This window comes from Lycium barbarum, chromosome 12 (assembly GCF_019175385.1).
Source record: "Lycium barbarum isolate Lr01 chromosome 12, ASM1917538v2, whole genome shotgun sequence".
NCBI lineage: Eukaryota > Viridiplantae > Streptophyta > Magnoliopsida > Solanales > Solanaceae > Lycium > Lycium barbarum.
In genome coordinates, this window is record NC_083348.1 from 3,413,687 (window position 1) to 3,485,775 (window position 72,089).

Genomic DNA, 72,089 nt, shown 5'->3' on the forward strand with positions numbered 1-72,089 from the left:
TTTTCGTCTGAATCACCACGTTTTCTTCGTAAAGTACCTAATTGCAACAATTACACTCATGTTAGTTTGTAATGCAAGATTAATGATTAGTTAGGTGTTTTTAGCTTAATTCGTCCTTTAAACAAGGTAAAACATGGGTAATATACGGTGGTTAAGCGTATAAATACGCCTAACATCAGGTCCCTCAATAATAGTATCACTTGGCAACCGATGTTGAAAATTCAATTTGTAGACATCTTTTAAATTTTTTCTACTATTGCTTCTTATTTTGGTAACATCAATTTCATACTTTCAAAAGACTTCTAAAATAAACTACAAAAATGTATATGAAAGTTAAAGGAAAACTTTTTTTTTTTACTTTATATATTAGATTTTTAAACAAAAATCAGACAATGGCTTTTCTAATTTCTATTTTACTTAACTTTTTGAGATTAAAGCCCCGATGATCCAAATTCAGCTTTTCATATGTTTCTTTGAATTGAACTTATATGGGCTAACTTATGTTTTACCAAAACATATTACAATATTAAATTAATGTCAAGAATATTTAATGCAAAGATATTGTTGTATGATGAAATCAATAAAGTTAACTTATAAATAAATATATATAATTAAAAGTCTTGATATTACAAGATATTTTTGTAGACGCTCTCTCAAATTAGACAAACGAAAAAATATTGAAAAGTCAATAAAAATAAATTGTTCTTACTTTAAGCTTTCTTTTTCCTTCCAAAAGGTGCATGTTAAAAAATAACATTTTTCATTTTTCTTAATTTAATAAACTATTTTATGAAATCTACATTGTAGTAACTTTTTCATGTTGAATTTAACTCTTTTGTCCTAAATTATACTGTATAAAATATTAATTATCCAGTACTTTGCAAATAATTTTTCTTATATTAAAAAGGTAAAAAAGTATACTTATTTTTATTGTTTTGAGATAAAATTGTATTTCTTTAACTACAATAATTTCTTTCAAACATTTCCAGAATATATATATTAATATTTTATAGTTCCTTTTTTAATATAGTAATTTATCAGATAAGTTTTATTTTGAAAGCGTGCGCACGTAAAATTTGATTAATTAACTAACGTACTTCGGAGTTCGTTTCTCGATTGAGACGAAAGGACTATAATAACAATGTTGATACATTCTATTTATGTATTTAACAATGATATAAGTCTATTTGTATTTGTTCTTTTAATTTAAAACTTAAACCTACCTTAATTGAAATCTTTGTTAATTACTTATTTTTGCCAGCATGCATGACACAAAATTACAGGGGAAAATTAAAAAAAATATTGCATTTAACCGGATGAAGAAAAATTTAAAATAACAAAATAATAATTGTTAAATGACATCAACGAATAATAAATAGTATTATAAGAATAATATTTTAATTCAATAATTAAGACTATATTAAGATATAATTTGAATGACATGATACTTATATTCTTTAAGTGTCTATAATAAATTCTTAAGGAAAATATAATTTTAAACAAATTTAATAATATTTTCTCATAAAGGACTCAAATATGTATGAGCATTTTTTGTGGGGGCTACTAATTTTTACATGACATCATCATTTTTAGTGGCATAGTAAAAGTTCTTAAAGTTCTCAAATTTTACCAAAATATGTGAGGATTCACAAAGTAATAAAAACTTTAATTAGGGGTAAAATAATAAATAAAATAAAAAGACAAAATAAATCATGTGAGGACTACAAAAAATTGATATTCTCCCTTATATATAGTAGTAATAATATAGAAGTGAATATGTGAGTTATGATCGACATTTGTACTTGATATTAGGAAAGCATAATGGTCTGTTTCTCCAAAAAATTCTTGGCTGATTTAACAAAAAGGGACCTTGCCAAATTTGAGAGTTCCATGAATGTGTCTACAACCATTTGACAACTTTAGCTACTTTCTGTTAATTTTCTGCTAGCTACATATCAATTCTCGCAGAATGTCTTGATTCGGAAAATGGTTCTGTTAAGAATTTTTTGGAGAAACAGACCATTATGCTTTCCTAATATCAAGTACAAATGTCGATCATAACTCACATATTCACTTCTATATTATTACTACTATATATAAGGGAGAATATCAATTTTTTGGTTTCATTTTTTTTTGTCTTTTTTTTTTTTTTTACCCCTAATTAAATTTTTTATTACTTTGTGAATCCTCACATATTTTGGTAAAATTTGAGAACTTTAAGAACTTTTATTATGCCACTAAAAATGATGATGTCATGTAAAAATTAGTGCCCCCCGCAAAAAATGCTCATACATATTTGAGTCCTTTATGAGAAAATATTATTAAATTTGTTTAAAATTATATTTTCCTTAAGAATTTAACATAAATTGATATGCAGCTAGCAGAAAATTAACAAAAAGTAGCTAAAGTTGTCAAATGGTTGTAGGTACATTCATGGTTGCTAGCTAAAGTAGATAAAGTTGTCAAATGGTTGCTAGCAAAAGTAGCAAGGTTCCTTAAAATTGATACGCAGCTAGCAGAAAATTAACATAACTCACATATTCACTTCTCTAATTATCTAAAATTTTCCTTTGATTTCAGCCATTCAAATACCAACTTTTTGTTAATGCAATCAAAAAGTTGATCCTGCTAGAATTTCAGCCATTCACTTGCATTAACAAAAAGTTGGTATTTGAATGGCTGAAATCAAAGGAAAATTTTAGTAATGATTTAAATTATCAAAGTTGATCCTAGTTACATGTGTCCATATTAACCTTCCGAAATTGAGGTAATCTCATATTTCTCCATCTGTCATCCAATTGTTGGCTTCATGTTATTCTTGAGAAGAAAAAGGGCAGTTCTAAAAGATCAAGTATATATTCCTTAGTGACAAATCAAGGGATATCTTACGGAGCGTGAAAAACTAAAAGGGAGACAGGTTTAGTGGATAATTGAGATTCCTCCATCTTTAACCAAAATTATTTGAACAACTTTTTGCTAGGGAGCATTTTACCCCTTAGTGGACTTACACAATGCCAATTCGCATTAGTTGGCCAGTAGGTTTCAAACATCGATAGTGAAAAAAGGGAGTGTGGACGTGGCATCATAGGGGATCTATGTCATTGCCTGTTGTTCGTTATTCTATAAAATGAATTGTTTTGTCATAGCGCCTTAATTCCCATGGCATTTTGATTACATCAGCAACAACTTTTTTCTGATTTGTCAATGCCATTTCATCTTCTTTTTCCATTTCTTTATTGATTAATTAACAAGTCTGGTGGAAATTGACTCACGGTGAACAGAATATACAGTCACTTATTCGGCAAATGACAATAATATCCCTTATTCAACATTTACAACAACACACCCAGTGAAATCCCACAATGTGGGGTCTGGGAATGATAAAGTGTACATAGACCTTACCCTTATCTTGAAAGATAGGAAGGTTGTTTCTGAAAGACCCTCGGCTCAAGAGAAAACAACGAGAAAATGTCGAATATGCATAGGCAATTGAAAGTAATATGAAAATGAAATTAACGAAAGCGAAAAAGCCATAAAGCAGTCTGAAAAAGAAAAAAAAAAGGTTGCTACCACAAATAAATAAGATAGTCGAAGTACAAGAAACAACATATAGTAGCAAGAATCAAAGGACAACAAACTATAGATCAAACCTGCGGCTACTAGTACGAAGGGATACGCGGGACTACCTACTAGCCTTCTACCCTAACCTGAGTCCTCCATAACCTCCTATCTAAGGTCATGTTGTCAGTAAGCTAGAACTGCGCCATGTCCTGTCTAAGCATCTCTCTCCAATATGTCTTCCGCCTATCTCTAACTCTTCTGAAACGTCGATAGCCAACTTTTCACACCTTCGCACTGGGGCATTTATGTCTCTCCTCTTCACAAGTCCAAACCATCTCAATCTCGCTTCCCGCATCTTGTCCTCCACTGATGCCACTCCCATCTTATCTTTGATATGTTCATTCCTAATCCTATCTCGCCTGGTGTGCCCACACATCCATCGCAATATTCTCATTTCTGGAACTTTCATATTTTGGACGTGAGAGTTCTTGACTGCCAAATACTCCACCTACACAACAAAGTCGGTCTCACTATCACTTTGTAAAACTTGTCTTTTAAGTTTTGGTGACACTTTCTTATCACAAAACACTCCTGAAACGAGCCACCATTTCATCCACCCTGCACCAATACGATATGTAACATCATCGTCAATATCCCCATTTTCTTGTATAAAAAACTTCCTTTCTTTTGGATGGCCTGGGTACTAAGCCTCACTTCTACGCCAGACTCAAGTGTCACGTCACTGAACTTACACTCCAAGTACTCCATCTTGATCCTACTCCACTTGAACCCTTTAGACTCCAGAGTTTTTCTCCAAACCTCCAGCTTAGCATTCACTCTTGATAGAAACTAAGAGTGCACCAAAAACAGATAAGGGACAAGGTTCCTTATCCGTTCCCTCAAGCAAAAACAGAAAGTAAATAAGACACGATATTTACGTGGAAAACTCCTTACTCAAGGGATTAAAAACCAAGACCTACACCAGTAGGATTTTCAACTTCACTAACCGAGCAACATTTTCATATTACAAATATTTTGCAACCAAGGAATTAGCCCACTAATCTCTCCCCTTACAACAACTCTATTGCAAGCACTCTCTTGATTAACTCTAGCCAAGAACCAACTGATTCAACTAACTCTAGTTGAACCTCAACTCACCATAACTAACTATCGTCAAAAGTTTATATAAAAAGCTTAATAAACCAAATGCCTATAATACCCTTCTTGAAAGAAATGTAGGTTTACAATATTAAGACCAAGAAGACAAAGACTAAACAACCTAGCACTTAATACTTCTTCAGTATTGGGATCTAGTCCTTGTAAGTTATTTAGTCTTGATCTTGAAAGCTCAGAGAAAACAATGGCGGCTGCTGTTTTCAACAATGAGAATAATATGATTTGAAGTGCTAGGTTCAACAAATGCCAACATGTTGTTTATATAGGGAACCAATGAGAGCATGTAAGGATCATGTAAGTGGCATGTGATATAGATAGAGACGTTGCAATAATCCTTGTCTTTTAGCCAACATGCAGCTACAGTTCCGCTGTGGCTCTGAGAGTCGGATCAGTGGCACAACTTTGCAGCTATCACGTTCGTACAGTGCCTAGGGGACCTGATCAAGGACCTAGTCCTTGGTGTAAATATCGATCATCAAAACTATGAATTGTCATAACTCATCAATTTCTCCCTTTTTGATAATGACAAACTCATAAGTAATATTCCCCCTATGAACCAGATTCCCTTACAGATTTGACCTAAACAACATGTAGCATATAGAATTTTCATTTAGAAACACTTGTTAGAAAAAATAACACACATATCTTCCCCCTTTTGGCATCATTGAAAAGAGACATTAGTTGGCACACACTTTAAGAAGTTCAGAAACATTAACTCAAGCCACTTGATCAACACAACATGAGTACCAACAGAAACAACAAAGCAACATTATGGAAAACATATGCAGAAATCAAAGAAATTGCCATTTGGAGTAATATTTTAGGGAAAAAAACAAAACATAGTAATCAGTTCAACATAAACATACTAAATTAATTGTCAAAATGTCAATATATCACCAACACAGAAAAACAACAAACAAAAGAACAAAGGATAGGTTTCAAGAATTAGGTTGAAGGGGAAAAAGGTCAGGGTTTGGCAGGGTTGGATGGATTGGCAGGGTTGAAGGCTTTAAGCATCATGTCCAGTCTAACATCAGCAACTTTGTGATTGGCTAAGATTTGCTCCTGGAGCTCTGCAACTTTCTGTGTGAGACTAGAATTCTCCTCTCTCAACTCTATAATTTCTTTCACTGTATCACCACTGGAACTAGGTCCCTCCACTTTCAATCTGGTAATTTCAGCCTTCAGCAAGGTGTTCTCAACCTGCAACCTCTCAACATCAGCCAAGATTTTCTCATTTGCCTCAATTAGACTCGAGATAGTGGATGTGGTTCCTGATTCTCCCCTCTTTAGAACAAACTCACTCCTCAAGTGTGGGCATAGAGAAGTTTTACTTCTTGGTTCCTTTGGAGGCTTTTCTAGTAGGTACTTTGAAATTCTCAAACACTTTGGTAAAGAGAAAGCCATAGGGAAGACCATGCTTACCATCCTTGACATTCACCACCTTTATCATGTGTTGCAACATTATACTAGGCAGACTGATCAAGTGGCCACCATCCAGAATTTCCATAAGGACCAGGTCCGTCTTGGATGAAATACACCTTTTGTCAGTCCGAGGGAGCATGACCTTGTTCACAAACTCAAAGAGTAACTAAAACTGAGACTTCATTTGTTTCTTACAGATAGTTTCAATGGTCACTTGCTCTCCCCTTTTGACTATGTGAAGCTTGAAGTCAGCAGTAGCCTTGTCTCCTTCTTCCAATCTACTTACTCCATCAGTTGAGACTCCAAGAATTGTTCCCAACTGTTCCTTATTGAGGTTAAACTCCACTGTACCAACTTTGCAAACCAATGAGTGATTATTAGTGTACCTAAGGTTTACAAAAAATTTGCCGACTTCTTTTTCGTAATCCATTATAGGACCTTTCATCAAGTGCTCCTATTTTTTAGATTTGAGCACTTCCATTAATTCCTCTAACACGTTTTGCCCAACAATCTTTGGGTCAAACACTCTACCTAGCAACACTTTTTGCCCTTTTAGATTATTTTGTCTTTCCTCCTCCAGTTCTTGCTTTTCTTTCTTTGAAGAACCAGGTCCCTCTATACTAATTCTTCTTCTCTTGGAAGAACCTGTCTCCTCACTGACAACACTTTTTCTCTTCTTAGGGGATTTTGACACTTTCTTCCCTTTTTCCACTACTTCATCCTTTTTTACCCTCTTCATCATTTTCACTATCACTTCCTTTATCCAAAATTCTCTCCTCAATAGCCACAGATTTTTCTCTTCTTTTGGAATTTTCCTGATCAAGTTGGCCTGCTCCTCTTCTTCTTATTTATTCGACACAGCAATCACCTCTTCCTCTTCATCTCTCAACTTACTCAAATTTGCCAAATTTACTTGCCTCTTCTTCTTACCAGTAGTCTTTTCTTTGTTAATCTATAAGGCAGAGTCTAGTCTTGCCTAAGACTTTTCCTTAGTGGTAGGAGGTCTCTTTATTTGTTTAGAGCAGGCTACCTATCTGTAAGATGTTTTCTCCTGCTTAGCACCCCCATACCTCTACCTATATATAGTTCTCAATATAACATCATCATCGGAGTTTATCTTATTACCTTTGGAGTTAACCTTCTCAGAGTGGGTAAAAGAGCCAGGTTCCTCCTCTGAAGAGGCTTTCCTTTCAGATGAAGGCTTTTTCCAAGGAACTCCGACTATAGACACTGGTTTGGAGGCAGACACTGCCATAGAGAAACCAGGTCCCTTTGTCACCACAATATGTCCTAAACTACCCTGTTCCCCCTGAGTTTGAGCACTCACTTCCTCAGTCTCCATCTCACCACTGTTACCAAGTATAGTATCTACAACATCATATACCTTATCCTTCACAGTTTTATCACCAGTTGCCACACTTTTACCCAAATCACCGAAGACATCCACATTTTCAAGGGGAATTCGGTTACTTGAGCTTTGAGGGACTTCCTTGAAGTTCCCCATTTCAGTTGCATAAACAGCCTCTGTTTCCACTCCTTGACTTGTCACTTCCATACCATCATCCTTCTCAGCAATTTCCTCATATTGAGAAGTCGTCATAGTATGAGTGCCTCCTTCCAAATTGGGTTTCACAGAGGAAGTGGAGTTGGGCACAACTTTCTTTGGGATTTGGCTTTTACAAGTTCTAAAGAAACCAGCAGCAGGTTTTTGAGAGGGAATTTTAGGGTTTTGATGTTTTGGAATGGGGATTGTTGGAGACGACGAACTTGTTTGTAGGTTGGTTGAAGTAGGCTTTTTGGGAGAAGAATGAGAGGGTTTGGCTTCTGAGGCACTAGGGGATAAAACTTCTTTATTTGACATGATAGATTTTGTAGCAAAGAAATGTCAGAAGATATGAACGATGAAGCCTTGAATGTTTGAGAGTAAAGTGAGAGAGAGAATTTTACAGTTTGGGTTTTAAAGGTGGGTGAAGGAACCGTTTTCCATTGGCAGAACAAAACGTTTCATTTAAGTCGGGTCGGTTATGAAGAATAGTAATAATTCGACTTTAGGATTTTGAAAGAGAGGCAGGAACAAATGATGACATGGAAATTGACAATTTACAAGTATGTAAGTACTGAATAGACTACTAAACTGAGTCAGAAGGACCAGGTCCCTTGACTATTTTTGATAAACCTAGGCAGTAACTCTGAAATATGCAATATCTCCAGTGCTTATGTTGTACTGAGAGTGCCATGTGCGCATACCTGTAACAGTATAAGAGTGAGTTAGATGTCTCTAAAAAATACTTTAAGCATCGTACCTTTTATCTTGACATATCCAATCATTGAGGGGAAATTAGTTGAGCTTGATCAAGCCCAACTCCAGATGATTCCTTTCAAAGTGCTCTCTGCTCAGTTTTTTGGTGAAGATACTTGCAATCTGATCTTCTGTGTTGCAGAACTTCATGCAAATCAAACCCTTCTCCACATTATCCCTTAAGAAATGATGCGTCACATCAATGTGCTTGGTTCTTTTGTGGTGCACTGGATTTTTTTTACCATATTAAGTGCACTGGTATTGTCACACATTAGAGTTTCAAGTTGTTGTTTGATCCACAACAAAAGGCAGCAGCCACATCAGTAGAAAGAGCCATAGAGTTCTGTTTCCTTGTACCCCATGAGATCAAGCAGGACCCCAGAAAATGTGTCATTCCAGAGGTACTCTTTCTATCTACCAAGTAGCTAGCATAATCAGCATCAGCATAACCAACCAAGTCAAAATTGTCTTTAGAGGGATAGAGGAGGCCCAGGTCCCGTGAACCTTTAAGATACCTCAATATTCTTTTGGCAGCTTTCAAATGAGACTTTTTAGGACTTGATTGGAACCTAGCCTACAGCCCTACACTGAACACAATATCAGGCCTACTAGCAATTAGGTATAGCAGTGACCCAATGATACCTCTATATATGATTTCATTCACAGAAGGACCATGTTCATCCATGTCCATCTTAGTAGCAGTTCCTATAGGGGTATCAATAGGCTTTGTATTTTCCATTTCAAATCTTTTAAGCAGCTTCTTGATGTACTTTTGTTGACTAATCATGGTGCCCTTTTGAGATTGTTTGACTTGCAGTCCTAAGAAGAAGTTTAGCTTACCAATCATGCTCATTTCAAATTAACTTCCCATGAGCTCAGCAAATTCTTCACATAGGGAATCAAGAGTAGCACCAAAGATAATGTCATCAACATATACTTGCACAATCAACATATCTTTCCCTCTTTTCTTTAGAAACAAAGTGTTGTCAATTCTACTTTTTGTAAACCCATTTTTCCAAGGAAAATTTGACAATCTTTCATGTCATGCTCGAGGAGCTTGCTTTAAGCCATAGAGAGCTTTGTTAAGCTTGAAAACATGCTCAAGATGATCATGACTTTCAAAGACAGGGGGTTGCTTGAAAAAAACCTCTTCTTTCAAGTATCCATTGAGAACTGCACTTTTGACATCCATTTGGAATAATTTGAATTCCATAGGTGATGCAAAAACAATTAGAATCCTGATTGCCTCCATCCTTGCCGCTGGTGCAAAAGTCTCATCATAGTCAATACCCTCTTCTTGATTATACCCTTGAACTACCAGTCTTTCCTTATTTATTGTAGTGTTTCCAAACTCATCAAGCTTGTTGTGAAACACCCACCTAGTCCCAATCAATGTTCTGTCTACTGGTTTAGGGACCAGGTGTCATACCTTATTCCTTTAAAATTGATGAAGCTCTTCTTGCATAGCACTAATCCAGTCAACATCTTTCATTGCCTCCTTGATATTCTTGGGCTCAATTTGAGAAATGAAAGCGGAGTAGGCAAACATGTTTCTTACCTTAGACCTGGTTTGAATGCCAGAGTCTAAGGGAGTGATTACATTTTCAAGAGGGTGAGATATTTTGTGCTTCCAATTAGATTCTTGCATTTCAGTGCTTGAGGGACCAGGTGCCTCCACGTTTGATCCATCATTCGTAGCTAGAGATCTATGATCTCCATTTTTTTTATCAGCACCAGGAGTACATGACACAACATCAGCTACTCTATCTTCAGCTTTAAGTGGAGTGATGGAGGGACTAGGTACCTTGACATCATCTGAATATTCTGCTGCATCTTCTTCATTGCTTGGCTCAACTAGATTTATTATTTCATCTTTTCCATTAGTGATTTCCTGGACCTCATTTGGAATTGAGAGGTCTCCATCTTCTGCTTCACCACTTTGTATCCCTTTGCTTCCTAATTCATCTGTCCCATCAAAGATTACATGCACACTTTCTTCCATAATCTGAGTTCGTTTGTTAAAGACTTTATATGCATTGCTGTGAGAAGAGTACCCGAGAAAGATTCGTTCATCACTTTTAGCATCAAACTTTCCTAAGGCCTCCTTACCATTGTTGAGAATAAAACATTTGCATCCAAATACCTTAAGGTAAGTTTGCTTGGGCTTCTTTCCATTCAGCAGCTCCTAGGGTGTCTTCTCAAGAAAGGACCTAATCATACACCTGTTGATCAAACGACAAGTAGTTTTAACAACCTCTGCCCAGAAGCTTATGGCCACAACACTTGCAATCAGCATTGTTCTTGCCATGTCTTTAAGTGTCCTATTTTTCCTTTTCCACAACACTATTTTTCTAAGGTGTTCTAGGAGCAGAGAAGTTGTGACTAATCCCATTTTTAGTGCAGAATTCATTAAAATTAGCATTGTCAAATTCAGTACCATGATCAGATCTAGTACTTATAACTTGGTGTCCCAACTTCACTTGAATTTGTTTCACGAAGGCTACAACCACAGGGAATGTTTCATCCTTGGTTCTTAGAAACAGAGTCTAAGTGAATATTGAAAAGTCATCAACAATCACAAAAATATAATTCTTGCCACCTCTGCTTTGAATCCTCATAGGCCCACAAAGATCCATATCAAGAAGCTCAAGTGGCCTAGAGGTGCTTACTTCCTTATTTGGTTTAAAGGAAGTCCTGACCTGCTTCCCTTTTATGCATGCATCACGCACCTTGTGATCTTTGAACTTGACATTTGGTATCCCACGGACCAAGTTATTTGCCACAATTTTGTTCAGTAGGTTGAAACTTGCATGTCCCAGTCTCTTGTGCCACAACTCAACATTATCATCTACAGCAGTGAGACATGTCAAGTCACCATCATCGGATGAGCCAAAGTCCGCTGCATAGACGTTCCTGTATCTTTTCACAGTTAGTACCACTTTACCAGTCTTAAGATTGGTGATAGTGCACACATAAGACAAGAACTCCACTCTGTTCCCTTTGTCGCAGATTTGAGACACACATAGCAGACTGTAACTTAAACCCTTCACATAGTAAACATCTTCAATAGCATGGGAGAGTGTCTTGATAATTTTGCCAATATTAAGAATATATATTTATTTTAATTACCAAAGACACACTCCCACCTTTCAAGGCCTTGAGTGAGAGAAAATTTTCCATCCTACCAGTCATGTGCCTTGAGAAGCCACTATGCACGAACCATTTTTGACTGCTCCCTCTCACTCTAACCTGCAAACAAAGTCATTTGTTAGACTTAGGAACCCAATCCAAATTAGGTCCCTTGTAATCATAGAATGGGTGAATAAGAGATCTATTTGCCCATGCAGGTAACATAGATTTCATCTTCCGGGGACCAAGTTCTGCATTCTTGGGTTTGTTTTCAACATAAGCTTTGTTTCTGTGTACAGACTGATATCTTGCATTGCAAGAGTATTTGTAATGACTGGTGTTGCCACAGTGGGTGCAAAGCCAACTTGTTTGAAGGGTTGGCCCGCCCTAGCCTATCTATCTTCACTTGATGTAGTGAGAACACTAGAAGAAGCACTTGCAGCATTTTGTTTGTTTGCATAATTACTATAGAGCTTGTATAATTTAATCTTCACGTGTCCTATCATTTCTTCGGTAGAAGTAGGATCCAACTTGAACTAAAAAATGCTTAAAACTTGCAACTTCATGCGAGGATCAAGGAGTGCTCCAAATGCAAGCACTACACTATACAAACTCCAGCATTTTTCAAACTTTTCACGCATTTTTGTAGCCATTTCCTTAATCACATTATCCTCATTATTCAAATTCTCTTTGAGAATGTATTCAATTCTCCAAACTTGCATAAAATACAAGTTGGAGGTTGGGTAACTCGAACCATAAATCAAGTTAGTTGTCTCATAAAAAGGCTCCAAGAATTGACATATTTTCTCCGCCCTTCTCCATTGATCGAATGTAGGACAATAAGCATAATTCTATCAATCAGATGTAGACTACAAAAGCCTTTTCATATTGGAGTGCACTATTAAGCATCAAATATGTCGAGTTCCATCTGGTTGATACATCCAAACGTAAACCAAGGGTTGTTTTAGTTCCAACTTCCCTTACCCATTGCTCAAACTTTTGCATTCTCCCATCGGATCCTTTAATATACTTAACACTTTCCCTAATTGTAAATAAGGCATCACTAGCTACTTTTAAACCCTCTTGAACAATCAAATTTAAAATATGAGTATAACAACGCACGTGAAAGAACTCACCATCACATAACAAACTTTTTTGCAACCTAAGATACCCATTTAAAATATTTTGCAAGATGTCGTTGGCGATGGCATTATCCAAAGTGATTGAAAATACCTTCTTATTTGTGCCCCATTCTTTCAAACAGTTGTATATAGTAGTAGCCAATTCAACTCCAGTATGAGGTGGATATGTACGACAAATTTTTTAGAATTTTACGAACTAACCTCCAATTTTCATCAACAAATTGAGAAATTGAGCAAATATATCCTTTAGAATTAGATGATGTCCAACAATCAGAAGTCAAGCTTACCCTATTAGGAATTTTACCTAAGATTTGTTTCAATTTCTCCTTCTCTCTAATATACGCTTTCTTGACATCTGCAACACTAGTGTTCCTGGAAGGCATCGTAACATCTAGACTTATATAATTCACCCAAGACTTAATTCCATCATACTCAACAAAAGAATATGGTAAATTATGCTTAATGATAGCTTCAGCAAGCATTCCACGACATGTCCATTGATCTACTTTTCTCAATTTCTACCTTCTTAATTAATGAACATTTGACCCAAATTATGAAGTCTAAGCATTGGACACTGAGATTTATGACGATGCAGATGTGATGTACCATATTCTTTACCTGTGGGTTCAGGAGTTGAGCCAACCTTAAATGGTGTTTTACACCATTTATATTCTGCCCTTTCTAGTCCATCTTTGGCTCTACCAAGTCTGTTGAAGTAAGGCCACACAGATGAGGTTAACTTAATTTTCTTTTTATTTGGTTCTGCTGGATCATTTATCAGTATCTTCGTTATGTTCATATGTGCTATTTGCATCATCCATTGATCTTTCTGTAATCAAACAAATAAGAATAAAAAAAATACTAGCTTAAGAATTTGATATTATATAAAAATCTAAGCGTAACACTATTAGTGTGCCTAATTTCTCCAATAGAGAAATTGGATTCTCCTCTCACCGGTGCACATTAGTGTGTGACTAACGTGCACCACCTTGCCGGAATGGTAAAAGTAAGGGCGAGAAAGATGGTTACTACCACACAACTGGCGGAGCCTAAGCCCCATGACCTAGGGAAATAGATGAAACAACCATTGGAACCCGCCGGAGTGGAGATGTGGCCACCGCTCCCAACAAAGAGTAGTGGGTCAAATACACCTCCTCTGGCACCTCAAGGCTCTACAGAAAAGGTGTTATACCCTAAAACAGCACTGTCACCTGCGGATTTTCCTCCAGCTCAACCTATTGAGGAAGTTGCATCAGCGAGTGTGGCGATTGCTGAGCCCAGAATCAACCCTATTGTTAGTATCACTGAATCTCAATCTGTGGTTAGAGGTAAGGCCTGGTCTAATTTGTTTAATGGGAATAAATTAGTTGACAAAGGAATGAACATGTCGTTTATTACTCCCAAAGTGGTAAATGGTGAGAAAATCATTGAACTTTCAAAGCTGGATTCAAATAGGGAAAGCGAGAAATGGGTGACTGCCCTGGCCCTTTATGTAATTGGAGCTTCCCCGACAATTGCTAGTGTGGAGAGATTTATTTCCCATCGGTGGAATTTTGCTTCTAAGCCCACTATGTATTACCATAACGATGGATTCTTTGTAGTCAAATTCAACAACCTTGAGGATAGAAATGAGGTGCTCTACTCAGGGCCTCAAATGATAAACAATAAACCTATTATTATTAAGGTGTGGACACCACAGTTTGATTTTGCCAAACAGGTCCTTAAGTCCATCCCATTGTGGGTGAAGTTTCCTAATCTACCTCTAAACTGTTGGAGTGCAGAATCACGTAGTCGTTTGAGTAGTGGATTAGGATTACCCCTATACGCTGATGAATGTACCATTCAGATGGTTAGGATATCCTATGCCATAGTTCTGATCGAAATGGACATCACAAGACCTTTGCGCAGCACTATTAAGGTGAAAGATCCCGATGGGAGTCGAGTTCGAACAATGGGTAATGTATGACTTGAAACCAGTATATTGTAGCACATATTGCTAGTTAGGTCATGATTGTGCAAAGGTTCTGGCCATGAAAACAGATTACAAGGGTGCTGGTCCTAAGCCTAATGCAACAGTGCCTAAACCACCACCGAAAGCACCTTCTAAAAGCATTGTGGCCTCTCCCCCAAGAGCTAATACTAACAGAGTGGAATGGCATGCAAAATAAAATGTGTCAGGAAGTATGGTGATACTTGATGGGGCTACACAAGCTCTTACCGAGGCTGCAATATCATTTCAGGCTCCTTCTATGAACAAACCTATCAGACAAGAAAAGAACACGGTGAACACAGTAAGATATAAGATGCAAAACGGGGGAAGTGTAACTTCTGAAAATGAGGGGGGTATACAAAAACAGGATGGGAATAATCGGTGTGGACAAAGAAAGCATGGGCAAGGCAGTGGCGAAAATAGAGGAGGTGATTCTATAGTAAGTTTACCTTCTAAATGTTAATAGTAGCTTGAAATGTTAGAGATTTTAATAAGCAGTATAAGCATGGGGAATTGATAAAATTCCTAAGGGTAAATAATGTAGGGGTGATAGCAATAATGAAGCACTGGGTCAATGAAAGGTATGCGCCTAGTATTGTAATGAAAGTGGCAAAGGGATGGAATGGGGAAGCAAACTATCATAATAATGGGATAGGCAGGAAATGGTTATTATGGAATGTCACAAAAGTAAATGTTATTGTTCACAAAGTACAAGATCAGATCATACATGGTTCTATAAGCTTTTAGGGGGCTATATTTTTTACTACCTTTGTATATGGGCTGCATACGGTGATGCAGAGAAGGACATTATGGACTGAATTAAGGAACCTGAATAATAAAATCCAAGATCCATAGATAATTCTTGGTGATTTTAATGCTATTACTAATATTGAAGACATGATCAATGGGAATGACAAACAAGAAATAGAGGTCGGGGAATTTAGAAAGATGCTGCTTAACACTAGTTTGGCTGAACTTAATACAACAAGCAGGACATACACATGGAGCAATGGTACTATATTCAGCAAAATTGATAAAGCCCTCACCAATGCTGCTTGGATGGTCCAGATGAATATCACAAGTGTTTTTGCAATGGAACCTATGCTCTCAGATCACTCTCCCCTTTGCTTTAATGTTGCTGAGCTAAGAGAGAGGAATCACAAAGCTTTCAAATTCTTTAACTATATGGCTGATTTGATAGATTTTAAAGAGTTAGTGGAGCAGCATTGGTACTTTTTCCCCGCTGGTTCTTCATTAAGAACTGTTTGGTAGAATTTAATACATGTAAAGGAAGGTTTGAAGCATTTAAGAAAGAAGGAATTTACTAGCATTGAAGAGAAACTGAAAGAGGCAAGGCAAAAACTACTGGATATACAAAAACTCCCTGCAGATGGCCAGTGTGAGAAAGATCTGAAAATACAATATGAGCAATGGGATAAAGTTGAAGAGAGTATTATACGGCAAAAATCAAGAGTAAAATGGCTTAAGATGGGGGATTCAAACCCAACGTATTCTTTGCAAGCATGAAGAGTAGAGTGGCTCAGAATAAGATAACTCAACTTACTAATAATGGCTCAGAATAAGATAACTCAATTTACTTGAAAAGGAAATATGCAACTTCTACAAACTATTATTGGGGTCCAATGCAAGCTCACTACCAGCAATTCATTGTGGTGTGATGAAAGATGGGCACATTCTGGATAGAGACTGCTAATTGAGACTGACAAGACCTGTGACGAGGGATGAAGTGAATAAAGATATTAGTGATATTGATGACCAAAAAGCCCCCAAGCATGATAGGTTTAATGCATGTTTCTATAAAAAAGCTTGGTCTGTGATTGGAGATGAGGTCATTGGTGCAGTTTTGAAGTTTTTTTTAGGATCTAGTGATGCCTTACGAAGTCAATTGCACAAGTGTTACTTTGATTCCAAAAGTTAAGAATCCAACCTCTGTTAAAGAGTTTAGGCCTATATCCTGCTGCACAGTATTATATAAGATTATCTCAAAAGTCCTTACTAGTAGACTACAAGAAGTAATGCAATTACTGGTTGAGCACAGTCAAACAACATTTGTACCTGGCAGGTTGATTTCTGATAATATCATCCTAGGGCATGAGCTTGTCAAAGGGTATGGGAGGAAAGACATTTCACCAAGATGTATGTTGAAGATACATAGGAAATGGCCTACAACTCTGTGGAGTGGTGTTTTTTAAAACAGATGCTGATTAGTTTGAATTTCCCAGATAAATTTGTGCGATGGATCATGTGTTATGTGTCAACTATCTCTTATGCAATTGTTATGAATGGGAGACTGATTCCAAGATTCCCTGCTAGGAAAGCACTAAGTCAAGGGCATCCGTTGTCCGTCTTCCATTTTGTGATTTGTATTGAGTATCTCAACAGGCTGCTCAAGACTTTGAAACATGATCTACATTTCAATTGCCACCCTAAGTGTGATAAACTCAAGATTGTTCAACCGGGATTTGCTGATGATTTGCTTCTCTTCTACAGGGGTGATGTAAGTTCAGTGTTAAAACTGTATGATTGTTTCCTAAGTTTTTCAGCCACATCAGGTTTGGTTGCAAATGTAGCTAAGAGTTCTATATATTTTGGGGGCATTGAGCAAGGTATTCCACAAGACATACTGGACAAGCTCAAGTTCTCAAAAGGTAGGCTACCATTTAGATATCTGGGTGTGCCTTTAAGTACCAAGAGACTATCAGCAATCCAATGCTTGCCACTTATAGACAAAATGATGGAGAGGGTCACTCATTGAAATGCAAAACTATTGTCTTATGTTGGCAGAATGCAACTTCTCAAAACAGTATTGTTTTCAATTCAAACCTTTTGAGCTCAAATATTTATCTTGCCCAAGAAAGTGATCAAGGCAATTGAGACCATTTGTAGAACTTTTTTGTGGACTGGTGGAACTGCAGCCTCTAGGAAAGCACTGGTATCTTGGCAGCAACTCTGTCTACCCAAGGCAGTAAGAGGACTTAATATCATACATTTACAGACCTAGAATAGAGCTGCTGTGTGCCAAATGCTCTGGAATTTATATAACAAAGAGGATAGATTATGGGTCAAATGGGTGCACTCATACTATATAAAAGGAGGGAATATATGGATGTGTATGCCAAAGCAAGCTTCCTGGATGCTCCAAAAGATCTTTAAGGCTACTAAGTACATGGATGAAGCCGGAATACCTGAGTCAAGTATGATGCTGCCTTTCTCTATAAAGAATATGTACTTAAAGCTCAGAGGTCAGTTTCCCAAAGTACAATGGAGGAGAATCACTTGTAATAACCATGGTGCCCCTAAATGGAATTTCATCCTCTTTTCAGCCTGAATAGGATGTTGTATACTAATGATAGGCTATTAAAGTGGGCTCTGATTAACTCCAATCAGTGCTCATTATGTACTGATGTTGAGGAGACTATTGATCACCTCTTTTTCGAGTGCCCCTATGCTGCTGGAAGCTGCTATTATGGAAAGATATTAATAGAGCTCCTATGACTTGGCAAGAAGAGGTAAATTAGATTGTAAGGTGTGCAAACAAGAAAAATTCCCATGATGAAATGCTGAGGACTGTACTTGCTGCTGCTATTTACTTCATATGGCATGAAAGGAATAATAGAGTCTTTCAGCACAAGACACAAACTCCTGATATTCTGACAAGGCACATTGTGCAAAAAGCTGTGATTAGAGGGACCCTATGACCCAAACTGGCAAGGAGAATTGCCACGCTGAACTACTATCCCTAAGAATGCTTAGACTGTGTTTTTTTAGGCTCTAATCGACAGTTTAGCTGTTTAGTGCTTGTTATGGTAGATTCTGGTTCCTGGGACTATGTCCAGGAACTGGTTTTTTTCTGCTCTGTAATTGTCCAATTTGGTAAATAAAATCGATTTTAGTTACCCAAAAAAAAATCACAATATTATCTTTTTTGTTGCATAATTGAAAGGAGAAGGCATTGGACTAAATGGCACACAGTTTCTTTACCTCAAGATGAAGGTGGCCTTGGTTTTAGGTCCTTATATGACATGTCATTGGCATTATTTGCCAAGCTGTGGTAGAACTTCAGAACCAAGCCATCATTATGGAGTGCATATATGGGAAACAAATATCTCAAGAAAAATAATCAGGTGCTGGCACCATGGAAACAAGGCTCATTGGTGTGGAGGAAAATTCTTGAAGCTAAATATCACATGGATTATCACATATGGTGGCAATTGAGGATGAGTTCTTTATTGTTTTGGTTTGACAATTGGACTGGAGCAGGGTTATTATATTTTCTAACCTCACCTAATTTTTATTGCAATGAAGATATTCAAAATGTGAGTGATGTGGTTGTTCAAGGAAGATGGGATGAAGCTATATTGAGAAATCACTTACCTGAGGAACTAGCAGATTATTAATGACATCAAACCACCTGCTAGAGAGGGTTTACTGGATAAACCTAGGTGGATGCTAGAATCAAATGGACATATCACAGTTAAATCTGCATGGGATCTTATGAGAAGCAGGGGTCAGAAGTAGGAGGTGTAAAACAAAATATGGGTCAAGGGGTTGCCTTTCAAGATTCCTTTTACCATGTGGAGAGTTTGGCATCTAAAAGTACCATTGGATGATGTGGTGAAGAGTTGGGGTTACAATCTTCCTTCAAAGTGTTTGTGTTGTCCTGCTGATCCTAAACAGGAGACTGTTCCACGTATCTTTTTAAGGTGTGAGATTGCACAAACAATTTGGATTTATTTATACATGCTGCAGGTTTGAACATTGCAGGAATGCAACTGCATCAAGCCATTATGACATGGTGGACTGCAGATATTACCTCAAGGATGAAACAGTTGTATTATGCAGTGCCTTCTATTATTATTTGGCAGCTATGGAAGAAAAGGAATGGAGACAAACAAAAGAACAAGGTATCAAATGCAAGGGTGCTATATCAAGCATCAACTGACATTCAGAAGTTAGTGAAAATTAGGAAACCTGGCATTACGAATGTGCCACTTAAGTGTCCAGATATTCTTAGAATTTTGGAGAAATTTAAGCCAAAACTTCAGGTCACTCAGGTTTGGTGGAAACTGCCCCATGAAGGGTGGTGGAAATGTAACTCTGATGGTGCAACTAGGGGCAATCTTGGTAGAAGTAGCTACGCTTTTTGTGTTAGAGATAGTCTAAGTGACTTGATGTATGCTAGAGCAAAGGAAATAGGAGAGGCTACTAACACAGAATCTGAAGCCATAGCACAGTTGGAAGCTGCTAAGTTCTGTCTTTCCAGGCATATGTATTCATTTATATTGGAGACAGACTCAATGATGATGAAGAAGATAGTGGATAGGGAATGGAGGCCATCATGGCACATTGCATATGTGGTAGAAGAATTCCTTAAGATTATAGACAATGCTGAAGTTGAAGTTTTGCGTATAACAAGGGAAGGCAACCAGCTTGCAGATCATCTAGCCAATGTTGCTCTTGATTTTGGTGAGGTGACAGCTAATGGATTTGTAGAACTTGATACAAAGGGGAGGAAGATTCTTAATAGTGATAAAATGCTATGCCCCTACTTAAGGATCAGAACAAAAATGAGGTACTGAGGAGTATGGAGGCTGGTGTGGTGGAATAGAGAAATAGTGGTCATTATACTTAAGTACACATGGAAGAGAGTATAATGACACTTTTTTCTACTAACCTTGTGTTCTATTTTGCAGGTTACAAATTCATTTGGAGGCTGCAATTATGGGACATGGTCTGCATCAGGATCACAACATATATAGACTGGTTGTGTATCATTGATCCTGGCCATAGAGAGGAGATGATACATGCTTGTTTTTCACCTGTTTCATTGATCCTATGGGCACAGGAAATGATATTGCGACAATCAAACTGTTGCATCTCAAAAGAAAATGCAAAGTTATTCAAACAAGTGCAGGTTATCAACACTCATCGGGTGTCTTTGCTAGACTGTGGTACATCATGCATGATCTGTATATTGACAGGTTTTTATGCAGTGGTATTAGCACCTTGTGCTCAATTCGCAGAGAATCTGTTAATATATGGATCTTGTTGTGATATTTATAAGGGAGACACATCATTCAGGAACACAAAGTTAGAGCTAGAAAGACTGATGGGACATCATATTAACTGTGTAATAAGCAGCCATCAAATAGACTGCAGTGCACTACATGTACGCTGTGGATATCAGCTGTATATTGCATGTCCCATTTTGATTCTCATGTTATCTACAAGGTTCAGCAATGAAGAGTTCGGGATCTCACAGGCTGATATACAAGAATATACCACAGATATACACCATGCAGTTTTGATATACACAAGGCATATAGAGAGGACAAGGCTACATGCTAGTTGTAGTCTAGTCTTATTTATATCTTTGGCATTAGATAGTAGCATGTTGGGACTGTTTACCCCTAGGATGCCTATTATTTTAGTTTCTTGCATTTTATTAGCCATTTTGGCCACATTTGTAAAGACTTATGCTTGTGTTTCTAAAAATTTAATAAAATAGCCCTAGGCCCCAAAGCCTAGTGGGATTGCTCGAAAAAAAAAACTTTATTAGAAGAATATATTTGGTAAGTAAGATTGTGAAAGAACGTGTTGAAGCAGATTTGTTTCAGAAAAGTGAGAAAATAATAACCGAAAAACTCAGCTAAAAAGGAATAAGATTATTACTATATCAACCATGTCCTATTTCCTATGAACAAAGATGTAACACCTCGTAACTTCGGATGAAAAGTTTGACTCATAAGATGATAATATAATGGAACCAATATGATGGTTATAGGAAGTGTTTTGAAAACCAATTATGTCATAAGAAATGTTTTTGAGCAAAGAAAAGTTGGAAGCCACTCTATGGGGCATGTTTGCAAGTGAGTTTATAGATGGTATTAATTCCAACGACCATAACCCCATTATTAATTTAGAATTTGGGAAAACTTCCTTGATGAAAGTTGTAGCCTTTTGAAATAGCTTTCCAACGGTATATTATGGGCCTCAAACGGACATCTGTGCAAAGAGTTATGCCCATTATACGACAGACTGTCCGAGCAGAGAATTTTGACGGACCATTTGACGGTCCGTATAACATTTTGACGGTCCGTAAAACATTTATACGGTCCGTCAAATGGTCACAGAGAATGATATTTTGAGGGTCAGTTTTACGGTTCAATTTTACGGTCCGTAAACCAATTATACGGTCCGTAAAATTGACTCAGACCACCGTAAAATGAGCACAGAATGTCCAAATCACTGGAATGGTTTTACGGTAAGTTATACGGACCGTAAAACCATTATACGGGGCGTAAAACCCACCGTAAAATGAGCACAGAATGTCCAAATCACTGGAATGGTTTTACGGTAAGTTATACGGACCGTAAAACCATTATACGGAACGTAAAAATGGGCGTAGAATTGCCCGATGGGTCAGATTTTAAGATATTAATAAGAGACCCAAACCCATTTTTTTTCATTCCCATTTCTCCTACACGACTCAAGGGTTCTCTAGAGCCATCCAAACACTTCATATGCAAGAATCCAAGTGAAACAAAAGATCCACTTCATCAATCCACAAAACTAAGTGTGAAAAACACATCAAATCCATTCAAGTCAAGAAATTCCATAGAAGGTGGAACTAGGGTTTTGTTCAAGTGAAGCATTTCAACTCAAGGCTTATTCCTACAATAACCAAGGTAAGTTTTATGATGTTTCATGATGATTAAAGTGTTGATAAGTTCTTGGGAGAATAGTAAATGGGTTTGATAAAGAGAATTATATGAACTATGCTAGGATTTTTGGATTGTTGACTTGGGATTGTTGTATTCATATGGGTGATGAAGAATGATGTCAATTACATCTAATTGAGATTGTAGAATCAGCTAGAAGTAATAGAATGGGGATTGGGGGAAGAAAACACCATTAATGAAGGTTGTGGAGCTTCATGCCCACCAAGTGTTTGATAAAATGCTTAGATGAACAAAACATGGATATTGTTGCTAATATAGAGTCCCTATGACCTGTATTGCTATAGATTAAAGTTGAAGGGATTGAAGGACATTGTGATACACTCAAAAGCAGGAAGTCAAGGTATGTAGAACTTCCATCCACATGTGGGAATCTCTACGTTCTTCCCCATGATCCGTTTTCGTAAAATCTATGAAGTTCAAATCCTAGGGCATTAAACCCAACATATTGGTAGCCCGTAATTATGTATGTATGTACATGAATTTTGTATCTATGTTCGTCATTGTATTCCTAATCTTCCATTACGGATATTAGGAATCCTAGCTAAATCCATGAATCATGAATTCTTCCTCATGTGTTCTCATTATGTTTATATGAAACTTTATGATTTCATCCAGCAAGTTACAAGCATGTTTTCAAGACAAGTATATATATATGATTTCGAACTATTGTTATTACTCATGAACCAAAAACATGTTTTGCAAGACTATGACAAGTTATCTTATGAAACTATACAAACAAGTTATGATTCATGAAAACCATGTACAAGCAAGTTATGATTCATGAACACTATGTACAAGCAAGTTATGATTCATGAACACTATGTACAAGCAAGTTATGATTCATGATATACCATGGGCAGAAAGTGCCACTATTTTACATGTTCATGTTTTAGGAGTTGCATTAATTACCGAGGAGGGCTTCAGATAGCCTGAAACTACGTAGCCACCGTAGGTTGAGGATCGCTCCACCCATGTCCCGGACGATCTCTCATAATGACTGGATCCTTTCATATTTTAGCAAATCTCATGTTCCCTGGCAAGGACTGAGTGTTCTGCTGGCGGGACACAAGCACCAGACCATGGATCGGTTATAAGTTATTGCTCTCCCTACTTATCATGTTTTTACTAATGTTATATATATACATATGTACTCATGCTCATGTTCATGTCCAAGTTTTTCAGTTTCAGCTCTTATCATGTTATTCCATGTCCCATGTTGTTTCTTTCGGTTGCTTTACATACCAGTACATTCAATGTGCTGACGTCCCATTTTATTGCTCGGGGGCCTGCATTTCACGATGCAGGTACTGATATACAGGACGACACATCTGCTCAGTAGGACAACATTCGTATCAGCTTATTGGTGAGCCCCATCTCATTCGGGGTTTAGTCAACTTTTGTTTTATGATTAATTATGCATCTAAAGGTATGCTGGGGGCCTTGTCCCAGTAAGTATGTTTTTCAGTCAGACTCATGATAGAGGTTTCATAGACTAGACAAGTCAGTTATGTCATGTCAGACATTTGGAGTTGTATAGCCATTTTGGCTCACTCATGCTTAAACAAGTATTTTATTAAGTATTATGACTTACCATGTTTTATAAAGGCTCATTATGCATTCACGTTATATTCCGCATATGTTATGTATCATGATGATTCAGCAAGCCATGTGGTTCGCTCGGTCACATGCAGTCAGGCACCGAGTGTCGTGTTACGTCCAGGCCATGGTTCGGGGCGTGACAAAGCTTGGTATCAGAGCCTAGGTTCAAGGATCTTTAGGGAGTCTATGAAACCGTGTCCAGTGGGGTCTCTTTTATATGTGTGAGGGCCCCACACATATAAACAGTTAGCCACCAAGACATTCAGGATTGTCTCATTTCTTTCATATTCTAGATCGTGCAGTTAGAGTAGTATTTTTAGGATGGCTTCCTAATTCGTGCGTGTACATGTTTTCAGAAAATGCCTTACAAAAGAACTTACAAGAAGAAAAAGACAGCCACCAGCCAAAGAGCTGCCGCTGGAATAGCTCACGAAGAGACTGTTCCGACTCAAACAACAGTCCCCACTGCTCCTACGGCTACACCTCCTAACACTTTTGACATGGATATGAGAGGAGCCATCCAGCTGCTTACTCAGATTGTTGCCAACCAGGCGCAGCGACAAGAATCAGCCCCTAGCTTAAGTGCTAGTAGTGGGTCAAATAGTTCAAGAACTCAGGAATTCTTGCGAATGAAACCTCCAACTTTCACAGGGACTAAGGCTGAGGAGGATCCGCAAAATTTTATTGATGGCCTACAGAAAGTGTTTTGTGTTATGCATGTTACTGAGACTGAGGCAGCAGAGTTTGGTGCTTTTCAATTACAGGATGTTGCTCAAATTTGGTATGAGACATGGGAACAATCTCGAGGGGAGGAAGCATCTTCTGCTACTTAGGATGAGTTCATTGACGCTTTCCTTGGCCATTGCATGCCTATCGAGGTCCGGGAATCAAAGGCTATGGAATTTGAGAGGTTGAGGCAGGGTAGCTTAACCGTTCAAGAGTACTATCTCAAATTTATTTCGCTGTCCAGATATGCTCCTCATATGGTTCCCGACATGAGGGCAACGGTTAGGAGATTTGTACTGGGGTTGAAACCCGAATTGCATAGAGATGCCAAGACTGCTGCTCAGAATGATAAGATGACTATCTCTAAGATCTTGGCATTTGTGCAAGGTAATGAAGCTGAACTGAAGGAGGAGGAAGCTCTGCAGAAACAAAAGGATAGAGAATTCAACAAGAGGGCTAAATCTTCAAGTAACTTTAGTCAGGGAGGAGGTAGGCGGTTCTTTAAGAACAAGTCAGCAGGACCCGCTCCATCTGCAGCCAGTGCCCCAGTCCCTAATTTCAGAAATGACAAGAAGCAGAACTTTAGACCATCGAGTTCTCATTCTCAGGCTAGTGTGGGTCAGTCAGTCTATACTATTCCAGCTTGTACCAAATGTACCAAGAGACACTTAGGTGAGTGTCGTATCGGTACAAATGTGTGCTATGGTTGTGGACAGAAGGGCCACATTCAGAGGAACTGTCCATCAGCCAGACAGGGAACCGGAGGTAATATGACGCAGTCCATAAATTCAGCGGCTCCTCGTCACAATCAGGCCCAGCAGGGGCGTGGAACGGCAAGGTCCGGCAAGGTCCGGCAATACAGGCGGAGGTCAGAACCGTTTGTATGCATTGACAGGTCGTCAGGATACAGAGGCTAGAGCAGATGTTGTCACAGGTACCCTCACAGTTTTCACCTTTGAAGTATATGCCCTTATTGATCCAGGATCTACCCTATCTTATGTAACCCCTTTTGTTGCTAAGAAATTTGGTATTGAACCTGAAAAATTGTATGAACCCTTTGAGGTGTCCACCCCAGTTGGGGAGTCAATTATAGCTAGGCGTATTTACAGGGGTTGCCCGGTTTTAGTCTATCACCGCAGAACCATAGCTGATTTAGCGGAATTAGAAATGGTAGACTTCGATGTGATCATGGGTATGGATTGGTTAGCTTCATGTTATGCCACAGTATGTTGTAGAACTAAGGTGGTAAGATTCGAGTTTCCTAATGAGTCAGTCATAGAATGGAAGGGTAATTCAGTAGTACCTAGGGGTAGATTCATTTCTTACCTAAAAGCTAGAAAAATGATTTCCAAAGGTTATATCTACCACCTAGTTCGAGTCAAGGATTCAGATGCTCAGACTCCAACTCTTCAATCTGTACCAGTTGTAAATGAATTTCCAGAGGTCTTTCCCGAAGATCTTCCAGGAGTCCCTCCTGACAGGGAGATTGAGTTTGGAATTGATTTACTTCCCGATACTCAGCCGATATCTATTCCGCCATACAGAATGGCTCCAGCAGAGTTAAAAGAATTAAAAGCCCAGTTGAAGGATCTTCTTGACAAGGGGTTTATTAGGCCCAGTGTTTCGCCTTGGGGCGCGCCAGTCTTATTTGTCCGAAAGAAGGATGGTTCTTTACGCATGTGTATAGACTACCGTCAGCTGAACAAGGTCACCATTAAGAACAGGTACCCTCTTCCTAGAATAGATGACTTATTTGACCAACTGCAGGGCGCCCAATGTTATTCCAAGATTGATCTCAGAACAGGATATTATCAGTTAAGGGTTAAGGAAGTTGATATTCCGAAGACCGCTTTCAGAACCCGTTATGGCCATTTTGAATTTCTTGTTATGTCATTTGGGTTGACAAATGCGCCAGCTGCTTTCATGGATCTTATGAACAGGGTCTTCAAGCCTTATCTCGATTTATTCGTCATTGTCTTCATTGATGATATTTTGGTGTATTCCCGTAATGAGGCCGATCATGCAGAACACCTCAGAATAGTGTTGCAGACTCTTAAAGATCGCGAGCTTTTTGCAAAATTCTCAAAGTGTGAGTTTTGGCTTAAATCAGTGGCATTCTTAGGCCATGTGATCTCGGGTGAAGGTGTTAAAGTTGATTCTCAGAAGATTGACGCCGTAAAGAGTTGGCCCAGACCCACCTCAGTTTTTGATATAAGAAGTTTCTTGGGCCTGGCAGGCTATTATCGGCGCTTCGTAGAAGGATTTTCTTCTATCTCTGCTCCATTGACTAAGTTGACTCAGAAGAAAGTTAAGTTCCAATGGTCAGATGCTTGTGAGCGAAGCTTTGAGGAGTTGAAGAAAAGATTGACTTCTGCTCCAGTTTTGACTTTGCCAGAGGGAACTGAAGGGTTCGTGGTTTATTGTGATGCTTCGGGAGTTGGTCTCGGATGTGTCTTAATGCAGCATGGTAAGGTTGTAGCTTATGCATCTCGTCAGCTCAAGGTTCACGAAAAGAATTATCCGACTCATGACTTAGAGTTGGCAGCTGTAGTTTTTACACTTAAGATATGGCATCATTACTTGTATGGAGTGCATGTTGATATTTTCACAAATCATAAAAGTCTGCAGTATATCTTCAAGCAAAGGGAGCTAAATCTTAGACAGAGGAGATGGCTCGAATTGCTTAAGGATTATGATGTGGATATTCTCTATCATCCGGGGAAAGCGAATGTTGTAGCTGATGCTCTTAGTCGGCATTCCATGGGAAGTTTAGCCCACGTGGACGTGAATAAGAGAGTTATGACAAAGGAAGTTCACCGTCTGGCCAATCTTGGAGTTCGACTTTTGGACTCCGAGGATGGTGGTGTGGTTGTTCAGAATAGTGCTCTTTCCTCTTTAGTCGTTGAAGTCAAGGAGAAACAGTTTAATGATCCCTACTTGTTGCAGCTGAAAGAGGGGATTCACAAGCATAAGACGACGGCTTTTGAACAAGGGGGAGATGATGGTACCTTGAGGTACCAAGGCAGATTATGTGTCCCAGATGTAGATGGACTCAGAGAGCGAATCATGTTAGAAGCTCACAATTCCAGGTATTCCATTCACCCAGGTTCCACTAAGATGTATCATGATCTCAAGGAGATTTACTGGTGGAACGATATGAAGAAGAATGTGGCAGATTTTGTAGCTAAGTGCCCGAATTGTCAGCAGGTGAAAGCCGAACACCAGAGGCCTGGTGGCTTGGCTCAGAATATTGATATTCCGGTTTGGAAATGGGAAATGATCAATATGGATTTTGTATCAGGTTTACCTCGTTCAGCTAGGAGACATGACTCTATTTGGGTGATCGTTGACCGGCTTACTAAGTCAGCACACTTTTTGCCAGTCAAGACCACATATTCAGCAGAAGATTATGCCAAGTTGTACGTTAATGAGATTGTCAGATTTCATGGGACACCAGTGTCCATTATTTCAGATCGTGGTGCTCAATTTACAGCAAACTTCTGGAAATCCTTTCAGAAAGGATTAGGTACCAAGGTGAACCTCAGCACAGCTTTTCATCCACAAACAGATGGTCAGGCAGAGCGTACTATTCAGACTCTAGAGGATATGTTGAGAGCATGCGTCTTGGATTTCAAAGGTAATTGGGATGATCACTTGCCTCTCATCGAGTTTTCTTATAATAACAGTTATCATGCTAGTATTGGGATGGCACCATTTGAAGCTCTGTATGGGCGAAGGTGTAGATCACCAATTGGTTGGTTCGAAGTTGGTGAAGAAGGGTTGTTAGGACCAGATTTGGTTTATCAGGCTATGGAGAAAGTCAAGTTAATACAGGAGCGTTTGAAAATAGCTCAGAGTCGCCAGAAGTCTTATACAGATGTGAGACGAAGGGATTTAGAATTTTCAGTTGATGATTGGGTGTTCCTTAAAGTCTCACCCATGAAAGGTGTTATGAGATTTGGCAAGAAAGGGAAGCTTAGTCCCAGATATATTGGACCTTACAGAATTCTACGAAAGGTTGGTCTAGTAGCTTATGAACTTGAGTTGCCACAAGAGTTAGCTGCTGTTCATCCAGTTTTTCATGTATCCATGTTGAAGAAGTGTGTGGGAGACCCTTCGTTGGTTGTTCCTGCTGATGCTATAACAGTTAAGGATGGCCTCACCTATGAGGAGATCCCTGTAGCCATTCTTGATCGTCAAGTTCGCAAGTTGAGAACTAAGGAAGTAGCCTCAGTGAAAGTCCTGTGGAGGAGTCAGAAAGTTGAGGAAGCTACATGGGAAGCCGAGGAGGATATGAAATCCAGGTACCCGCACTTGTTTCAGCCTGCAGAAGAGATTTATGATGAAGCACCAAGATTTTGAGGTATGTAAGCTTTCTTTTCATGCTATTGGTCGTGTGTGGCCAATTTATAATGCTATTGTGATGTAGCCCTGTGAGGCAATGATATTATGGGTTGTTGTGACAGGTTGGTAGTGCCTTATTACAGGGGAAACTCTGGCGAAATTTTTGTAGAATCCCGAATGGTTATCATTCGAGGACGAATGATCCCAAGGGGGAGATATTGTAACACCTCGTAACTTCGGACGAAAAGTTTGACTCATAAGATGATAATATAATGGAACAAATATGATGGTTATAGGAAGTGTTTTGAAAACCAATTATGTCATAAGAAATGTTTTTGAGCAAAGAAAAGTTGGAAGCCACTCTATGGGGCATGTTTGCAAGTGAGTTTATAGATGGTATTACTTCCAACGACCATAACCCCATTATTAATTTGGAATTTGGGGAAACTTCCTTGATGAAAGTTGTATCCCTTTGAAATAGATTTCCAACGGTATATTATGGGCCTCAAACGGACATCTGTGCAAAGAGTTATGCCCATTATACGACAGACTGTCCGAGCAGAGAATTTTGACGGACCATTTGACGGTCCGTATAACATTTTGACGGTCCGTAAAACATTTATACGGTCCGTCAAATGGTCACAGAGAATGATATTTTGAGGGTCAGTTTTACGGTTCAATTTTACGGTCCGTAAAACAATTATACGGTCCGTAAAATTGACTCAGACCACCGTAAAATGAGCACAGAATGTCCAAATCACTGGAATGGTTTTACGGTAAGTTATACGGACCGTAAAACCATTATACGGGGCGTAAAACCCACCGTAAAATGAGCACAGAATGTCCAAATCACTGGAATGGTTTTACGGTAAGTTATACGGACCGTAAAACCATTATACGGAACGTAACAATGGGCGTAGAATTGCCCGATGGGTCAGATTTTAAGATATTAATAAGAGACCCAAACCCATTTGTTTTCATTCCCATTTCTCCTACACGACTCAAGGGTTCTCTAGAGCCATCCAAACACTTCATATGCAAGAATCCAAGTGAAACAAAAGATCCACTTCATCAATCCACAAAACTAAGTGTGAAAAACACATCAAATCCATTCAAGTCAAGAAATTTCATAGAAGGTGGAACTAGGGTTTTGTTCAAGTGAAGCATTTCAACTCAAGGCTTATTCCTACAATAACCAAGGTAAGTTTTATGATGTTTCATGATGATTAAAATGTTGATAAGTTCTTGGGAGAATAGTAAATGGGTTTGATAAAGAGAATTATATGAACTATGCTAGGGTTTTTGGATTGTTGACTTGGGATTGTTGTATTCATATGGGTGATGAAGAATGATGTCAATTACATCTAATTGAGATTGTAGAATCAGCTAGAAGTAATAGAATGGGGATTGGGGGAAGAAAACACCATTAATGAAGGTTGTGGAGCTTCATGCCCACCAAGTGTTTGATAAAATGCTTAGATGAACAAAACATGGATATTGTTGCTAATATAGAGTCCCTATGACCTGTATTGCTATAGATTAAAGTTGAAGGGATTGAAGGACATTGTGATACACTCAAAAACAGGAAGTCAAGGTATGTAGAACTTCCATCCACATGTGGGAATCTCTACGTTCTTCCCCATGATCCGTTTTCGTAAAATCTATGAAGTTCAAATCCTAGGGCATTAAACCCAACATATTGGTAGCCCGTAATTATGTATGTATGTACATGAATTTTGTATCTATGTTCGTCATTGTATTCCTAATCTTCCATTACGGATATTAGGAATCCTAGCTAAATCCATGAATCATGAATTCTTCCTCATGTGTTCTCATTATGTTTATATGAAACTTTATGATTTCATCCAGCAAGTTACAAGCAAGTTTTCAAGACAAGTATATATATATGATTTCGAACTATTGTTATTACTCATGAACCAAAAACATGTTTTGCAAGACTATGACAAGTTATCTTATGAAACTATACAAACAAGTTATGATTCATGAAAACCATGTACAAGCAAGTTATGATTCATGAACACTATGTACAAGCAAGTTATGATTCATGAACACTATGTACAAGCAAGTTATGATTCATGATATACCATGGGCAGAAAGTGCCACTATTTTACATGTTCATGTTTTAGGAGTTGCATTAATTACCGAGGAGGGCTTCAGATAGCCTGAAACTACGTAGCCACCGTAGGTTGAGGATCGCTCCACCCATGTCCCGGACGATCTCTCATAATGACTGGATCCTTTCATATTTTAGCAAATCTCATGTTCCCTGGCAAGGACTGAGTGTTCTGCTGGCGGGACGCAAGCACCAGACCATGGATCGGTTATAAGTTATTGCTCTCCCTACTTATCATGTTTTTACTAATGTTATATATATACATATGTACTCATGCTCATGTTCATGTCCAAGTTTTTCAGTTTCAGCTCTTATCATGTTATTCCATGTCCCATGTTGTTTCTTTCGGTTGCTTTACATACCAGTACATTCAATGTGCTGACGTCCCATTTTATTGCTCGGGGGCCTGCATTTCACGATGCAGGTACTGATATACAGGACGACACATCTGCTCAGTAGGACAACATTCGTATCAGCTTATTGGTGAGCCCCATCTCATTCGGGGTTTAGTCAACTTTTGTTTTATGATTAATTATGCATCTAAAGGTATGCTGGGGGCCTTGTCCCAGTAAGTATGTTTTTCAGTCAGACTCATGATAGAGGTTTCATAGACTAGACAAGTCAGTTATGTCATGTCAGACATTTGGAGTCGTATAGCCATTTTGGCTCACTCATGTTTAAACAAGTATTTTATTAAGTATTATGACTTACCATGTTTTATAAAGGCTCATTATGCATTCACGTTATATTCCGCATATGTTATGTATCATGATGATTCAGCAAGCCATGTGGTTCGCTCGGTCACATGCAGTCAGGCACCGAGTGCCGTGTTACGTCCAGGCCATGGTTCGGGGCGTGACAAAAGATATCAAGTAAGGAGCCAATACATTTTATCACATGATTTTTTTAACTGAAAATATGAACTTATAAACATTATATTTCTTTACTAGTAATCTGTGATATGTTAGCCATGCCCATGCAGCTTATATTTCAAATCTTCCTACTTAAGATATAATATTTAATATGCAGAGACTCACACACAGACAAATAAAATACGAACTACGGAACTAGAAAACAAATGATTTGTTTGATGTCATTAAAATCTTTAAAAAAAAATTGGAGTTTTTTTACACCACCATTTCGAGTATATTATCAAAAGATCAAATTCAAAATTAATCAATCTAAAGGAGTTATAAAACCAACTTCTATCTATACCAACATTAACTAATAAAAAAGAGTTCATAGCAGGGATTACAACACGGTGTTCATCTACTGATCATTAGTAGTAGGTACTCTCACCGTCTCAATTTGTGTGGCACTTTTTGCTTTTCGAGAGTCAATTTGACTAAGTTCATGTAGTTTGAATATCAGAAAGCGAAAAGTGCCGCATAAATTGAGACAGAGGGAGGACGCCAAAAACAAATTAATGAACTGAAGAAAAAAATTACCTAGATCAATATTGCCGGAGAAGAGAGGAGTTAATGATGAGAAGGAGGCAGACAGATATGGTGAAACTTGAAAAGGTAATTTAGGAGGTAGGAATTTACTCTTAAGGATGAAGGCTATAAGAATTAGGCCTTTAACATGTACCCAGTAAGCCAGTACCACAATCCACCCACGATACAAATTACAATGTACGTGACTTTTAATTTTTATTCTTTATTTTTTTTAATTCGAAATAAATAAATAAATAATATATTTGGCCCACGGGCCAGCCTCAGGCCAGTCTAAGGTAAGCCTCAAAGGCCACAGGCTGACTTGGATCGGGCTTATAAGCCTCAATTTTAAATGGGCCTGAAAAATCATGACCCAACCCTACCCTAGTAGCGGGCTGGGCTGGGCTGGCCTCATGGGTCAAGCCCATTTTAACAACTCTACCTTTTTGTAAGGTAGGACATATCAGATTCATCACCAATTGAGTCACTTTTAGCTGCTTTAAGGAACAAGTTCTTCTATTTCCTTGGCTCCCGTCTTTCAAGCTCCTTCTTTTTCTTTACCTCATAGGTTTTAAGATTTCCAATCAAATCATCAATAATCATTTTCTGCAGGTCTTTGGCTTCAGTTATAGCATTAACTTTACTCTCTCAAGATCCTGGTAGAACACAGTATTTTTCAAACTCGTTTGTTGATTAGAGTAATCCCACCAAAAGAATGAAGCTCATTGATAATCAAGGTGAAACGAGTGTGCATATCCTAGATTGACTCATCATCCTTTATCCTAAATAGTTCATACTCAATGGTGAGCATGTCTATTTTGGATTGCTTAACTTGAGAGGTTCCTTCATGCACCGTTAAAAGGGCTTCCCATATTTCCTTAGCATTTTCATAAGATGAAACACGATTGTATTCATCTAGTCCAATACCACACATAAAAATCTTCTTTGCCTTGAACCCCTTTTTAATTGCTTTTCTATCAGTTTTAGTATATTCTTTCCTGAGTTTTACTTCTAGCTTTCCAGACTCAGTATCAGTCTTTGTAGGGACAAAAGGACTATCAAGAATGATGTCCCAGAGTTCAGAATCTTAAGCCATCAAATAGACATGCATTCTTGTTTTCCACCATCCATAATATTGTCCGTTAAACCTTGGAGGTCTCGTGGTTGACTGTCCTTCCTCAAAGTTTGGTGGAGCAGCTATAATGAGAGATCATTTCTAGGTGTTACTCTTTTAGAGAGAACCTGAACTGATACCAATTGATAGAAACTAAGAGTCCACCAAAAACAGATAAGGGACCAGGTTCCTTATCTTCTCCCTCAAGCAAAAACAGAAAGTAAATGAGACACGATATTTACGTGGAAAACTCCTTGCTCAAGGGATTAAAAATCACGACCTATACCAGTAGAATTTCCGACTTCACTAACTGAGCAACGTTTTCATATTACAAACATTTTGCAACCAAGGAATTAGCTCACTATTCCCTCCTCTTACAATAACTCTATTGCAAGCACTCTCTTGACTTACTCTAGCTAAGAACCAACAGAGTCAACTAACTCTAGCTGAACCTCAACTCACCATAACTGACTATAGTCAGGTGCTTACACAGAAAGCTTAATAAACCAAATACCTACAGAACCCTTCTTGAAATAAGTATAGGTTTACAATATTAAGAACAAGAAGACAAAGACTAAACAACCTAGGACTTAAGATATCTTCAGTCTTGGGATCTGATCCTTGGAGTTATTTAGTCTTGATCTTGAAAGCTCAGAGAAAACAGTGGCGACTGCTCTTTTCAACAATGAGAATAATATGATTTGAAGTGCTAGGTTAAACATATGCCAATATGTTGTTTATATAAGGAACCAATGAGAGTGTGTAAGGATCATGTGAATGGCATGTGATATAGATAGAGACGTTGCAATAATCCTTGTCTTTTAGCCGACATGTAGCTCTGAGAGACCTGATCAAGGACCGGGTCCTTGATGTAAATGTCGATCATCAAAACTATGAAATGTCATAACTCATCAACTCTGCTGCGAGTCTCGTCAATCAAGTCTATGTCATCCACGAATAACATACACCATGGCACCTCACCTTGAATTTGCTGCGTCAAACCATCCATCACCAAGGAAAATGAAAATGGGCTAAGAGCTGATCCCTAGTGCAACCCCATCTCCACTAGGAAATGCTCTGAGTCTCCGCTCACTGTCCTTATCCCAGCCTTGGCTCCCTCATACAGGCCCTTGATCGCCGTAATGTACGCCACAGGTACACCTCTAGCCCCCAAGTCTCTCCGTAAAACCTCTCTTGGTACTTTGTCGTAAGTACTTAATTACTAGTCACAGAGAAATATTTATTATAATAGATTTTGCTAATGCAGACGGTTTATCTCTTTAAGCCTTTAGAGTGCCCTTTCAAGATTTGTCATAGAATATAGTGGCTTTGGCTCTTGTATATCGCCTCCTGAAGACATTTCAAGATGCTCTTGTGATTCAAGGATCCCATGAACCAGAAATCAAAATTATCCTCAGTTACTACTTGGATGTAATTGTGCGATGGTTTCTTTAAACTCTTTACTCTCGGAATTTTTCTCAGTAGAATTGAATCTGTACCAGTTCATGGAAAAAAAAAAGTTAAAATAATTGTTTTGAATATGAAGATCGTTGGTAAAAGCTAAGTCTGGTGCAAAGAATATGTACCTTGTAGTGTAATTTAATAATCTCACCACTGGAAAAAGAAATCTTAACTGGTTTGTGACTGCGAAAAGAATCCCTATCAGTGGAAATGAAGAGAAGGCTTGCTATAGGACCAGCTGTTGTTTGTAAATTATACTGTGCTGCCTTTAGAAGTTTTTCTTTGGCTTTGACACTGAAAATTTTCTCAAAAACATTCTTTATTCTTTTCACTTTGAGAATCTTTGTGCCCTGCAGGCTTAACTTTCCTTTTCACACTTTCGATCAATCGAGGCCACACTCTCTCTGCAGATATAATATGAAGGCATTTAGTCAAGGAATGATAGTGTTTTTGAATAAGACAAATTATAAAGGAAACAAGTGATGAAAAATAGTTCTCTCAGTAACATTTTGGTCGATTCAAGCACTTACCATCCTTTTGAAAGCCTTCTGAAATTTTTGTATGATATCGGAGTTCTGACTCGGGTTTGAAGGATCTGTTAAAAGTCTTCTTTGTGATATTATTGGAACTCTAAATATATTTTCGGCATTGTGCATCGCTCTCATATTTGAAATGCTTTGTTTTGGCATCACTATGAATTATTTGCTTATGTTTATAGTAATGTTACTTCAGAGTCAGGGCTGTTAGCTTATGATGGATATATATATATATATATATATATATATATATATATATATTAGAAAAAAGTTAGTTCCCATCCTTTGGTAGTAGTTATCTGTGAGTCCTTCTTTGGTCATTATCACCACCTTTCTTTGTAGAAAAAGTTTAGGCACATGTGCTGATTCACAATGACCCAAGGCAGAAAATCTATGAAAGCTGATACTTTATCTTTCTTTTAGCAATTGCACAATGTTCTTTGAGACAAAAGGATTCAAAATGATCTAGGCATGATAAGCTTAACATCATGCTGCTCTTCGTGCTTTGTCTGGTAGTTTATTTTTAGATGTGTAAGTAAATCATTTTGACCTGGCATTTTTGCTTTCTGATATAACTCCTTTCTTTCAGATCCTACTTTTTCTTTCTTGCTTCTATTTGTGTCATTCGTTAAATTATCCTCCTAGCTTGTTTCTAAGCAATATATTTGGCTATATTATCTGAAAAGAGCCTAATCCATAGAATATACTTGAAAACTGTCTACGACAGTACACATTTCCGCAAATTATCTTTTCTTTGTGAAAATGCACTTACTCTAATACAGGATAAAAGTCTTATGCTGATTGTTAGCATATGTGTTACTGAAACTTTTATTGCTATCATGCTTTCTCTTATATGTAACCAACTGAAGATAAATTAGTTGGTGCATACTAAAGTTGGCATATTTTAATGGCATAATAATACATAAACAGGCCCTCAAACTTGGCCTCAGTTGGCAAGTATGCCCTCCAACTTTTGGTGAGCACAAGTAGGCACCTTAACTTATATAAAGTTGAATATGTAAACACAAATGTTGACATGACACATAAATTTTGGAGATGTCTAGATGATCATTTTGTAAGTTGGAGTGTTCAACAGACAAAGTGAAAACAAGTTGAGGTGCCTACTTGTGTACACCAAAAGTTGGAGGGCATACTTGACGGTTGAAGCCAAGTTTGAGGATCTATTTATGTATTATACCTATTTTAGTAGATTCAATTTTTTTCGAACTTTGAAGTCAATATGGGTTCTCTTAGTGAGCAAATTATACATTATGAGTAAGTTTGGTGAATATTAAAGTAAGTATATATTACGTAACAACTAAGCCTACAAATATACGACTGGTACCCCATCCATGCTTAAGAAAAGCTCTGATTGTTCATTCAAGCAAAATCGCTTATGAATCTCTGGAATTTTGTAATGTATTTCTACTAATTATAACAAAAACATAGAACTGTAATGATAATAGTGGAATCAAAGGTATTTTATTTGCTCAACAATGTCGAAATTGACTTGACTATTACAATAGAGTAACTGGATGAAGGATAGTAGTAAGAAAGGGAAAAGTAGTTGAGTACCAGATATTTTCCAATGCCATAACCGTCCAGTTGAGTTGTGAATATATCCTCTTTTCTCGAATAATCTCCATCATTGGATTTCTATTTAATGAACAGATCTGGCCATTTATTATAATCCACCGCCTCATCCTCTTCCGTCCATGTGTTCGCTTCTACACTCTAGATGAATCCACGTGTCCCCAAAGACTGAGCTATCACTAATACACTTTTCCCTCTAAATCCCTAAATTGCCAAATCATTTCACAACCCAACAATTCCTTACAATACCCCGCCGACAAAGAACGACCTTGTCCTCAAGGTCGAGGTTGAGATAGGCCAGTGATGAAAAGCGATGAAATTGGGGAACTGACTACGGAAATACCCCCAATCCTCTCATGTAGCTTCATCTACACCTATATTAGTCCATTGCACTAAAGCTTTAACAACGATAGCATTGTTGACCTTCACCATTCGGCGTTGACGAATAACCTGGGGTTGAACAAGTAGAGATCCATCTGACCAACAAGCTAGGGGCTGCGATTGAATAGAAATGGCGGGACCCCACACAATGTTTAAACTGAGAGACATGAAAGACGGGGTGGATCTGTGCACCAACTAACATTTCCAAGCGGTAAGCAACTTCTCCAACCCTTTGTAGAATTTTGTACGGCCCATAGTACTTAGCACTAAATTTTAGATTATGATGAACTGTCACTGTCGACTGTCGATAGGGCTGCAATTTAAGGTACACTAGATTCCCAATAGCTAGTACACGATCTGACCTATGTCGATCTGCATAGTACTTGATGCAAGCTTGAGCTTGATGAAGGTTATCCTTGAGCTGTTGTAGTAGTAATATACGTTGACCAATGAATGACCCCACAACCGAATTAGTAGCAAATGGTAATCACTCAAAAGGCACCCAGGGTGGGGACTAGCCATATAAAGTTTGAAATGAGGTAGCTCGTAGAGAACTGTAGTGATTGGTATTGTACCACCACTCGGCCAAAGGAAGCCACTGCACCCAATTCTAGGGTTACTAAAAGTCATGGCTCTCAAATAGGTTTCAAGACACCTATTGAGCCTCTTTGTTTGACCATATGTTTGTGGATGGTGAGAAGTAAACAGATAAGTTTAGTACCCATAGCTTTGAACATTTGCTGCCAGAACTGACTAATGAAAGCAGCATCCCTATCAGTGACAATGGAACTAGGAAGTCCATGTAGCTTGTATATTTCTTTGAGAAACAATGCAGCTACATCATGGGCACTGTAAGGGCGCTTTAAAGCCAAAATATGTCCATATTTAGTCAACATGTCTATGACCACTAGAATCACATCCTTGTGCTCAGATTTAGGTTGCCTCTCAAGAAAATCCATAGCAATATCTTGCCATGGTTGAGTAGAAATTGGCAGAGGTTGAAGTAAACCAGATGATAGCACATTTTTCAGTCTTCACCCTCTGACAAATATCACACTCAGCAACCAATTTAGTAATTTCCTCCTTCATCTTGGTCCAACACACTCTTGACTCTTCTATAAGTTCCCATTTGACTAGAATAACCCCTAAGCGGGGATTGATGAAGAGCTGTAAATATTTTGGACCTTAACCCAAAGCTCCAACCAACAAAATCCTCTATTTATATCTAATAACCCCTTGATGGATAGAATAGTGCAATTTACTAGTAGGATTGGCAATCAATTCAATAATGAGCCGGCAGGCAACAGGGTCATGGTTATAACTGTCTACCACCTCTTGCATCCATGTAGTATCTGAGGTGGTAATAGCATTTAGATAAACATCATCCACATCTCTCCTTGATAAAGCATCTGCTACCCTATTTTCTACGCCCCTTTTTTTATTGAACCTCATAGTCCAACCCCACCAGTTTAGCCAATCCTTTTTGCTGCAGAGCTATAGTGACTTTTTGCTCAAGTAAATACTTAAGGTTGTGGTGATCAGTTCTAATCACAAAATGAGCACCCTGCAAATAATGTCTCCATCTATCTACAACAACTAGAAATGCCATGTACTCCTTTTCATAGGTAGATAAACCCCATTGTCTATGAGACAGTGCTTTACTAAAAAATGTCAATGGTCTGCCATCTTGCATGAGCACAACACCCATACCCGTAGAGCATGCATCAGTCTCAATCTCAAAAGGTTTTGTGAAGTCAGCTGGGGATAGAACAGGGCCAGTAGTCAGGGCTTATTTAAGTGTTGGAAGGCTTTATTTGCCTCTGCGCCCCACTGATAAGAGTTCTTCTTAAGGAGATTGGTCAAGGGTTTTCTAATAACTCCATAGGACTTGATAAACCTCCTGTAATACCCAGTCAAGCCTAGGAGCCCCCTTAAGGATTTTATGGATTTTGGTGTAGGCCAGTCCACCATAGACACAATTTTAGAGGAGTCAGTTGACAACCCTTCTCCAGTAATTATATGTCCCAGATACTCCACTTGAGTTTGGCAAAAAGCACATTTTGATCTCTTAGCAAACAACTTCTCTCTTCTGAGAATGTGTAACACTTTCTCTAGATGCAGAGTGTGAGTTTGGATATTTGGACTATAGACAAGTATGTCATCAAAGAAAAATAGGACAAACTGCCTTAAGTAGTCTTGGAAAACATGATTCATTAAGCTTTGAAAGGTGGCTGGTGCATTGGCTAAGCCAAAAGGCATCACTTTGAACTCATAATGTCCAACGTGAGTCCGGAATGTTTTCTTGTGGATATCTTCATCATGCATTCTTATTTGGTGATAACCTGCCCTTAGGTTTATCTTTAAAAAAAATAGAAAAACCATGCAATTCATCTAGGAGAACATCCACTAGAGGAATAGGAAACTTGTCCTTAACAGTCATGTTGGTTAGGGCCTTGTAGTCAATGCAAAAACTCCAACTACCATCTTTCTTTTTGACTAACAACACTAGGGAGGAAAATGGAGAATGACTTGACTGGATTGTACCACTTTTTAGCATATCCTTAATTTGCTTCTCAATATCATTTTTTTTTTAAGAAATTGTATCTATAAGGCCTTATACTCACTGGTGTTGCTTCAGGTTTCAATGGGATGAAATGATCATGCTGTCTCCTAGGGGGCAAGGTGGTTGGTTATGCAAATACATCTTGATACTGCTATAAGACTTCAGTAATTTGAGAAGGTAAGTCTTCTTGTTTATCATCTGTTTCCTCTGCTGAGATAGTAAACAAGTGTCCCTAAAAAATCCTTCCCTTTCCTGAACAATTGCTTTATGTGACTCCCAGTCATCCCCTTGAGCACTACTTCATTGTAAATTCCTTTCAATTCTACCTTTTTTCCTCTATATGGTACTTCAGCCTTGTAAGCTACAAAGTCCAAGAGCACAGGATTATGAGCCATCATCCAATCACCCCCTAATACCATATCAGAACCTCCTAATTTGACTAACATAACCTTATCTTCAAACTTCACTCCTTGAATATGCCATTTCAGCCCAGGACATGAGAACAAGCTCATCAGTACACCCCCACTAGCTACAGTCACCCTCATGGACCTGTCCTCTCTAATGATACATCCAATCACCTTAGCAGTTTCCATATCAAGGACTCTATGTGTACTTCCTGAGTCCAGCAATATAGTTAACACTTTCTTCTTAATTAATCCATTTAGTCTGATAGTATTGGGCACTTCACAGCCTAATAGATCATTAAGGCTAACTGCTTCTTCCACCCTTTCTATGTCCTACAATTCCCCATTATATTGCATTTCTTCTGGTGTAGTCTCCTCTGCTCTCTCCTCATTGGTTTCCATTGATGTTGTCATAGCATTCAATTGCTTGTTTTTGCACTGATGACCCTGGAACCACCTGTCCCCATATTTGTAGCATAGACTATGATTTTTCTTAGGTCCAACTCCACTTGTCACCCTTTTTCCTTCCCTACACCAGCTGCCAGTACTCCTATTAGGATTAGAGGTGTACTGGTGAGGTTGTATGCTATTTCTAGTGGCATTCCATGGAGCTTTGTTCTTCTTATTCCACCCATTGATCACCTTTTCCTGATGCCTAGCTTTATTCACAGCCTGACCAAAGTTATAGGGTTGCTGTGAATCCTGGATTCCATTGTACTGAAAGTACCTATCACACCTTCTGAGCCACAAAGCAAGGATCATGTCACGACCCAACCCCGTGGGCCGCGACCAGTGCCCGAGCTGGGCACCTATACGTACCCGATACCCCAAATTAGCATATTAACAGAATAATAATATAATAATAATATTAGTGGTCGCTACAGAATTTAGCAGAAAAACAGACTTGGCACACATAGGCCGATAAGGCCATCACAGAATAGAATATCCCAAACATATGTACAGAACCCACACAAATGTATCCACAGACCTCTACAGAACATATCATAATCATAAGACGGGACAGGGCCCCGTCATACCCTGAACAAAGTACATATCCAGATAGCGGTGACAGACTGTACCAAAAGATGGGCTCTGTAGAAGAGAGCGCCCCAAAATAGCAGAAATAGGATCCTAAACGTGTGGATCAGCGAACCTGTCGTCAGTACCTGCGCGGCATGAAAACGCAGCCCCCGAAGAAAGGGGGTCAGTACGAAATATGTACTGAATATGTAAAGCGGAATCACAGAAGTCAAATCATAATGGTTACAGAAAATGAGTACAGAATCCAGAGTGTCAAATGCATATTTCCAAAACAGACAGAATGCGTACAGAAACATATGTCATATCATATCATATCCGGTCCCTGCCACGGGACTCGGCAGACAGAATGTGGCCACCCTCCCGACGCTGGTGCCACTATACAGAGGAATCAGAAAAAGGGGCGTGGCCCCGTATCATATAATGTCATATCAAAATGGCCATAACAGATCAGATCAGAATAGGCGGACATGGCACATCATACTCCACAGACCCATGTACGCGTATACCTGCCCCCTCACACCGGGACGCGGCGAACAATGCAGAGAATTACGCTTGACAACATATCCTGGCCCGGGCTCAGTGTGGGAAACATTGGGACATCCACGAGTGGAGTAGTGAGAGACTAATGCAATTTAAAAATATAATAAATGTTTTCAAAGACTCGATGAAGCGTATCGAAGACAAACAAATCCAATGGGGTCGGACGGAATCATAATAAATGTATTTCGGATATCATAATAAATTACAGAAGTATAACTTTCCCGAAGTCATTCCGAGTGTCAAAATAATTTATAATATTTAACAGAATATTTAAAATAATATTCGTTAAGCGATTAGTAGGGTAATTAAAACATTTCTTTCAAAAATCGCTTAAAAAGGAAGCTTTAACACATTAGGGGCAAAACCGTAAATAGCGGGCCCGCCTTGGGACAAATAAGGCGGCGGGCTCAAATTGTGCCCTCTAAGCATATAGTATCACCTAAAAAGGTTATACAAACATTCTATGATTTTCTGAATAATTTAGAGCAAAATTGCATAATTTCAGAAAAAAGCGTATCAAAATGGTTCAATTCTACTGAAGGAAAAACTGAAATTTTGTCTTGCGGATTCCGAGGGCCAAGAGGTCCTTCGAGGCCCGGATCCGACCCTAACACACTAGGGGCATGCCAAGGGAAGAATTGGGGTTGCTTTACATACCTTTCGCGCTCCTTAAGCCTTTCCAAACTCACTTCCCGTTTCGTCGAAAAACTGCAATTGGTCAAGTTTACCAATTGTGAATTATTAATGCCATTATTTCAACTTTAAGCATATTTGGCTACCGAAATTTCGGCAGCACTTCCCCTATACATATGACACCCCGAGAATTCAGGTCGGCTATAAATCATCAACAACAACCCAAACGACAACAACAATATCAACAATGAACATTAAAAACACAAACATCCTTCAACTAGTCATTTTTCTCACAAGTTGACATAATCTTCAATTCAACCCAACTTTCAACTAAGATCAATAATTTCATATTCAACAACCATCATGATCATCACCATATAGTTCTAGAAACATTTCATATCGTTTTCCTTAAGATATACACTCGATATACATGATATACAATCTTCCGCCAAAATCATAACTTATGCAAAACATCAAATCTTTGGCATACAACTTCATAACAAGTTTCCAACTTCCAAATTCATCAACCATAATCATAATTCACATCTTAACAACTTCATTTCCATAATATCACAAAATTATTCTAAAGTGACATAATCATCTACATTCCAACTTCAACCAAAATTCATTCAACTTTCATTCCCAATATGATTTCCATCATAACCACAACTAGAATGCAACATAAAATTCAATTCATATATGTATACAACATATATACACCCATGGCTACATATATATATACATACCCACTTTGCAAACTTCCTTATTTCCATAATTTCTACTCATTTCCACATACCACAACATAAACAAACCTTCATAACATAAGAAAAAGGAATTGATTCTTACCTTTTTCTACAAACTTCTTCACTTGAACAAGTTGTCAACTTGAAGAAATAAGTGCTCCTTCTTCCAAAACAATTACACCAAGTTGTAGAGGACACTTAATTTAGTAGGAATTCAACAAGAAAATAATTTTAGAGGCAAGATTTTGAGGGGTGATTTTTCTATGGCCAAACCCGAAATGCCCTCTTTTTGTTCTTGTTTTTCTCTTGTTTTTCCTCCTATTCTTTCTCTTGAAAGTTCTATGGAATTTGGATGATTAAGTGGTCTTTTATTCATTGACCACATGACTTAATTCCATGGGCTTGGATCCTTTTTATGGACCATGGCCGAATGGCTCCTCACTTGGGCCTGGATTTTTTTTTTCATTTTTTTGGGCCAACTCGGTTGGTCCCGAGTTGGGCCTAGCCCACTGACCTTTCGACCTTAAAACGTTCATATCTCCTTGTACCGACGTCACCTGGGAACCCACGACCTATGGATGGAAAGCTAATTCAATTATGTACAACTTCTATTTCAAGGTATTTTCGAAATTCCAAACTTACAATACAGTTTTTGCCCCCCAAAGTCAGGTCACCCGAAAACGTTTTCTAAAAAATATTCGTTTGGAGGGTTTCCACTTTGATTTGGTCCAAAGGTACTTCATGAGTTGTGTTTAACTTTACATATGTGATTCATATGACTTTTCAGATGTTCCAAAAAAAATCTCGGTATGTGGGCCCCACCCCAGCAGATGCTCCGAGGTTCAAAAATACGGGATATAACATCCTCCCCCCCTTTAGAACATTCGTCCTCGAATGTTAAATTATTCTCATAGGGTTTGAAAATACTTTGGGGGAGTTCATGTTTACAGACATCACATATGACACACGATTGATATTGGAATAAATTAAAGCAGGGATTTAAGGTTACCTGTGGGTATAGAGAACAAATGAGGATATTTCGTCTTCATTTCCTCTTCGGCCTCCCATGTCATTTCCTCCCTATTATCGTTCCGCCACAGTACCTTAACAGAGGCTACATCTTTATTCCGAAGCCTCCTTACCTGACGATCCAAAATAGATACGGGCTGCTCCTCGTACGATAGTTGCTCCGTCACCTGAATATCATCAGCAGAAAATATTCTAGAAGGGTCACCGACGCATTTACGAAGCATAGAGACATGAAATACCGGATGTACCGCTTCCAAATCAGATGGCAAATCTAGCTCATAGGCGACATTTCCAGTTTTTCGAACAATCTGATAAGGCCCAATATAACGCGGACTGAGCTTACCCTTTCTGCCGAACCGCATCACGCCTTTCATAGGCGATACCTTCAGGAATACCCAATCGCCTACCTGAAACTCCAACGGTCGACGCCGTTTATCCGCGTATGACTTCTGTCGGCTCTGGGCTGCCAACAGTCGCTCCCGAATAAGTTTTACCTTGTCCACGGCCTGCTGGACCATATCTGGGCCAATCAACTCTGACTCGCCAATATCAAACCAGCCAATCGGCGATCTGCATTTCCTGCCATATAGAGCCTCGTACGGAGCCATCTGGATGCTGGAATGGTAACTGTTATTATATGCAAACTCAATCAATGGCAAGTGATCATCCCAGCTGCCTCTGAAATCAATAACGTAGGCCCGCAACATATCCCCCAGCGTCTGTATAGTGCGCTCGGCCTGTCCATCGCTCTGAGGATGAAAGGCTGTGCTCAGACTCACCTGAGTCCCTAGACCCTCCTGAAACGACCTCCAGAAACGCGCCGTAAACTGGGCGCCTCTGTCAGAAATAATAGATATAGGAACTCCGTGAAGCTTCACAATCTCTCTAATATAGAGCCTGGCATAATCCTCGGCGGAATAAGTAGTCCTGACGGGAAGAAAATGGGCTGATTTCGTCAGCCTATCAACAACGACCCAGATGGAATCATACTTCCGTGGAGTGCGAGGCAAACCTGTAATGAAGTCTATATTAATAACCTCCCACTTCCAAGTCGGGATTTCCATCTCCTGCAACAGTCCACCCGGCTTCTGATGCTCAATCTTGACCTGCTGACAATTAGGGCACTGGGCGACGAACTCTGCAATATCCCGCTTCATGCCGTCCCACCAGTATAAGCATCGGAGATCATGGTACATCTTCGTAGACCCAGGATGGACCGAATAGCGAGCATAATGTGCCTCGCTCATAACCTGCTGCCGAAGGCCTGCAATATCAGGTACACACAACCTGCCTCTGTATAACAAAGTATCATCCGGTGAAAACTCGAACGGAGTCCTCTCCTTATCATAGGCTGTGTCCCTGTACTGAGCTAAGACAGGATCTTCGTATTGACGCCGCTTAATATCGTCCCTGATGGATGACTCAGAAACCCCTCGAACAGAAATCTGAGTATCTCCAGAATCGGCCAGACGAACCCCGAGACTAGCCAACTGCTGAACATCACGAGCTATCTCTCTCCTGTCTGGCTGTAAATCGGCTAAACTGCCCATAGACTTCCGACTGAGCGCATCGGCAACAACATTAGCCTTACCCGGATGATACAGAATATCCACGTCATAATCTTTCAGAAGCTCCAGCCACCTCCGCTATCGCAAATTAAGCTCTCTCTGCCTGAAAATATACTGGAGACTCTTATGATCAGTATAGATATCTACATGAACGCCATATAAATAGTGTCTCCATATCTTCAGAGCATGAATCACCGCTGCGAGCTCCAGATCGTGGGTAGGATAATTCTTCTCATGCTTTTTGAGCTGCCGGGAAGCATACGCTATAACTCTGCCGTGCTGCATCAATACACAGCCTAACCCCATACCAGAAGCGTCACAATAAATAACATACCCGTCCGGTCCCTCTGGAAGAGTCAGAACTGGGGCTGTAGTCAGCTTCTCCTTCAGCAACTGGAAGCTCCGTTCACAAGCGTTAGACCACAGGAACTTAGCTCCCTTCTGAGTCAGCCTTGTCAAAGGCGCTGAAATCGAAGCAAACTTCTCCACAAATCTCCTGTAATAGCCTGCTAACCCCAGGAAACTGCGTACCTCTGTGGGCGTCGTAGGTCTGGGCCAATTCTTCACGGCCTCAATCTTCTGCGTGTCCACCCGGACACCATCAGCTGCAATAACATGCCCCAAGAAAGCCACTGAAGACAGCCAGAACTCACACTTAGAAAATTTCGCATATAACTTCTGATGCCGGAGTACCCCTAATACCGATCTCAGGTGATCTGCGTGCTCTGCCTCCGACCGAGAATAAACCAGGATATCATCAATGAATACAATCACGAACATATCCAAGAATGGCCTGAATACCCGGTTCATTAAATCCATGAATACTGCGGGGGCATTAGAAAGCCCAAAAGACATAACCCTAAACTCATAATGCCCATATCGGGTCCGGAAAGCTGTCTTAGGGATATCGGCCTCTCGTACTCGCACCTGGTGGTAACCGGATCGAAGATCTACCTTTGAAAAACACTTAGCGCCCTGCAGCTGATCAAACAAATCATCAATCCTGGGGAGGGGGTATTTATTCTTTATAGTTACCTTATTCAGCTGCCGATAATCAATACACATACGCAGCGACCCGTCCATCTTACGCACAAATAATACCGGGGCTCCCCAAGGCGAAGTACTGGGTCTGATGAAGCCCTTATCCAACAAATCTTTCAGCTGCTCCTTCAACTCCTTTAATTCTGCAGGCGCCATTCTATACGGAGGAATAGAGATAGGTTGAGTGTCTGGGAGTAAATCAATAGAGAAATCTATCTCCCGCTCTGGAGGAAGACCTGGAAGCTCGTCGGGGAAAACATCTGGAAACTCATTAATCACGGGGACTGACTGAAGTGTCGGCGTCTCGGCGTCCAAGTCTTGCACCCGAACCAGATGATAGATATAACCCTTTCTGATCATTTTCTTTGCCTTAAGGTATGAAATAAACTTACCTTTCGGCGATGCTGTATTACCAGCCCAATTTATAACTGGCTCCCCGGGAAACTGGAAGGGAACTACCTTATTTTGGCAGTCAACATTAGCGTAACAGGAAGCTAGCCAATCCATACCCATAATAACATCAAATTCAGTCATATCTAACTCTACCAGATCTGCCTTAGTGTCACGGTCACAAACGATCACAGAACAGTCTTTATAAACCTGTTTCGCTACAACAAAATCCCCTATCGGCGTGGCTACCTCAAATGGCTCTATAGGTTCAGACATAATACCAATTTTACCGGCAACAAGGGGTGAAATATATGATAAAGTTGAACCTGGATCAATTAATGCATACACAGACCGAGAGAAGACCAATAAAGTACCTGTAACGACATTAGGAGATGCCTCCTGATCCTGGCGGCTGGCCAAAGCATAAATACGGTTCGAAGGACCGCTAATACCAGAAGCTCCACCACGGCCTCTGCCGCGACCCGCTGGTGCCGAAATACCCTGCCCCGTAGGGCGCATAGCCACTGACGAAGATGAAGACCCAGCGGCTGATCCGGTAGGCTGCGCTGCACCACCCGAACTACCCTTATACGGGCAATCTCTCACAGAATGGCCCTGACGGCCACAAGAAAAGCATGCACCGGTGGCTCTGTAGCACTCTCCCGTATGGTATCTGCCGCAAAAAGAACACTGAACCCTGGGTGGCCTCATCTGACCAGAACCCCTATCTGTCCGCGAACCTGAAGCCCTGGAGCTCTGGCCTGCTCCTGAATACCCTGGGCTATCAAATCTGCGACCTGTAGACTGGGGAGGCGCGCTCTGCGCCGGCTGAGATGGAAATCTGCTAGGCTGCTGCGGCTGTTGGGGCTGTCTGCCCCGAAAATCTCCAGATGACCTGGCCCTCTTGGGCTGTCTCCGATCCTGGCCCCTGTCAGGCTGGTGTCCTCCTCTGCCCCGATCCTCCATGCCCTGGGCATGGGCCTGGATACGAGCAATGTCCATACCGGGCTGAGCAGCCAATACTAAGCAGCTATCAACAAAATACCGATCCAGCCCCATAATATATCTGTGCATCCGGTCCGCCATAGTAGCCACCACAGTAGGTGCATATCGGGCCAAGGAATCAAACTCCAAACTGTAGTCTCGGATACTGCGGCCCTTCTGCCTCAATAATAAGAATCGATCAGATCTGGCTCGTCGCAACTCTCGGGGCAGAAAATGTCCAAGAAATGCCTGAGAAAAATCGCCCCAAACTGCTGGAGGAGCGCCGTCCCCCCTGGATAGCCCCCATGACTCGTACCAGTTTGCCGCCACATCATATAACCGGTACGAAGCTAACGCGACTGACTCTGTCTCGGAAGCATTAATCAAATCTAGAGTGCGTCGCATCTTCCTGATAAACTCCTCAGGATCCTCCTCGGGCTTTGTCCCGAAGAACTCTGGAGGGTTACAAGTCAAAAACTCACGGGCTCTCGAACTATCACGCCTGACTGCCCGGTCACCTCCCAGTCCATGCCCCTGAACCTGCCCTGCCACAAGTCTCGTCAGCAACTGGACTGCCTCCCTCATAGACTGATCCTCAGTGCCTGGCCGTGGAGCTAGAGGATCAGGTACTGGAACTGCGGAAGCTGGCGGTGGAGCCGTCCCCCAATCTGCAGCTACGGCTGCCCCAATCTCCTCCACGAGTGGCGGTGTAGAAGAACCCTCTGTCTGGGGCAAAGTCTCCGGAGCAATATATACCTGGGCCCTGGTAGTCCTCTGGACCCGGCTAGTCTCTCCTACGGCAACTGACTTGGCCTTTTGGGCCGCTGTCGCCTTTTTTGGAGGCATATCTGAAAATATAGCCACTCGTTAGGAAGGGGTCATCCTGATAACACAACTCTATCGCACGATCTAAGACAGAAAGAAGGGTAGTATCCTAAATGCCCTGTAGCCTCCTGTTTATAGGCGTGGTGCACAACACACCGATAAACAAGACTCTACTAGACACGGTCTGTGGACATTCCGAAGACGAACTGCTCTGATACCACTTTTGTCACGACCCAACCCCGTGGGCCGCGACCAGTGCCCGAGCTGGGCACCTATACGTACCCGATACCCCAAATTAGCATATTAACAGAATAATAATATAATAATAATATTAGTGGTCGCTACAGAATTTAGCAGAAAAACAGACTTGGCACACATAGGCCGATAAGGCCATCACAGAACAGAATATCCCAAACATATGTACAGAACCCACACAGATGTATCCACAGACCTCTACAGAACATATCATAATCATAAGACGGGACAGGGCCCCGTCATACCCTGAACAAAGTACATATCCAGATAGCGGTGACAGACTGTACCAAAAGATGGGCTCTGTAGAAGAGAGCGCCCCAAAATAGCAGAAATAGGATCCTAAACGTGTGGATCAGCGAACCTGTCGTCAGTACCTGCGCGGCATGAAAACGCAGCCCCCGAAGAAAGGGGGTCAGTACGAAATATGTACTGAATATGTAAAGCGGAATCACAGAAGTCAAATCATAATGGTTACAGAAAATGAGTACAGAATCCAGAGTGTCAAATGCATATTTCCAAAACAGACAGAATGCGTACAGAAACATATGTCATATCATATCATATCCGGTCCCTGCCACGGGACTCGGCAGACAGAATGTGGCCACCCTCCCGACGCTGGTGCCACTATACAGAGGAATCAGAAAAAGGGGCGTGGCCCCGTATCATATAATGTCATATCAAAATAGCCATAACAGATCAGATCAGAATAGGCGGACATGGCACATCATACTCCAGAGACCCATGTACGGGTATACCTGCCCCCTCACACCGGGAATCGGCGAACAATGCAGAGAATTACGCTTGACAACATATCCTGGCCCGGGCTCAGTGTGGGAAACATTGGGACATCCACGAGTGGAGTAGTGAGAGACTAATGCAATTTAAAAATATAATAAATGTTTTCAAAGACTCGATGAAGCGTATCGAAGACAAACAAATCCAATGGGGTCGGACGGAATCATAATAAATGTATTTTGGATATCATAATAAATTACAGAAGTATAACTTTCCCGAAGTCATTCCGAGTGTCAAAATAATTTATAATATTTAACAGAATATTTAAAATAATATTCGTTAAGCGATTAGTAGGGTAATTAAAACATTTCTTTCAAAAATCGCTTAAAAAGGAAGCTTTAACACATTAGGGGCAAAACCGTAAATAGCGGGCCCGCCTTGGGACAAATAAGGCGGCGGGCTCAAATTGTGCCCTCTAAGCATATAGTATCACCTAAAAAGGTTATACAAACATTCTATGATTTTCTGAATAATTTAGAGCAAAATTGCATAATTTCAGAAAAAAGCGTATCAAAATGGTTCAATTCTACTGAAGGAAAAACTGAAATTTTGTCTTGCGGATTCCGAGGGCCAAGAGGTCCTTCGAGGCCCGGATCCGACCCTAACACACTAGGGGCATGCCAAGGGAAGAATTGGGGTTGCTTTACATACCTTTCGCGCTCCTTAAGCCTTTCCAAACTCACTTCCCGTTTCGTCGAAAAACTGCAATTGGTCAAGTTTACCAATTGTGAATTATTAATGCCATTATTTCAACTTTAAGCATATTTGGCTACCGAAATTTCGGCAGCACTTCCCCTATACATATGACACCCCGAGAATTCAAGTCGGCTATAAATCATCTGTCACGACCCAACCCCGTGGGCCGCGACTGGCACCCTAGCTGGGTACCCGTACATACCTACCTGACCGAATTTCGTTTCGTACAGATTTTTTTTTTTCAAACGGATATTAGAGAAGTAAGCCGATACAGATACGGCACGCGCGCAAACATATATATATATACCTAAACATGCAGACATTTACAGATAAGCCGATAAGGCTAATATACAGACGAAACCCGTAACCCACACATCTATCTACAGGCCTCTACAGACATACAGAATCGTATGACGGGACAGGGCCCCGCCGTACCCAGAACTTCCATACATACAGAACATACGGAAAACAGAAGATATATATACCAAAGTACATGCTCCGAATCAAAAGGAGCTCTTCAAGATAGCAGAACCTGTGCCCTAGACTGGCGGCGTGTCACCGAGTGCGCCTGTACCTGCGGGCATGTAACGCAGCCCCCGAAGAACGGGGGTCAGTACGAAAAATGTACCGAGTATGTAAAGCAGAAACACAACAGATACAACCTTAGTCCGAACCGGAATCACAGAAATATAACGGACATACAGAATCAGAATCCATACGGACATACAGACATAGTCGTAATTCAGACGGACAGACAGAATTATGCATGCAGAGTAGTGCAGAGTCATATTGAACCATACAGAATCATACAGAGGCATGTGCTTATATACATACTGATGACACATGCATACAGACATACAGATCCCGGCCCTGTCTGGGGGCGCGGTAAACAGAACCCGGCCCTCTTAGTACGGGACGCGGTGGACAGACAGAATCAGATCAGATCATATGCCATCCTGGCCGCCATCCCCATACACAGATCATAGTATCATACAGACATACAGATCCCGGCCCGTACGCCGAGGGACGCGGTGAACAATGCAGAGAAATATGCACGATAACAGAACCTGGCCCGGGACGCAGTGAAGGAATGCATTGAGACAGCCACGAACAGATCCATGAGAAACCACATACATACAGACTCACATACAGACTCGATCAGACTGAAGGGTGCCAAATGGCGAGCCAAAATCAGAGTATCCAGATAGTATGCATAGTACGCGCCTACATCCTACTTGGGAAGGCACGACAGATCATTATCAGAATCGAATTCTCAGATGTTCAGAAGTCATTTTGTAAGAATTTCATAAAAAATAGTTGTATCATAATCAAAATAATAGTTCAATTGTTTTCTGAGAAAATCGGACAGAATGGAGGTATTTAAAGTATTACAGAAGATATCGGGCCTTGTGGGCCCGCCTCGGACCAACTCGAGGCAACATATGTAAATTATCGCTAATAGACCTTATGAGGTCATCCGTAATCGTTGGAAGTGTTCCGACTCCGTTTAGGGAAGTTTCATACAAAAATTCATTTTAAAGGCAATTGTAAGAAAATAGCTTCAATTGGATTGAAGGAATTGGAGCGGTTTTCCGTCTCGAATTCCGGGGAACGGAGTCGTACTTAAGGCTCGCGGTCGAGCCTATCACATCCAGAACATGTCTAGGAACAAAGGGAAGTGCTTCACATACCTCGATAGCGCCTTACGCTCGCTTGGCGTCGACTTCAATTTCATCCAAAATCTAGAAATGGTCAAGTTTACTATTTGTTAGTTTCAAACTTTTCAATAATCCAACTTAACACATGTTTGCCTACCGAAATTTCGGCAGCATTTCCTCTGTATATAAGACATCCCCGAGACTTAGCTCGGCTCAATTCACTACACAACAACCCAGAACAACAGCAAAAACAACAACAGACATTAAAACACACACTATGGCATCACTAGCCATCGTTTCGGCATAACGACACATCTTTCGTTTCAAACTTACATTTCCAAACCAAACTTGTTATTTTGATATTCATCACCCACCAAATTCATTACAACATACATCGGAAGCATCCATACCATTTTCACCCAATATTCATAAGGTATGCGAACATTCAAACTTTCCATTAAGCTACTACTTTTCCAATTTTTCCTAATCTTCAACATACAAGTTCATTATACATTTCCATCTTCCAAATTCATCCACAATAATCATAATTTTCCTCTTGATACTTTCATTTCCATTTTTACATAAACCATAACAAAGTTGTATGTTTTCCTACAACAACTTAATAACCATTAAGTTCCTTCACTCTCCTCACATAATCCATGATTAAAACAACCAAAATATTAATTCAAATCAGTCCATCAATTTCAATTAAAACAGCCCCTCACCCATAAATTTCAACAAAACAACAAACGAGTTTATAATGCTGTTTTCTCCGTTCTAATTCGTTAAAACTCTAAATAAACACTTTAATAACATAAAAGGAATTTTATAAATACCTTATCAGAAGATCCACCACGAAAATTTCATCCCCCAAGACCAATATTTATCTCAAATTGAAGGCAATGCAACGTACAACGTTTTTCTCTTCATGAGCTTCGGGATTCGGAGCTCGGATTTTGATCAAAATGACCTTCTTAGCCTTGAAGTTTTCTCTCTCTCTCTAATGGAATTTTCTGATCTGAAATGTGGAGGAGGGGGCTGAAAACTCCCTTAAATAATAAGGAAATGGGCCTGACCCGGATTGGAATCGGGTTGGGCCCATTTCACTGCCCAGCTTGACCTTTCCGCCTTAGAATGTCCATATCTCGTTGTACCGACGTCGCCTGGGAGCTCACGACCTACCGTTGGAAAGCTATTTCAATTATCTACAACTTTTATTTCTGGGCGTTTCCCAAATTCCAAACTTATAATGCCGGTTTTGACCCTACAAGTCAGGTCATCCGAAAACGTTTTCTTAAAAATATTCGTTTGGAGGGCTTCCACTTTGATTTGGCCCCAGGGCCCTTCACGGGTTGTGTTTAACTTTACATATACGATTCATATAACTTTTCACATGTCCCAAAAAAAATATTGATGTGTGGGCCCCACCTCAGCTTACAAATAATTCGACGTTCGAAAATGCAGGATATAACATTCTCCCCCCCTTTAGAACATTCGTCCTCGAATGTTCGATTGACCTTAGGGGGTCTCGTGACACTTCGGGGAGGTTCCTTTCTTTCCTTCAAAATTCCTTTCAACGTTACGATTGCCATCAACATCTTTCACCTCTTGTCACACTTCTCGGTTCCTTACAACGTTATCATAATTTCACGTTACATCAAACAGGTTCATAACTAGAGCCAGACGCACAAAAGCATATCGGACAGATTCATAATCGAAGCCAGATGTATGGAAGTATGTCAGATAAATCTGAGATCGGAGTCAGACGTACGGAAAGGTATCAGACAGATTCGAAATCGGAATCAGACGTACAGAAATGTATCATACAGAGTCGTAATTAGAATCAGACATACGGAGATGTATGAGACAGACGTGTGATCAAGATCAGACGTATAGAGGCGTAATAGGCAGAGCCTTATCAGAATCGGAAGTGCAGAAGTATAACAGATAGAATCCGAATTAGAGTCAGATCACTCCTATTAAGGCTCCAGTGATTTATAAAAAAAAATTCCTTATTGGTGAACTTGTTTGCCAAGTTATCATACAAATCGTCTTGCGTGTCGCTTATCGACTCTTTCGGAGATTTCCCCTTATTCACACTTCTTATTTTTCACCTTTCCTACTATTCTTCATCTATCACAACCTTAGTTGCCGGGACTCGGCTCTTGATCCATATGGGCACCAAACGAAAATTATACACACACACATACAGATATATTTACTAGTATCTTACTGGCGAACGTCTCTGACTGTTATTCAAATCTGCTCAATTTCCCGAGCGGTATTGCACCTTTTCTTTTTGCCCATTTAGTCTGTCTCGTTCTGCGCGACCCCTGTAAGGGCACTAATTACTCCATACATTCTCTTTTCCTTTAGATTACCCCAAATTTTCATTTATATCTATCATACTTACACTTGTGCAACATTTTGCATTACTTCCCAGGGGGTCACCCATCCCAGAATTGCTCTGGCTTGAGCACGCTTAACCCCAAAACTTTCACGCATTTTTGACGCGTTAGGGCTGATATAATTTCGTCAATTGCCCTGCAGGACCTTTGTCACATAATTTTAGGTCAAATCAGGGTCTTAGCAAATTTTCGGAAAATTCTCGTAGCGGGTCCCACCCCCGGCTAAGTCGTACCATTACCCTGTTGCCTTTCTGAATCTTCAATATTCACTTTCATACACATATACATATGATTACAGACAACCCACAGATTTAAGTCTTCATCCCACAAATTCCGTCTCCAAATAGTCGGCGAAATCTGATAAAATATTACCGTAAGATGCTCTCCAACCAGCAACAGAAGAAAACTAAATTCCGACGAGTATCGCGGAACCTTTTTGTACTCAATCTACATATTTACCTCCATATTCCTGGAAAAATTTGGGCAGAGTTTCCTCTGTATTTCTTACTATCCGAAACCTGTACACCAGAAATACCAACCATGCCGCACAGGGCCAACACATATATACACACATACATATCATATCATATCGTATCGCAGCCACACGGGCTGATAACTTCAAATAAGAATTATTACGTCGTCGACACTTACCACACGTGCCCAACTCAAACGGCGTCGGAGGCACTTTCCTGTTCACTTTTCTGTTCTATCTTTACCTTTATATTTCTGCCACACTTCTAACAACTTCTACGACACATAGCTTTCATATTATTGCTTACCTGAGTACTGTGCGGCCTCCAATATCATCAGCCATTGCCTTCTGTCAATGCCGTCCTTTGGCTGAAATTAAAAGTTAGTCGAAAGGAATTCATATCCTACAGCTGGCTCTGTCGCATGATCTAAGATTCAAGGAAGGGTAACATCCTAAATGCCCTGTAGCTTCCTGTTTATAGATGTGGTGCACAACACATCGATAAACAAGACTCTACTAGACACGACCTGTAGACATTCCGAGGACTAACCGCTCTGATACCACTTCTGTCACGACCCAACCCCGTGGGCCGCGACTGGCACCCTAGCTGGGTACCCGTACATACCTACCTGACCGAATTTCGTTTCGTACAGATTTTTTTTTTTTCAAACGGATATTAGAGAAGTAAGCCGATACAGATACGGCACGCGCGCAAACATATATATATATACCTAAACATGCAGACATTTACAGATAAGCCGATAAGGCTAATATACAGACGAAACCCGTAACCCACACATCTATCTACAGGCCTCTACAGACATACAGAATCGTATGACGGGACAGGGCCCCGCCGTACCCAGAACTTCCATACATACAGAACATACGGAAAACAGAAGATATATATACCAAAGTACATGCTCCGAATCAAAAGGAGCTCTTCAAGATAGCAGAACCTGTGCCCTAGACTGGCGGCGTGTCACCGAGTGCGCCTGTACCTGCGGGCATGTAACGCAGCCCCCGAAGAACGGGGGTCAGTACGAAAAATGTACCGAGTATGTAAAGCAGAAACACAACAGATACAACCTTAGTCCGAACCGGAATCACAGAAATATAACGGACATACAGAATCAGAATCCATACGGACATACAGACATAGTCGTAATTCAGACGGACAGACAGAATTATGCATGCAGAGTAGTGCAGAGTCATATTGAACCATACAGAATCATACAGAGGCATGTGCTTATATACATACTGATGACACATGCATACAGACATACAGATCCCGGCCCTGTCTGGGGGCGCGGTAAACAGAACCCGGCCCTCTTAGTACGGGACGCGGTGGACAGACAGAATCAGATCAGATCATATGCCATCCTGGCCGCCATCCCCATACACAGATCATAGTATCATACAGACATACAGATCCCGGCCCGTACGCCGAGGGACGCGGTGAACAATGCAGAGAAATATGCACGATAACAGAACCTGGCCCGGGACGCAGTGAAGGAATGCATTGAGACAGCCACGAACAGATCCATGAGAAACCACATACATACAGACTCACATACAGACTCGATCAGACTGAAGGGTGCCAAATGGCGAGCCAAAATCAGAGTATCCAGATAGTATGCATAGTACGCGCCTACATCCTACTTGGGAAGGCACGACAGATCATTATCAGAATCGAATTCTCAGATGTTCAGAAGTCATTTTGTAAGAATTTCATAAAAAATAGTTGTATCATAATCAAAATAATAGTTCAATTGTTTTCTGAGAAAATCGGACAGAATGGAGGTATTTAAAGTATTACAGAAGATATCGGGCCTTGTGGGCCCGCCTCGGACCAACTCGAGGCAACATATGTAAATTATCGCTAATAGACCTTATGAGGTCATCCGTAATCGTTGGAAGTGTTCCGACTCCGTTTAGGGAAGTTTCATACAAAAATTCATTTTAAAGGCAATTGTAAGAAAATAGCTTCAATTGGATTGAAGGAATTGGAGCGGTTTTCCGTCTCGAATTCCGGGGAACGGAGTCGTACTTAAGGCTCGCGGTCGAGCCTATCACATCCAGAACATGTCTAGGAACAAAGGGAAGTGCTTCACATACCTCGATAGCGCCTTACGCTCGCTTGGCGTCGACTTCAATTTCATCCAAAATCTAGAAATGGTCAAGTTTACTATTTGTTAGTTTCAAACTTTTCAATAATCCAACTTAACACATGTTTGCCTACCGAAATTTCGGCAGCATTTCCTCTGTATATAAGACATCCCCGAGACTTAGCTCGGCTCAATTCACTACACAACAACCCAGAACAACAGCAAAAACAACAACAGACATTAAAACACACACTATGGCATCACTAGCCATCGTTTCGGCATAACGACACATCTTTCGTTTCAAACTTACATTTCCAAACCAAACTTGTTATTTTGATATTCATCACCCACCAAATTCATTACAACATACATCGGAAGCATCCATACCATTTTCACCCAATATTCATAAGGTATGCGAACATTCAAACTTTCCATTAAGCTACTACTTTTCCAATTTTTCCTAATCTTCAACATACAAGTTCATTATACATTTCCATCTTCCAAATTCATCCACAATAATCATAATTTTCCTCTTGATACTTTCATTTCCATTTTTACATAAACCATAACAAAGTTGTATGTTTTCCTACAACAACTTAATAACCATTAAGTTCCTTCACTCTCCTCACATAATCCATGATTAAAACAACCAAAATATTAATTCAAATCAGTCCATCAATTTCAATTAAAACAGCCCCTCACCCATAAATTTCAACAAAACAACAAACGAGTTTATAATGCTGTTTTCTCCGTTCTAATTCGTTAAAACTCTAAATAAACACTTTAATAACATAAAAGGAATTTTATAAATACCTTATCAGAAGATCCACCACGAAAATTTCATCCCCCAAGACCAATATTTATCTCAAATTGAAGGCAATGCAACGTACAACGTTTTTCTCTTCATGAGCTTCGGGATTCGGAGCTCGGATTTTGATCAAAATGACCTTCTTAGCCTTGAAGTTTTCTCTCTCTCTCTAATGGAATTTTCTGATCTGAAATGTGGAGGAGGGGGCTGAAAACTCCCTTAAATAATAAGGAAATGGGCCTGACCCGGATTGGAATCGGGTTGGGCCCATTTCACTGCCCAGCTTGACCTTTCCGCCTTAGAATGTCCATATCTCGTTGTACCGACGTCGCCTGGGAGCTCACGACCTACCGTTGGAAAGCTATTTCAATTATCTACAACTTTTATTTCTGGGCGTTTCCCAAATTCCAAACTTATAATGCCGGTTTTGACCCTACAAGTCAGGTCATCCGAAAACGTTTTCTTAAAAATATTCGTTTGGAGGGCTTCCACTTTGATTTGGCCCCAGGGCCCTTCACGGGTTGTGTTTAACTTTACATATACGATTCATATAACTTTTCACATGTCCCAAAAAAAATATTGATGTGTGGGCCCCACCTCAGCTTACAAATAATTCGACGTTCGAAAATGCAGGATATAACATCATCAACAACAACCCAAACGACAACAACAATATCAACAATGAACATTAAAAACACAAACATCCTTCAACTAGTCATTTTTCTCACAAGTTGACATAATCTTCAATTCAACCCAACTTTCAACTAAGATCAATAATTTCATATTCAACAACCATCATGATCATCACCATATAGTTCTAGAAACATTTCATATCGTTTTCCTTAAGATATACACTCGATATACATGATATACAATCTTCCGCCAAAATCATAACTTATGCAAAACATCAAATCTTTGGCATACAACTTCATAACAAGTTTCCAACTTCCAAATTCATCAACCATAATCATAATTCACATCTTAACAACTTCATTTCCATAATATCACAAAATTATTCTAAAGTGACATAATCATCTACATTCCAACTTCAACCAAAATTCATTCAACTTTCATTCCCAATATGATTTCCATCATAACCACAACTAGAATGCAACATAAAATTCAATTCATATATGTATACAACATATATACACCCATGGCTACATATATATATACATACCCACTTTGCAAACTTCCTTATTTCCATAATTTCTACTCATTTCCACATACCACAACATAAACAAACCTTCATAACATAAGAAAAAGGAATTGATTCTTACCTTTTTCTACAAACTTCTTCACTTGAACAAGTTGTCAACTTGAAGAAATAAGTGCTCCTTCTTCCAAAACAATTACACCAAGTTGTAGAGGACACTTAATTTAGTAGGAATTCAACAAGAAAATAATTTTAGAGGCAAGATTTTGAGGGGTGATTTTTCTATGGCCAAACCCGAAATGCCCTCTTTTTGTTCTTGTTTTTCTCTTGTTTTTCCTCCTATTCTTTCTCTTGAAAGTTCTATGGAATTTGGATGATTAAGTGGTCTTTTATTCATTGACCACATGACTTAATTCCATGGGCTTGGATCCTTTTTATGGACCATGGCCGAATGGCTCCTCACTTGGGCCTGAATTTTTTTTTTCATTTTTTTGGGCCAACTCGGTTGGTCCCGAGTTGGGCCTAGCCCACTGACCTTTCGACCTTAAAACGTTCATATCTCCTTGTACCGACGTCACCTGGGAACCCACGACCTATGGATGGAAAGCTAATTCAATTATGTACAACTTCTATTTCAAGGTATTTTCGAAATTCCAAACTTACAATACAGTTTTTGCCCCCCAAAGTCAGGTCACCCGAAAAAGTTTTCTTAAAAATATTCGTTTGGAGGGTTTCCACTTTGATTTGGTCCAAAGGTACTTCATGAGTTGTGTTTAACTTTACATATGTGATTCATATGACTTTTCAGATGTTCCAAAAAAAATCTCGGTATGTGGGCCCCACCCCAGCAGATGCTCCGAGGTTCAAAAATACGGGATATAACATCCTCCCCCCCTTTAGAACATTCGTCCTCGAATGTTAAATTATTCTCATAGGGTTTGAAAATACTTTGGGGGAGTTCATGTTTACAGACATCACATATGACACACGATTGATATTGGAATAAATTAAAGCAGGGATTTAAGGTTACCTGTGGGTATAGAGAACAAATGAGGATATTTCGTCTTCATTTCCTCTTCGGCCTCCCATGTCATTTCCTCCCTATTATCGTTCCGCCACAGTACCTTAACAGAGGCTACATCTTTATTCCGAAGCCTCCTTACCTGACGATCCAAAATAGATACGGGCTGCTCCTCGTACGATAGTTGCTCCGTCACCTGAATATCATCAGCAGAAAATATTCTAGAAGGGTCACCGACGCATTTACGAAGCATAGAGACATGAAATACCGGATGTACCGCTTCCAAATCAGATGGCAAATCTAGCTCATAGGCGACATTTCCAGTTTTTCGAACAATCTGATAAGGCCCAATATAACGCGGACTGAGCTTACCCTTTCTGCCGAACCGCATCACGCCTTTCATAGGCGATACCTTCAGGAATACCCAATCGCCTACCTGAAACTCCAACGGTCGACGCCGTTTATCCGCGTATGACTTCTGTCGGCTCTGGGCTGCCAACAGTCGCTCCCGAATAAGTTTTACCTTGTCCACGGCCTGCTGGACCATATCTGGGCCAATCAACTCTGACTCGCCAATATCAAACCAGCCAATCGGCGATCTGCATTTCCTGCCATATAGAGCCTCGTACGGAGCCATCTGGATGCTGGAATGGTAACTGTTATTATATGCAAACTCAATCAATGGCAAGTGATCATCCCAGCTGCCTCTGAAATCAATAACGTAGGCCCGCAACATATCCCCCAGCGTCTGTATAGTGCGCTCGGCCTGTCCATCGCTCTGAGGATGAAAGGCTGTGCTCAGACTCACCTGAGTCCCTAGACCCTCCTGAAACGACCTCCAGAAACGCGCCGTAAACTGGGCGCCTCTGTCAGAAATAATAGATATAGGAACTCCGTGAAGCTTCACAATCTCTCTAATATAGAGCCTGGCATAATCCTCGGCGGAATAAGTAGTCCTGACGGGAAGAAAATGGGCTGATTTCGTCAGCCTATCAACAACGACCCAGATGGAATCATACTTCCGTGGAGTGCGAGGCAAACCTGTAATGAAGTCTATATTAATAACCTCCCACTTCCAAGTCGGGATTTCCATCTCCTGCAACAGTCCACCCGGCTTCTGATGCTCAATCTTGACCTGCTGACAATTAGGGCACTGGGCGACGAACTCTGCAATATCCCGCTTCATGCCGTCCCACCAGTATAAGCATCGGAGATCATGGTACATCTTCGTAGACCCAGGATGGACCGAATAGCGAGCATAATGTGCCTCGCTCATAACCTGCTGCCGAAGGCCTGCAATATCAGGTACACACAACCTGCCTCTGTATAACAAAGTATCATCCGGTGAAAACTCGAACGGAGTCCTCTCCTTATCATAGGCTGTGTCCCTGTACTGAGCTAAGACAGGATCTTCGTATTGACGCCGCTTAATATCGTCCCTGATGGATGACTCAGAAACCCCTCGAACAGAAATCTGGGTATCTCCAGAATCGGCCAGACGAACCCCGAGACTAGCCAACTGCTGAACATCACGAGCTATCTCTCTCCTGTCTGGCTGTAAATCGGCTAAACTGCCCATAGACTTCCGACTGAGCGCATCGGCAACAACATTAGCCTTACCCGGATGATACAGAATATCCACGTCATAATCTTTCAGAAGCTCCAGCCACCTCCGCTATCGCAAATTAAGCTCTCTCTGCCTGAAAATATACTGGAGACTCTTATGATCAGTATAGATATCTACATGAACGCCATATAAATAGTGTCTCCATATCTTCAGAGCATGAATCACCGCTGCGAGCTCCAGATCGTGGGTAGGATAATTCTTCTCATGCTTTTTGAGCTGCCGGGAAGCATACGCTATAACTCTGCCGTGCTGCATCAATACACAGCCTAACCCCATACCAGAAGCGTCACAATAAATAACATACCCGTCCGGTCCCTCTGGAAGAGTCAGAACTGGGGCTGTAGTCAGCTTCTCCTTCAGCAACTGGAAGCTCCGTTCACAAGCGTTAGACCACAGGAACTTAGCTCCCTTCTGAGTCAGCCTTGTCAAAGGCGCTGAAATCGAAGCAAACTTCTCCACAAATCTCCTGTAATAGCCTGCTAACCCCAGGAAACTGCGTACCTCTGTGGGCGTCGTAGGTCTGGGCCAATTCTTCACGGCCTCAATCTTCTGCGTGTCCACCCGGACACCATCAGCTGCAATAACATGCCCCAAGAAAGCCACTGAAGACAGCCAGAACTCACACTTAGAAAATTTCGCATATAACTTCTGATGCCGGAGTACCCCTAATACCGATCTCAGGTGATCTGCGTGCTCTGCCTCCGACCGAGAATAAACCAGGATATCATCAATGAATACAATCACGAACATATCCAAGAATGGCCTGAATACCCGGTTCATTAAATCCATGAATACTGCGGGGGCATTAGAAAGCCCAAAAGACATAACCCTAAACTCATAATGCCCATATCGGGTCCGGAAAGCTGTCTTAGGGATATCGGCCTCTCGTACTCGCACCTGGTGGTAACCGGATCGAAGATCTACCTTCGAAAAACACTTAGCGCCCTGCAGCTGATCAAACAAATCATCAATCCTGGGGAGGGGGTATTTATTCTTTATAGTTACCTTATTCAGCTGCCGATAATCAATACACATACGCAGCGACCCGTCCATCTTACGCACAAATAATACCGGGGCTCCCCAAGGCGAAGTACTGGGTCTGATGAAGCCCTTATCCAACAAATCTTTCAGCTGCTCCTTCAACTCCTTTAATTCTGCAGGCGCCATTCTATACGGAGGAATAGAGATAGGTTGAGTGTCTGGGAGTAAATCAATAGAGAAATCTATCTCCCGCTCTGGAGGAAGACCTGGAAGCTCGTCGGGGAAAACATCTGGAAACTCATTAATCACGGGGACTGACTGAAGTGTCGGCGTCTCGGCGTCCAAGTCTTGCACCCGAACCAGATGATAGATATAACCCTTTCTGATCATTTTCTTTGCCTTAAGGTATGAAATAAACTTACCTTTCGGCGATGCTGTATTACCAGCCCAATTTATAACTGGCTCCCCGGGAAACTGGAAGGGAACTACCTTATTTTGGCAGTCAACATTAGCGTAACAGGAAGCTAGCCAATCCATACCCATAATAACATCAAATTCAGTCATATCTAACTCTACCAGATCTGCCTTAGTGTCACGGTCACAAACGATCACAGAACAGTCTTTATAAACCTGTTTCGCTACAACAAAATCCCCTATCGGCGTGGCTACCTCAAATGGCTCTATAGGTTCAGACATAATACCAATTTTACCGGCAACAAGGGGTGAAATATATGATAAAGTTGAACCTGGATCAATTAATGCATACACAGACCGAGAGAAGACCAATAAAGTACCTGTAACGACATTAGGAGATGCCTCCTGATCCTGGCGGCTGGCCAAAGCATAAATACGGTTCGAAGGACCGCTAATACCAGAAGCTCCACCACGGCCTCTGCCGCGACCCGCTGGTGCCGAAATACCCTGCCCCGTAGGGCGCATAGCCACTGACGAAGATGAAGACCCAGCGGCTGATCCGGTAGGCTGCGCTGCACCACCCGAACTACCCTTATACGGGCAATCTCTCACAGAATGGCCCTGACGGCCACAAGAAAAGCATGCACCGGTGGCTCTGTAGCACTCTCCCGTATGGTATCTGCCGCAAAAAGAACACTGAACCCTGGGTGGCCTCATCTGACCAGAACCCCTATCTGTCCGCGAACCTGAAGCCCTGGAGCTCTGGCCTGCTCCTGAATACCCTGGGCTATCAAATCTGCGACCTGTAGACTGGGGAGGCGCGCTCTGCGCCGGCTGAGATGGAAATCTGCTAGGCTGCTGCGGCTGTTGGGGCTGTCTGCCCCGAAAATCTCCAGATGACCTGGCCCTCTTGGGCTGTCTCCGATCCTGGCCCCTGTCAGGCTGGTGTCCTCCTCTGCCCCGATCCTCCATGCCCTGGGCATGGGCCTGGATACGGGCAATGTCCATACCGGGCTGAGCAGCCAATACTAAGCAGCTATCAACAAAATACCGATCCAGCCCCATAATATATCTGTGCATCCGGTCCGCCATAGTAGCCACCACAGTAGGTGCATATCGGGCCAAGGAATCAAACTCCAAACTGTAGTCTCGGATACTGCGGCCCTTCTGCCTCAATAATAAGAATCGATCAGATCTGGCTCGTCGCAACTCTCGGGGCAGAAAATGTCCAAGAAATGCCTGAGAAAAATCGCCCCAAACTGCTGGAGGAGCGCCGTCCCCCCTGGATAGCCCCCATGACTCGTACCAGTTTGCCGCCACATCATATAACCGGTACGAAGCTAACGCGACTGACTCTGTCTCGGAAGCATTAATCAAATCTAGAGTGCGTCGCATCTTCCTGATAAACTCCTCAGGATCCTCCTCGGGCTTTGTCCCGAAGAACTCTGGAGGGTTACAAGTCAAAAACTCACGGGCTCTCGAACTATCACGCCTGACTGCCCGGTCACCTCCCAGTCCATGCCCCTGAACCTGCCCTGCCACAAGTCTCGTCAGCAACTGGACTGCCTCCCTCATAGACTGATCCTCAGTGCCTGGCCGTGGAGCTAGAGGATCAGGTACTGGAACTGCGGAAGCTGGCGGTGGAGCCGTCCCCCAATCTGCAGCTACGGCTGCCCCAATCTCCTCCACGAGTGGCGGTGTAGAAGAACCCTCTGTCTGGGGCAAAGTCTCCGGAGCAATATATACCTGGGCCCTGGTAGTCCTCTGGACCCGGCTAGTCTCTCCTACGGCAACTGACTTGGCCTTTTGGGCCGCTGTCGCCTTTTTTGGAGGCATATCTGAAAATATAGCCACTCGTTAGGAAGGGGTCATCCTGATAACACAACTCTATCGCACGATCTAAGACAGAAAGAAGGGTAGTATCCTAAATGCCCTGTAGCCTCCTGTTTATAGGCGTGGTGCACAACACACCGATAAACAAGACTCTACTAGACACGGTCTGTGGACATTCCGAGGACGAACTGCTCTGATACCACTTTTGTCACGACCCAACCCCGTGGGCCGCGACCAGTGCCCGAGCTGGGCACCTATACGTACCCGATACCCCAAATTAGCATATTAACAGAATAATAATATAATAATAATATTAGTGGTCGCTACAGAATTTAGCAGAAAAACAGACTTGGCACACATAGGCCGATAAGGCCATCACAGAACAGAATATCCCAAACATATGTACAGAACCCACACAGATGTATCCACAGACCTCTACAGAACATATCATAATCATAAGACGGGACAGGGCCCCGTCATACCCTGAACAAAGTACATATCCAGATAGCGGTGACAGACTGTACCAAAAGATGGGCTCTGTAGAAGAGAGCGCCCCAAAATAGCAGAAATAGGATCCTAAACGTGTGGATCAGCGAACCTGTCGTCAGTACCTGCGCGGCATGAAAACGCAGCCCCCGAAGAAAGGGGGTCAGTACGAAATATGTACTGAATATGTAAAGCGGAATCACAGAAGTCAAATCATAATGGTTACAAAAAAAATAAGTACAGAATCCAGAGTGTCAAATGCATATTTCCAAAACAGACAGAATGCGTACAGAAACATATGTCATATCATATCATATCCGGTCCCTGCCACGGGACTCGGCAGACAGAATGTGGCCACCCTCCCGACGCTGGTGCCACTATACAGAGGAATCAGAAAAAGGGGCGTGGCCCCGTATCATATAATGTCATATCAAAATAGCCATAACAGATCAGATCAGAATAGGCGGACATGGCACATCATACTCCAGAGACCCATGTACGGGTATACCTGCCCCCTCACACCGGGAATCGGCGAACAATGCAGAGAATTACGCTTGACAACATATCCTGGCCCGGGCTCAGTGTGGGAAACATTGGGACATCCACGAGTGGAGTAGTGAGAGACTAATGCAATTTAAAAATATAATAAATGTTTTCAAAGACTCGATGAAGCGTATCGAAGACAAACAAATCCAATGGGGTCGGACGGAATCATAATAAATGTATTTCGGATATCATAATAAATTATAGAAGTATAACTTTCCCGAAGTCATTCCGAGTGTCAAAATAATTTATAATATTTAACAGAATATTTAAAATAATATTCGTTAAGCGATTAGTAGGGTAATTAAAACATTTCTTTCAAAAATCGCTTAAAAAGGAAGCTTTAACACATTAGGGGCAAAACCGTAAATAGCGGGCCCGCCTTGGGACAAATAAGGCGGCGGGCTCAAATTGTGCCCTCTAAGCATATAGTATCACCTAAAAAGGTTATACAAACATTCTATGATTTTCTGAATAATTTAGAGCAAAATTGCATAATTTCAGAAAAAAGCGTATCAAAATGGTTCAATTCTACTGAAGGAAAAACTGAAATTTTGTCTTGCGGATTCCGAGGGCCAAGAGGTCCTTCGAGGCCCGGATCCGACCCTAACACACTAGGGGCATGCCAAGGGAAGAATTGGGGTTGCTTTACATACCTTTCGCGCTCCTTAAGCCTTTCCAAACTCACTTCCCGTTTCGTCGAAAAACTGCAATTGGTCAAGTTTACCAATTGTGAATTATTAATGCCATTATTTCAACTTTAAGCATATTTGGCTACCGAAATTTCGGCAGCACTTCCCCTATACATATGACACCCCGAGAATTCAAGTCGGCTATAAATCATCAACAACAACCCAAACGACAACAACAATATCAACAATGAACATTAAAAACACAAACATCCTTCAACTAGTCATTTTTCTCACAAGTTGACATAATCTTCAATTCAACCCAACTTTCAACTAAGATCAATAATTTCATATTCAACAACCATCATGATCATCACCATATAGTTCTAGAAACATTTCATATCGTTTTCCTTAAGATATACACTCGATATACATGATATACAATCTTCCGCCAAAATCATAACTTATGCAAAACATCAAATCTTTGGCATACAACTTCATAACAAGTTTCCAACTTCCAAATTCATCAACCATAATCATAATTCACATCTTAACAACTTCATTTCCATAATATCACAAAATTATTCTAAAGTGACATAATCATCTACATTCCAACTTCAACCAAAATTCATTCAACTTTCATTCCCAATATGATTTCCATCATAACCACAACTAGAATGCAACATAAAATTCAATTCATATATGTATACAACATATATACACCCATGGCTACATATATATATACATACCCACTTTGCAAACTTCCTTATTTCCATAATTTCTACTCATTTCCACATACCACAACATAAACAAACCTTCATAACATAAGAAAAAGGAATTGATTCTTACCTTTTTCTACAAACTTCTTCACTTGAACAAGTTGTCAACTTGAAGAAATAAGTGCTCCTTCTTCCAAAACAATTACACCAAGTTGTAGAGGACACTTAATTTAGTAGGAATTCAACAAGAAAATAATTTTAGAGGCAAGATTTTGAGGGGTGATTTTTCTATGGCCAAACCCGAAATGCCCTCTTTTTGTTCTTGTTTTTCTCTTGTTTTTCCTCCTATTCTTTCTCTTGAAAGTTCTATGGAATTTGGATGATTAAGTGGTCTTTTATTCATTGACCACATGACTTAATTCCATGGGCTTGGATCCTTTTTATGGACCATGGCCGAATGGCTCCTCACTTGGGCCTGAATTTTTTTTTTCATTTTTTTGGGCCAACTCGGTTGGTCCCGAGTTGGGCCTAGCCCACTGACCTTTCGACCTTAAAACGTTCATATCTCCTTGTACCGACGTCACCTGGGAACCCACGACCTATGGATGGAAAGCTAATTCAATTATCTACAACTTCTATTTCAAGGTATTTTCGAAATTCCAAACTTACAATACAGTGTTTGCCCCCCAAAGTCAGGTCACCCGAAAACGTTTTCTTAAAAATATTCGTTTGGAGGGTTTCCACTTTGATTTGGTCCAAAGGTACTTCATGAGTTGTGTTTAACTTTACATATGTGATTCATATGACTTTTCAGATGTTCCAAAAAAAATCTCGGTATGTGGGCCCCACCCCAGCAGATGCTCCGAGGTTCAAAAATACGGGATATAACAGATCAGCACCATCGAAGTAAGGGATTTCAAACCTCGCACCATGATAATTTCTACCAACTGAAGCTTCTGGTTAATCTAGGTCAAGCGAGCGACTACCAGGTCTCTCCGATTGGCTCGAATCACTTGAACCTGCTCGTGGTGCACTCCCCAAAATTCCATTTTGTGGAGGAATGATCCTTCCCAACATCAAATCTAATTTTTTTATTCATTCCTCGAATTTCGAGTTTGATTCTGTAATGTGTGATTGTAATTGTGCACCTCATTTCTTCAAATTTTCCTCTGTAGTCTTATATTTGTTTTCTATAATGGTCATTTTGTCCAGGGAAAGTGCTATGATACTAATTTGCAATGTATTTCTGCGAATTATAGAAAAAACATAGAACTGTAACTATAATGACGGAATCAAAGGTATTTTATTAGCTTAACAATGTCGAAATTGATCTAACTATTACAATAAAGTAACAAAATGAAGGATAGTAGTGGAGAGATGAATAGGTGTAAGCTTGAGCTTCACAACAACCTGTAAATGGTGAATTAGGATTAGATTGGAGAAGAGAGCTGATAGAGGAGAAGATAAAAGAGAGAATTTAGAAAGAAAGGAAAAAGTAGTTGAGTACTAGATATTTTCCAATGCCATAACCGTCCAGTTGAGTTGTGAATATATCCTCTTTTCTCGATTAATCTCCACCATTGGATTTCTATTTAATGAATAGATCTGGGCCATTTATTATAATCCACCGCCTCATCCTCTTCCGTCCATGTGTTCGCTTCTACGTTCCAGATGAATCCACGTGTCCCCAAAGACTGAGCTGTCACTAATACACTTTTCCCTCTAAATCCCTACAATTCCTTACAAATTTCTATGCGTATTGATGCTTGAATATATCACATAGCCTTTTTGAATATTAGGACCCGTTTGGCCATGCGCCAAAAAACTTGTTGCTCCCAAATGCACACGCAAGTATACGCGGTTATATAAGTAATATAGGATTTAGAGTCCAAATATTGTACCCATAGGGACTTATGATTAACTATTTACTAGATTAAACTAATGTTAATTATCTAAATAAGAAAAAAAATACAAAGTTATATTTACAAACTAACAAGAAATAAAATACAAAGATATATTTATAAAGTAATTAAAGGTAAAAGAAAGCAAATAATGAACTTCCACCAAGAAAGAACCGATTTTTATCGGAGAAGAGATAGATATAGGGTTATGACCACTGACAATCCAGTTGAGTCTTTAAACCGTTCTACCAATCAATTTCCTGAGTTATTAGTTGACGAGTTAATTGTAAATTTATGATATTCTTTCGAACTACTCACAAGCCTATAGATGCTACTATAACGCTTATATTTTTATGGTCGTCAGTGGTAACAAGAACGCATTTTCTTCTCTGTAACCAACTAAGTAGGGGTAAAAGGGTATATTTCTATCCTTAGTAGCGAAACGAGTAAATTGAACAAACTCTATCTATTCTTATTACGTATGTAAATTCCCCTCTTTAAGTTCAACTTATGTGCCACAGATAATGTCTAACTCTTGGCCAAATAATCATACAATTAAGCACAAGAATAAATAAGCAACCCAACAATGGAAATTCAATAGATATAAACAATAATCAAACGTCAACTTTCATGTTTGTGTCAAAACCCTGGAACTAAAGAGTTTAGCTCCACATAGATATGGAGGAAAAACAACAAATCATTCGAATAAAATGTAAAAACGAGTATTACAGAGAAGAGAAAATAAAACCCTGTAACTGCGGCCTCCATGGCCGCTGCAAGCTCTCTCTAGGTTCAAAATTATGTCAAAATCGTGTAGAATATGTATTTATAGGGTACCAAAAGACCTGAACTTTTAAAAATCAAATTTAACTCGGACCGATAAAAATTAGCGGGCTCGCGTCACACCGGCGTCACGGGTGCACCGTGGAAGATCAGAAAAAGATTCAGAGACATGAAATCTCCGCGACGCACAAGCACTTTCACGAACTGAAACAATTCCCATTGTTTAATTCTTCTTCCACGCAGACACATCATATTTCCACTTCCATTCTTCATCTGCTACCACGTACTACTTGTTCTTCAAAATTCAATTTCATTCTCTCGTGCTTCCTTTACTCTTCAATCATTGGATCATGATATGCCAATCACTGGCCCACTCTTTTATGTCTCACTCCTTCCTTTCTTTCTTTCTTTCTTTTATCTTCCACTTTATTCAAGTTTTGCTTCAAATCTCTTCATCTTAACACCGCTTTATTTCTACACAGTCAAAATATAATATTGAAGCACAAAATCATATAATTAATACTTAAAAGACTATTAAAAGTACTAGAATGTGAGCAATAGTTGGTAAATATATGCATTTTTGGTCGAACATCAGAATTATTCACTTAAAAAAAATTCACTTTATTTGAAAATCAGCATTTAGGTATGAAAAGTCCAAATAAAAATTGAAGTTATATTTGGAATTTCGAAAACACCTAAAACATTTTTTCACTTTCAGTACATTCAAACAACCAAATGTTATTTGCAAGAAGTATAAACAAACACAATTAACAGAGGGTGGGAATTTTTTACATTTTAATAAAGTGAAAAATATTTGGTTTCTATGGCCAAACACCTACTTAATCTTGTGTATCGGTTGGTCATAAAATGAGTTCTGTCTAAAAGAGGGTAGGTATTAACAGCGGAGTTGTAAAAATATTACTTCGATAAATTGTTCAAATACTGCTAATAGAGAAAAAGAGATCTATCGTAAATGTCGGTTTATCACAATTAAGCAAGAAAGCATTTTGAATTGTTGATTAGTCGTCAAAGATGTCTTAGAACAGATCATTTATTATCTTATAGATCATTCCATTCTAATATTCTACCTGAGAATTAGCAGTATAAGCCATTTCCGACGATCTGGTTCCCCAATGTGAGAGACTAATAAAAAGAACGGAAAAGGCTTAAATATGTCATCGAACTATCGGAAATGACTCATTTATGTCACTCGTCAATAGTTTGGCTCA

At 40.2% G+C, this 72,089-nt stretch overlaps 1 protein-coding gene and 3 long non-coding RNA genes across 4 annotated transcripts; all 4 read right to left on the reverse strand.

The window, feature by feature from the left end:
- Positions 1 to 34,175: 34,175 nt before the first annotated feature.
- On the reverse strand, positions 34,176 to 36,045 carry LOC132623968 (uncharacterized). Its single transcript, XR_009576493.1, has 3 exons — positions 35,830 to 36,045; positions 35,425 to 35,703; positions 34,176 to 35,331 (listed from the first exon to the last, which is right to left on the reverse strand). It is a non-coding gene; the product is annotated as an uncharacterized LOC132623968 (long non-coding RNA).
- Positions 36,046 to 38,444: 2,399 nt separating this feature from the next.
- LOC132624077 (uncharacterized) lies at positions 38,445 to 39,517 on the reverse strand. The gene is made up of 2 exons (XM_060338909.1): positions 39,270 to 39,517; positions 38,445 to 38,841 (listed from the first exon to the last, which is right to left on the reverse strand). Exons 1-2 carry the CDS (start codon positions 39,515 to 39,517, stop codon positions 38,445 to 38,447), a joined length of 645 nt encoding a protein of 214 aa, XP_060194892.1.
- Positions 39,518 to 51,458: 11,941 nt separating this feature from the next.
- Positions 51,459 to 54,079, reverse strand: LOC132623464 (uncharacterized). Its single transcript, XR_009576243.1, has 3 exons — positions 53,811 to 54,079; positions 53,008 to 53,058; positions 51,459 to 51,890 (listed from the first exon to the last, which is right to left on the reverse strand). It is a non-coding gene; the product is annotated as an uncharacterized LOC132623464 (long non-coding RNA).
- A 2,439-nt stretch (positions 54,080 to 56,518) lies between these two features.
- Positions 56,519 to 59,041, reverse strand: LOC132623524 (uncharacterized). The gene is made up of 3 exons (XR_009576270.1): positions 58,773 to 59,041; positions 57,970 to 58,020; positions 56,519 to 56,852 (listed from the first exon to the last, which is right to left on the reverse strand). It is a non-coding gene; the product is annotated as an uncharacterized LOC132623524 (long non-coding RNA).
- Positions 59,042 to 72,089: the final 13,048 nt, after the last annotated feature.

What these genes read in the sequence shown, in the direction of transcription:
- LOC132624077 (XM_060338909.1), bottom strand. Translation starts at nt 39,517, where the DNA reads ATGGGTGTTGTGCTCATGCAAGATGGCAGACCATTGACATTTTTTAGT. An exon ending in GGATTGGCTAAACTGGTGGG is followed by an intron (nt 38,842 to 39,269) that starts GTTGGACTATGA and finishes CAGAGGGTGAAG; the next exon opens with ACTGAAAAATGTGCTATCAT.